The sequence below is a fragment of the Dermochelys coriacea genome, chromosome 7, assembly GCF_009764565.3.
Source record: "Dermochelys coriacea isolate rDerCor1 chromosome 7, rDerCor1.pri.v4, whole genome shotgun sequence".
Taxonomy (NCBI): domain Eukaryota; kingdom Metazoa; phylum Chordata; order Testudines; family Dermochelyidae; genus Dermochelys; species Dermochelys coriacea.
Genome location: NC_050074.1, coordinates 24,788,364 through 24,859,949, shown reverse-complemented (window position 1 = coordinate 24,859,949; position 71,586 = coordinate 24,788,364). Strand labels below are relative to the sequence as shown.

Here is a 71,586-nt window from a genome sequence, read left to right as displayed (position 1 = left end):
TCCATCTCTGAGAACACAACAGTAATATGGTGAGCAGAGGGCTGGGAAAGTTTTTCAGAAGGTTTATTTTCTTTAGATTTGGTGTTGGAGTCAACTATGTTGTTTAATTGGCCCTAAATAATATTTAAGAACCCACATCTTTTGCATTGTGTACATGATGAGCCCAGTTCTTGATGCCACTTAAATTGTGTCCTCAAAATAGACATTTCAGAGAGCAATAAAGAAAAGCATCCTGTGTCCTGCAAAATGTTTATGCATGTGCGTAGCTTTACCAATGTAAGATAAGCACATATGTAAGTGTTTGCCTGTGTGTGTATCTGTGCAGATTCAGAACTTGTACACAACTTAGGAGGACGCTTTCAGCAACTGAGTTTCATTTGACTGTTAGACATAGTTACAATGTTAGATACAAGTATCAGAGGGGTAGCCGTGTTAGTCTGGATCTGTAAAAGCAGCAAAAGAGTCCTGTGGCACCTTATAGACTAACAGATGTATTGGAGCATAAGCTTTCATGGGTGAATACCCACTTCGTCGGATGCTTGAGATACAGTAATGCACGCTATGGGAGATGGAGGGAGGTTCCGTCCAGACTTCTCATACACTTTTGATGGGCTCTAAACTTGCTGGATTCTTGAGTGGGTGAATGGACAGGGTGCAGTGCAGGGAGGGACATGAGAGCTGGAGCAGAGAGCTCATTAAAGATGTTTGCCCCCTGTACAGTAAAAAGCAAACAGATGGGGCACTTGGGATGCTGGAGTACTCTGTCCACCCACATAAAGAAAACATGGTGGAGATCAGAGAGAGATGCAACAACAATGTCTAAAGGTATGAGATATTGCCAAAGCTACTGTTGGTAAGGAAAGTATTAGAAGTGACTTAGTTGATGTTCTCAACGATGAAGGATATAATGGAAAGTGCTCTGTTTTCTATTTACCCTGTCTCGTAATAGCAGAACAAGGGAGCCATCAATGAAAGGGCAGTGAATTTAAAGCAAGTACCACCATCTCACAGCATACTTTATTCTTGCTGTAGTATTCGGTGTAATGAGGATTAATATTAAAAATAGTATCAGATGTTTTTATGCCCATAATAACATTTGTGGCTATATATGGTCAACTAATGAGGACTCTAACTTGTCTCCAGGGATCAGGGAGGAGTTTTCCATCCCAGTGTATAGTATTGGACCATTGGTTTAGGTACATTGTGCATTTGTTTCTTTCTCTGAAATGTTATATATGGCTTATTGCTGAGGACAGGATTCCACAGTAGATTAGGCAATGAGCTAAACTTCCATGCTAAGTATAGCGAACCTTATTCTGATCTCACATTCTCTGGTTTTACAATGGTGTAGATCTATGGACTTCAATGAAGTCATTCCTGGTTTACACCAGTTTAAAGAGAGATCAGAACCAGGATCTCTAACTATGCCAGAAAATCACTCTCTACCATGTCAGTACCAGGGTGGTGGGAGAGAGAGAAGAACAGACATAGAGCAGAAATTGATATATTTGCTTTTCCTGGAGGATATTCTGTGTCTCCAAAGTAAGATAATGGTCAGTAAGCTCCTGGTATGGCAACACCATTTTCAGGTAATTGTCACTTTTGAAACTCTATCTGTTTACATACCTGTGGTAAGGTTGGCCTGGTTAGACTGACTTTGAACCAGATCGCAGTTGTGCATTCTCAGGAGCAGAACACAAGGGTGAGGGAGAAGACACTTTTAAGAAGCACACTTTCTACAGAGACATCTGATTTACTGATCAGAAAACGTAGAACTATATGAAAATGTGTCAGAGTTTCTTAACAACTGCATCAACAGTTTTGAAATCACTAGCCTCATAATGTTGGCACCAGAATTATTCAATGTCACTACATTCTTTCTGTCTCAAATCTGTTTAGCAGTATAAATATATGTGAGCTTATTGATGACTCACCTTAGATTTCCAGCGCTGTTTGACATCTAAATACACATCATAAAGCTCATTAATTTCCCACACAGCTGTTTCAGGTGTGGTGTGCTGAGGGATTATCACGAATTCTTCAACTTTTAAACAAAGCAAATTCACAAGGAAAAAGGTTAAATAATTTTTAATCTTTATACAAATAATCATCAAGATAAGAAAAAGCAGTTTGAAATGAAAATCTTCTTTAATAAAAATACTTCATTCGTACAACATTTTATACTGAGGAATGTAGTTAGTCTGAGGACGAATGATATCCTGTATCATTAAGCATCTTATCTTAGACACCATGTGCTAATGTGCTTATCAGACTAATGGACCTGACCTTTCAACTGACATGAAAGTGTACAAAAATGTTTTTCCATTATGAAAAAAATCTCTTAAATGGGCACTATGTGCAGCATTCGTGATCACGGTGATAGGAATTCTAGCAGGTGACTAGTAAGTCTGGTTCCAGCAAGGTGTTGAGTACTCAGGCTCTGATCCAGCAGAACACTTAGGCACACAAAATAATCCCATTGACTCCAATGGAGTCACTCACATGCATAAAATTGTTTGCTTAAGTGATCTACTGGATCAGAACAAGTGCTCAGAACCTGGTATATCTGAACCTTAATAGTCCAGCTGCTAAATTTTCATTCAAAATGACCATGATCACTAACTTGACATATATTGTACATTTTAGGGTTTTACATAATGGAAACCCCATTTTTGTATGTTTTTTCTTTCAGTTGAAAAGGATACAGCATAAGGCTGCAATATTCTTCTCCAAGTACTTATTTCTGGTGTTAGCCAAATTTTAATAGAACGATTGCACTTAGTTCCCCACTTCTATCTATTTTGCTCGTTAGAATATGTCAATTTGTGTTACTGGACCTATAAGAAAATGAGAGCCCTATGGACAACCAGTACCAATACTAACTTTGATTGTTGCATCATCAGCACAAATCACATTTATATCAACGGAAACCTAAATATGTGGGAGACCTAGGTCCAGTTTGTATTTCTGAGGAAGTCAATCATTGATCTTTTTCTTCTCTGCCTCTGATGGCTAGGGGAATTAGAGCCTTATCCTCAGATATGTTGAGCCTCTGATAATGTCCATGAGACAGGCGTGTACTCCGTGTCTTATAGAATTATGCCCTGCAATGTGAACTCTATCCTACTAAGAAATAGGGCCTTCACATTGGGATTTCTGCCCTTTTTACCCACTTCATGTCGTCCAGTGTAAGGGAGACATGGCCCAGTGTAGTGAAGTTTCCTTCCAAGTCTGCAAACTTGTCAATAATCTTACAACTAAAGTAGGTTCTAAATACCAAAATCCAAGCTTTATATGAGGATAAGCCTAGTTATCTTAGACTCCTACAGCAAGCTACCCAAATCCTGAGATACCCTATGTGCAATGAAACTTGACTTCATTCATTATTTTCTCATTTTATAAAAACTTTGAGAGAGGACAATAAGATCTTAGCAACTTCTCACCAGTTTTTGGAGACTTGAACCAGACAATGAAGGGTTCTCTAGAAAAAGCATCTACATCTCCAGGCTGAATATCTGGATACTGATAGGTTTCCTTCACTGACACCACATTTGATCTGCAAAGTAATTTAACCCATCAATGGATGATTAGATATCACATTTACTAATAGTTTGGTCATGTCCGTTCACTTTGTAATTTCTTGGCTAGTAGCAAAAGCTACGTTACACTGCAGTTGTGAAGACTTAATAAAATTCCTATTCAATATGTCAGTAGAATAACAGTACATTTTAACATCAACCGTGATTTCTAGCTCAAAGTTACCATCCCATCTCCTTCACTTCCAGAGACTGAAGGCTGGCCAGAATAGCACCTTTGCTTGTCTACATTGAGGTTGAACTGGTACAGCTACACTGATGGCTGTAACTAGGGCAAATCTTCAAGATCGGTCAGGCCCAACTCAATTTATTCACATTAAAAATCTACTATTCTTTTTGTCTAAAGATGTTGGCAGGTATGGATCACTGCTGCCATGACAGGACATAGGGAGAGATGTGAGAGGAAATCCTAGCCCCATTGAAGTTTATGGGAGTTTTGCCACTGATTTCAGTGGGGCCAGGGTTTCAGACAGCCAGAACCCTGCTTGTATAGGGCTTTCTGTATCAAAGTCAACATCTTGACTTGTAATTGGAAGTGAATGTGAATTTAGTGTAGTTGTGTGATAACTAGTGTGATAGGCTTTCTGACACTGCCAAGCCAGCAGGCAGTTGCGTTCTGCATTAGTTTGTAATCTGCTTACTATATAAGAATAGTTTGCAAACGGAGACAGAAACATAAGGTATGGAATTCACTTATCTATAGATAAAAGCATATTGTTCCTTATAGGACTTTCTTCCTAACCTTTTACTGATCACGTAGTCACATTCTTCTTGGGACTGACTAGAAAGAGAATATTTTAAGTAGATTTCTGTCTCTATAAAGGTCTGGGTTTCTATTTAATCTTATCTTAATAAACACATGTAAGAGGGTCTGGAGCACTGACTTCTTGTGCTGGGTTACAGAGATAAGTCCCCTAAAAAACCCTTATCTTTGGTATTATCTTGTATTATTATTTACATTTTTTTCTACACCTCTCATGCTGAGTTTTTTAACCTCAAGCTTTATGTTCTGTACTGTACTTTCCATTCTTTTTCTATGCCTCACTTCCTTCCATCCATCCATATATGCATTACATTTTCTAGAGCAGAAACTTACAGGGATATAGTTTTTAATCTCAGTATTATTTTGATCCAACAAAGACTATTTCTAGCTAAAAGTGAATTCCCCCTTTTTTGTATGCTGTCAGCCACATCTTTTTTTCTTTTCTTTCTTCTTCTCATTTTCCAGGATGCATTAGTTTTAGACCTACTGAACCCCACCCTAATCACACATTTTTTCAAAATTAGCCTGTAAATGATTTTGTTGCTAGTCTTCTTCAGTAAGTCAGTCAAAGAGCCTAGTTCTCTTCTACTGTATTTTTTATGCATGAAGTTCAATCTGAGATATTTCAGTCTAAAGACCTGATTCTTCAATGGAGTGCTCTGATGCTTAGCAGATCACGTGGACTTTTGTATCTGTTCTTTCCTTCTCATGTCAGAGTATTGTGTGCAGTACCGGTCAACCCATTTCAAAAAGGACATTGCAGAACTAGAGGGGTTTGGACAAGGGTGATGAGAATGATTAGGGGCTTTGTAAAGCTATCATGTGAAGATACCCATTGTTTCAATCTATTATTTACCTTAGGGAGGAGGCAAAAAAGAAGGTCCACAACAGAAATATATAAAATAATGCATGCTTTAGAGAAGGTAGATCACAAATGTCTGTTCTCCCTGTCTTACAATGCAAGAAAACGGGGACATTCGATTAAATTGAAAGGTGGAAAAATTTAAAATAGATAAAAGGAAATATATTGTCACATGTTCTGTAATTAGACTGTGGAACTCATTACCACAGGGTGTTTTGAGGGCCAGAATTTAGCAAAAATCAAAGAAAGATTGAATTTTTATATGGATACCAGGAATATCCATAGTTATAATAGTCTAGGCCAAACTTTTTTGGCCTGAGGGCCACATCATGGTTCCAAAACTGTGTGGAGGGCCGGGTAGGGAAGGCTTTGACTCCCCAAACAGCCTAGCCCCCACCCCTTATCCTCCCCCTCCTACTTCCCACCCCTTGACTGCCCCCCTCAGAACCCCGACCCATCCAACCCCCCTGCTCCTTGTCTCCTGACTGCCCCCCTCCCAGGACTCCCCGCCCCTAACCATCCCCCGGGACCCCACCCCCTATCCAACTCCCCCTGCTCCTTGTCCCCTGACTGCCCCGACCCCTATCCACACCCCTTCTCCCTGACAGGCCCCCCGGGACTCCCGCGCACATCCGACCACCTGCCCTTTATCCAACCCCCCTGTTCTCTGCCCCCTTATCATTCCGCTCAGAGCACCAGGACTGGCAGCCATGCCACCCGGCTGAAGCCAGCCATGCTGCCATACTGCCTGGCAGGAGCTCACAGCCCCATCACCCAGAGCGCTGGCGGCACAGCAAGCTGAGGCTGTGGCAGAGAAGAGACAGTAGGGGAAGAGCCAGGGGCTAGCCGGATGGGCAGGGCAAGATGGTGCCTTGGGCCGTAGTTTGCTCACCTCTGGTCTATGCTAACAAAAAAGCATATGAACCCATCTCTTAACTATTAGGAATTAGGTTTAGACCAATGAAGGCCAGATTATCCCCTATCCGCCCATTTATTGAACCTTAATTTGTAGCATCTCTTGCTCGCCGCTGTTGGAGACAGGAGACTGGACTAGAGGGGCCATCGTCCAATAAGGCAATTCCTATGTTTTTCTGCCAGCTCTTCTGCCTTTCTGCAAGTACTTGTGTTAGTGAATACACATTTGTAGTTTGCCTTACCCATTGAGTTTTTCTATTAAAAGAGGGCATATCTTGTTGCTGTTGTCCTTTATTTCCATCAGTAGCATGATGTCACAGCGAGAAATAACCTGCACCAGAAAAGAGCAAAGTCTTTAAAGTCTGTTTGTGCTCAGTATATTTTCAAGGGTTAGAAAATTTTTAAAAAGAACAAAGAGAAAAATGAATTGTTGATTATTGTGACAAGGACAATTACCCCTCCACAAGCCCTAGTGCATGAGGAGTAATCCAGAGCCCTGCCTGTCACATGCGTAATTGGGGGTAGGTTTACAAGGTAGATGGGAAGTAGCTGTGGTGGGAGCTACTAGAGAGAAGGGTGTGTCCTTTTCTCCCAGCTGGCTGGGAAGCTAGCAAGGTGGTTGGTAGTTTAGAACCCACTGCTCTGAGAGGTTTGTGTTAAAAATCCTTTCATTATGAACCCATAAAAAAAATCCCTGAGGAAATGGACAAACTGCTGCTGGCAAGAGCTAGGGTTGCTGATTTTGGTTGGATGTCTCCCTGGAGATTTCAGCAAAGGACATAATATTTAATTAAAGATTAATCTGTAATTCCTGGAGACTCCATGACAATCCTGGAGCATGGGCAACCCTAGAGAGCATTGCTCATCTTCCCCAGCTGGTGGTTCTGACCATCAACCTCTGTTAGATTTTATTTTTCTTCCCTATCCTTTGTAGCTTGTGTCCTCTTTGGACCCAATCCTGCATCACTTATGAACACAAGTAACTTTACTCTGTGCCTGACCCAATTTCCATTGAAACCAATAAGAGTCTTTCCATTGACTTCAGTGACAGTTGCGTTGGTTCCCTGAGTAATCAGGAATACTTGTGTGAGAAAAATTACTCGTGTGTATTTGTAGGATTAGACTCATAGACTGTCAGCTTTGTGGGACAGGTACTGTAGCTAACTATGTTTGGACATAAGACATTATGGGTGCTACTATAGTACAATGATGAACTAATATCAGTGTGTCAGGGAGATACGGTTACAGCAGGAGCCCTGAATGTAACACTGAGGTTTTCTAACTACTTGGCATCTCTAGAATTTGTTCTTTCCTTACATCTGTCTGAGACGTTCCCCTGGTGTTATCTGGACCAGTGATCTGCTAGGTCACTCCCATCCTTGACTCTGGGAGCCAGCCTTACCCTGCTCTGCTGTGACAACCCCCACTCCTGAGCTGTTCACATATAACCTCTGGCATGTAAGCTGCTTGGACTGTGCAATCGAATGACACTAGCTAATATCTCCAGTCCCAGACACAACCCTAGGAACCTCTCTCTCGCAGTGTCCAGTTATGCCCACTGGACACTGCAAGCTTATATGAGTTTGTCAATTTAACAAAGAAATTGATATGCACCAGGCTTGTTATCCCAAGGGGAGTTTCTGACACTTTCTAAACCAAATGCACTGCTTCAGGTAGAATAAACAAACAAATGTATTAACTACAAAGATAGATTTTAAGTGATTATAAATCAAAGCAAAATAAATCTGATTTGGTCAAATGTGAAATAAAAGCAAAACCTGTTTGAAGCTGAACGTAACACTTTCAGTGCCCTTACAAACTTAGATGCTTCTCACCCCAGGCTGGCTGTTTGCCCTTCAGCCAGACTCTCCCCTTTGACCAGAACTTCAGTTGCTTGGTGGTGATGGCTGTAGATGGAGGTGGAAGGGAGAGGAAGAGCCTGGCAAACGTCTCTCCCTTTTATCATGTTCTTTCTTTCCTCTTGGCTTTGCCTCCCCCCTTCAGATTCAGGTGAGCATTACCTCATTGTAGTCCCAAACTGACCAAAGGAAGGGGGGTAACTCACTCAAGCGTCCAACAGATCCTTTGTTGCTGCCTAGGCCCATGTCCTTTGTTCCTCTGAGGTTGGGCTGGATTTGTCCTATACATGCCTTGATGAGGTGTGAACTGCCCCTCTGCTCTTGGAGAGTTTTTGACTGAGTTTGTTTTAAGCCATGAGGACACATTTTCAGCTTTATAACTATATACATGAAATTAAAACGTATAACATGACTATAACAACAATGCTCTGTACATCATGAGCCTTCCAAAGACACCCAACATGACAAACTTTGCATTGGATACCACCCAATCGTTTTATAAGGATGAACATGGGAGTGTAGGGTGTTCCTCCGAGGTACAGACCATCACAGTGACTACTGAAAAGATTTAAATGTAAATATTGTAGGACAAAAGGTGAACCTAAGAACCAAATCACAAATATCTGTGAACAACCAGGCACAACTGTGCACCCAAAGGACTGGAACAGCTCATTTAAATAGTTCTTTACTTTTTACACAGTGGCTGGCACATAAGGACCCCAATCAATTAGAACAGGCACAGGGTATCTCTGACCTATGCTAGCTTGTAATGGCTCTTAAGAAGCCATTACACTGACAGGTTTCAGAGTAGCAGCCGTGTTAGTCTGTATTCGCAAAAAGAAAAGGAGTACTTGTGGCACCTTAGAGACTAACAAATTTATTAGAGCATAAGCTTTCGTGAGCTACAGCTCACTTCATCGGATGCATTTGGTGGAAAAAACAGAGGAGAGATTTATATACACACACACACAGAGAACATGAAACAATGGGTTTATCATACACACTGTAAGGAGAGTGATCACTTAAGATAAGCCATCCCCAGCAGCAGGGGGGGGAAAGGAGGAAAACCTTTCATGGTGACAAGCAAGGTAGGCTAATTCCAGCAGTTAACAAGAATATCAGAGGAACAGTGGGGGGTGGGGTGGGAGGGAGAAATACCATGGGGAAATAGTTTTACTTTGTGTAATGACTCATCCATTCCCAGTCTCTATTCAAGCCTAAGTTAAAGGTATCCAGTTTGCAAATTAATTCCAATTCAGCAGTCTCTCGTTGGAGTCTGTTTTTGAAGCTTTTTTGTTGAAGGATAGCCACTCTTAGGTCTGTGATCGAGAGACCAGAGAGATTGAAGTGTTCTCCAACTGGTTTTTGAATGTTCTAATTCTTGACGTCTGATTTGTGTCCATTCATTCTTTTGCGTAGAGACTGTCCAGTTTGGCCAATGTACATGGCAGAGGGGCATTGCTGGCACATGATGGCATATATCACATTGGTAGATGCGCAGGTGAACGAGCCTCTGATTGTGTGGCTGATGTGATTAGGCCCTATGATGGTATCCCCTGAATAGATATGTGGACAGAGTTGGCAACGGGCTTTGTTGCAAGGATAGGTTCCTGGGTTAGTGGTTCTGTTGTGTGGTGTGTGGTTAAAACCTCTCCAACGCATCATCAAGGATCTACAACCTATCCTGAAGGATGACCCATCACTCTCACAGATCTTCGGAGACAGACCAGTCCTTGCTTACAGACAGCCCCCCAATCTGAAGCAAATACTCACCAGCAACCACACACCACACAACAGAACCACTAACCCAGGAACCTATCCTTGCAACAAAGCCCGTTGCCAACTCTGTCCACATATCTATTCAGGGGATACCATCATAGGGCCTAATCATATCAGCCACACAATCAGAGGCTCGTTCACCTGCGCATCTACCAATGTGATATATGCCATCATGTGCCAGCAATGCCCCTCTGCCATGTACATTGGCCAAACTGGACAGTCTCTACGTAAAAGAATGAATGGACACAAATCAGACGTCAAGAATTATAACATTCAAAAACCAGTTGGAGAACACTTCAATCTCTCTGGTCACTCGATTTACAGACCTAAGAGTGGCTATACTTCAACAAAAAAGCTTCAAAAACAGACTCCAACGAGAGACTGCTGAATTGGAATTAATTTGCAAACTGGATACAATTAACTTAGGCTTGAATAGAGACTGTGTAATGACTCATCCATTCCCAAAGTAAAACTATTTCCCCATGGTATTTCTCCCTCCCACCCCACCCCCCACTGTTCCTCTGATATTCTTAGGTTTCAGAGTAGCAGCCGTGTTAGTCTGTATTCGCAAAAAGAAAAGGAGTACTTGTGGCACCTTAGAGACTAACAAATTTATTAGAGCATAAGCTTTCGTGAGCTACAGCTCCGATGAAGTGAGCTGTAGCTCACGAAAGCTTATGCTCTAACAAATTTGTTAGTCTCTAAGGTGCCACAAGTACTCCTTTTCTTTCTGATATTCTTGTTAACTGCTGGAATTAGCCTACCTTGCTTGGCACTATGAAAGGTTTTCCTCCTTTCCCCCCCCTGCTGCTGGGGATGGCTTATCTTAAGTGATCACTCTCCTTACAGTGTGTATGATAAACCCATTGTTTCATGTTCTCTGTGTGTGTGTATATAAATCTCTCCTCTGTTTTTTCCACTAAATGCATCCGATGAAGTGAGCTGTAGCTCACGAAAGCTTATGCTCTAATAAATTTGTTAGTCTCTAAGGTGTAAGTACTCCTTTTCTTATTACACTGACAGGATCACTGGACTATGTGGCCACATCCCTTCTCCATGCCAGCATGCCCCCCTACAGCTGGAAAAGGGTAGCACAGAACAAACTCTGGTAGTTGGGGATTCCCCTACACTGGAAAACCCCCAGGGGTCCAGTTAAAGCTGAACTAAATACTGTTTTGTGCTGCAGAATACCAGAGGCCAGGATCCAGCCCAGATATACAGTGGCTATTCTATATTAATATTTTTTATTTATGAAAGGGCATTTGTTGCTCTAAATAGGAAACTTGAATGAGGAATAAAGTATTGTTTTGGCAGGATAATTGGAAATGATCCAATTTCAGGATCCAATTACTACAAAGAAAGTAAGAGTAGTGCAAATCCCTTCTGGTTTAGGTTTGTGTCCATGTGGAAGGGACAAATGAGGATATGCTGATCTAATTTTTTTCAGTGGAAGCAGAATCTTCTCTAGCTTAGTTGACATTTAAGAGAGAAAAACACTGACCAAAGGCCCAATCCTGTAAACCTTTACTCACATAAATAATCCCAATGGGACTATCCTTATGAGTAAGGAATACCTGCATGAGTAAAGCCTCCAGTCATAATTCTAAACAATCCTTACTGTAACCCTTTAGCAGGTAAAATGAATCCAATATAGTATCTGAAAACAGGAGTGTAAGAGCGTTTTACTTTAGAACAGCAGAACTAATTACCCAAGGCATGTTAGAGAGACAAAGTGGGTGAGGTATTGGACTGACTTCTGTTGTAGCCACTTTGGTCCCAGGATACACACTGACATATTAATAATTGTAAGTAAGAACTGACTAATTCTAACTATCAAAGTTCTAATGCAGTGGTTCATAGATACTAAGGTCAGAAGGGACCATTCTGATCATCTAGTCCAACCTCCTGCACAACTCAGGCCACAGAATTTCACCCACCCACTCCTACGAAAAACCTCACCTATGTCTGAGCTATTGAAGTCCTCAAATCGTGGTTTAAAGACTTCAAGGAGCAGAGAATCCTCCCTCAAGTGACCTGTGCCCCATGCTACAGAGGAAGGTGAAAAACCTCCAGGGCCTCTTCCAATCTGCCCTGGAGGAAAATTCCTTCCCGACCCCAAATATGGCGATCAACTAAACCCTGAGCATACGGGCAAGATTCACCAGCCAGATGTTACAGAAAATTCTTTCCTGGGTAACTCAGATCCCACCCATCTAATATCCCATCTCAGGTTCTCAAACTCGGGGCGCCGCTTGTTCAGGGAAAGCATGCGTGGGCCGAGGGAAATTCCTTCCCAACCCCAAATATGGCAATCAACTAAACCCTGAGCATATGGGCAAGATTCACCAGCCAGATGTTACAGAAAATTCTTTCCTGGGTAACTCAGATCCCACCCATCTAATATCCCATCTCAGGTTCTCAAACTCGGGGCGCCGCTTGTTCAGGGAAAGCATGCGTGGGCCAAGGGATGTGCTGGCCGCCCTTCCCGCAGCCCCCATTGGCCTGGAGCGGTGAACCGCGGCCAGTGGGAGCCGCAATCGGCCGAACCTGCGGACATGACAGGTAAACAAACCAGCCCGGCCTGCCAGGGGCTTTCCCTGAACAAACGGCGCCCCTAGTTTGAGAACCACTGTTCTAATATACTTTAATTACACTTAATTACAATTAAGTGCTAGGAATAAGTGTATACATTCTCACTGCTAGAATGACACATTCAATCATTAAGACATCTTTAAACAAGGCTTTGAAGTCACAATCCATAATTTTCATGGAGTTGAAGATTTCAGTATTTATGGTTTAATTTCAAATTAACCTGTAGTCTTCTAAAAACATTAAGTGGCCTCATTCATGAAACACATTGAAAATGTGATGTTTTTTTTCTTGCAATACATTAGTTAGGTTTTGAATTTTAAATCACTGCTCTAATAGTACCCGCTTATGAAGCAGTTTAAACAACAATGCATCCGATAAAGTGAGCTGTAGCTCACGAAAGCTTATGCTCTAATAAATTTGTTAGTCTCTAAGGTGCCACAAGTACTCCTTTTCTTTTTGCGAATACAGACTAACACGGCTGCTACTTTGAAACCTGTCATAGTGTATATGATTAAAGGATTACAAAACGTGCCTTATAGTGATAACCTTCTCTTTGGTAAGATAAATAGATTGAGCTCTTTGAGTTTAAGGGGTGACTTGATTACCATCTATAAATCTCTGTTTGGGGAACAAATATTTAATGATCAGCTTTTCACTCTAGCAGAGAAAGTGTAACACAATCCAATGGCTGGAAGTTGAAGCTAGACAAATTCAGACTGGAAATAAGGCATACGTTTTTAACTGAGTAATTAAACATAGGAACAATTTACAAAGGGTCATGGTGGATTCTCTATCACTGGCAATTTTTAAAGCAATATTGGATGTTTTTCTGGAAGCTACACTCTAGGGATTATTTTGGGGAAGTTCTATGGCTTGTGCTTTTTGGAAAGGCAGATTAAATGATCATAATGGTCCATTCTGGCTTTAGAATCTATGACTCTATATTTTCCTGCTAAGGGGAATGTCTTGTGATCATTTCTTAGTGAGACAAGAGCCTTTCAGAGTAATGATTGATTAAATAAATAAGGTAAATAACACTTCAAACTAAAATAAGGCTCAATCGATTCAAAGGCAAGCTATTTTTCTTGTGCATCAAAGACTCCCAGCATCTCCTAACTCTAACTTTATGAAGGAAATTGCATCTGTGGTTTCTATTGTTACTTTATCCTACAAATAAAACTTCCTGAACATAATCACAGGTTTCAGAGTAGCAGCCGTGTTAGTCTGTATTCGCAAAAAGAAAAGGAGTACTTGTGGCACCTTAGAGACAGATTTTTTAGATAAAGGAAATGCAGTGGATCTAATTTACCTAGATTTCAGTAAGGCATTTGATACCGTGCCACATTGGGAATTATTAGTTAAATTGGAGAAGATGGGGATCAATATGAACATCAGAAGGTGGATAAGGAATTGGTTAAAGAGGAGACTGCAACGGGTCCTACTGAAAGGCGAACTGTCAGGTTGGAGGGAGGTTACCAGTGGAGTTCCTCAGGGATCGGTTTTGGGACCAATCTTATTTAATCTTTTTGTTACTGACCTTGGCACAAAAAGTGGGAGTGTGCTAATAAAGTTTGCAGATGATACAAAGCTGAGAGGTATTGCCAATTCGGAGAAGAATCGGGATATTATACAGGAGGATCTGGATGACCTTGTAAACTGGAGTAATAGTAATAGGATGAAATTTAATAGTGAGAAGTGTAAGGTTATGCATTTAGGGATTAATAACAAGAATTTTAGTTATAAGTTGGGGACGCATCAATTAGAAGTAACGGAAGAGGAGAAGGACCTTGGACTATTGGTTGATCATAGGATGACTATGAGCTGCCAATGTGATATGGCTGTGAAAAAAGCTAATGCAGTTTTGGGATGCATCAGGAGAGACATTTCCAGTAGAGATAAGGAGGTTTTAGTACCGTTATACAAGGCACTGGTGAGACCTCACCTAGAATACTGTGTGCAGTTCTGGTCTCCCATGTTTAAAAAGGATGAATTCAAACTGGAGCAGGTACAGAGAAGGGCTACTAGGATGATCCGAGGAATGGAAAACTTGTCTTATGAAAGGAGACTTAAGGAGCTGGGCTTGTTTAGCCTAACTAAAAGAAGGTTGAGGGGAGATATGATTGCTCTCTATAAATATATCAGAGGGATAAATACAGGAGAGGGAGAGGAATTATTTAAGCTCAGCACCAATGTGGACACAAGAACAAATGGGTATAAACTGGCCACCAGGAAGTTTAGACTTGAAATCAGACGAAGGCAGCGAACCAGCGGAGCAGCGGGGACAGCAGAGCAGCTCACAGCAGGAGTTTGCCTGGGACTGGTAAGTATCCGAGTGTGTGTGTTTGCTTGCTGAGGAAGTATCCGAGCGTGTGTTTGCTGGGAGAGAGCCTGAGTGAGTGTCTGATTGGCTGCTAGCCTGCAGGGGGCGGGCATTAGGGTGTCTGTGTGTTTGCGTCAGGGAAGCCTGGCTGTTTAAAAATAGCCAGAGCCTCGCGAACCAGCTGAGCGGCAGCGGAGCAGCGGAGCAGCGGGGACAGCAGAGCAGCTCACAGCAGGAGTTTGCCTGGGAGTTCGCCTGGAGTGAGCCCAGTGAGGCTTACATCTTGCCAACGTCTCTGAGGAAGCTCATAGTAGGTAGGTGATATGGAAGGGGGGGGTTCAGCTGTTGTGACCTGCACTGGATGTGCCATGTTTGTCTTTCTTCCACAGGACAGAAGCGACTTTGTCTGTACAAAGTGCAAGCTGGTCTCCATATTGGAAGAAAAGATTGAAGGTCTGGAGCAACAGGTAACGACCCTGCGTTGTATACGAGAGACTGAGGATTTTCTGGACCAAACTCAGGATAGCCTTCTGGGGGCACAAAGCTCTAAAGATATAGAGCAGGTTGCACAGAGGAGCCAAGAGGCCAGTGAAGAAGCTTGGCAACATGTGACCTCCAGAAGAGGTAAGCGGAATGTCCGGGTTCCAGTAACACAGACACAGGTAACTAACCGCTTTCATGTTCTCTCCACAGGTACCAATGCGGAGAGTGGACCAGATGATATGTCTGGGGGGAGAAAGCAGAAGGAGACTCCGCTGGTTGGGAGGCATGAGATGCGATGTCCTGAGGTTGGGGGTTCCACGACCACCACTCCCAAGAGGAGAAGGCGGGTGGTGGTGGTCGGGGACTCTCTCCTCCGGGGGACTGAGTCATCTATCTGCCGCCCTGACCGGGAAAACCGAGAAGTCTGCTGCTTGCCAGGGGCTAAGATTCGTGATGTGACGGAGAGACTGCCAAGACTCATCAAGCCCTCGGATCGCTACCCCTTCCTGCTTCTCCACGTGGGCACCAATGATACTGCCAAGAATGACCTTGAGCGGATCATTGCGGACTACGTGGCTCTGGGAAGAAGGATAAAGGAGTTGGAGGCGCAAGTGGTGTTCTCGTCCATCCTCCCCGTGGAAGGAAAAGGCCTGGGTAGGGACCGTCGAATCGTGGAGGTCAACGAATGGCTACGCAGGTGGTGTCGGAGAGAAGGCTTTGGATTCTTTGACCATGGGATGGTGTTCCATGAAGGAGGAGTGCTGGGCAGAGACGGGCTCCATCTTACGAAGAGAGGGAAGAACATCTTTGCCAGCAGGCTGGCTAACCTAGTGAGGAGGGCTTTAAACTAGGTTCACCGGGGGAAGGAGACCAAAGCCCTGAGGTAAGTGGGAAAGCGGGATACCGGGAGGAAGCACAGGCAGGAATGTCTGTGAGGGGAGGGCTCCTGCCTCATACTGGGAATGAGGGGCGATCAACAGGTTATCTCAAGTGCTTATATACAAATGCACAAAGCCTTGGAAACAAGCAGGGAGAACTGGAGGTCCTGGTGATGTCAAGGAATTATGACGTGATTGGAATAACAGAGACTTGGTGGGATAACTCACATGACTGGAGTACAGTCATGGATGGTTATAAACTGTTCAGGAAGGACAGGCAGGGCAGAAAAGGTGGGGGAGTAGCACTGTATGTAAGGGAGCAGTATGACTGCTCAGAGCTCCGGTACGAAACTGTGGAAAAACTTGAGTGTCTCTGGATTAAGTTTAGAAGTGTGTGCAACAAGAGTGATGTCATGGTGGGAGTCTGCTATAGACCACCGGACCAGGGGGATGAGGTGGATGAGGCTTTCTTCCGGCAACTCACGGAAGCTACTAGATCGCATGCCCTGATTCTCATGGGTGACTTTAATTTTCCTGATATCTGCTGGGAGAGCAATACAGCGGTGCATAGACAATCCAGGAAGTTTTTGGAAAGCGTAGGGGACAATTTCCTGGTGCAAGTGCTAGGGGAGCCAACTAGGGGGAGCGCTTTTCTTGACCTGCTGCTCACAAACCGGGTAGAATTAGTGGGGGAAGCAAAAGTGGATGGGAATCTGGGAGGCAGTGACCATGAGTTGGTTGAGTTCAGGATCCTGACGCAGGGAAGAAAGGTAAGCAGCAGGATACGGACCCTGGACTTCAGGAAAGCAGACTTTGACTCCCTCAGGGAACAGATGGCCAGGATCCCCTGGGGGACTAACATGAAAGGGAAGGGAGTCCGGGAGAGCTGGCTGTATTTCAAGGAATCCCTGTTGAGGTTACAGGGACAAACCATCCCGATGAGTCGAAAGAATAGTAAATATGGCAGGCGACCAGCTTGGCTTAATGGTGAAATCTTAGCGGATCTTAAACATAAAAAAGAAGCTTACAAGAAGTGGAAGGTTGGACATATGACCAGGGAAGAGTATAAAAATATTGCTCGGGCATGTAGGAAAGATATCAGGAGGGCCAAATCGCACCTGGAGCTGCAGCTAGCAAGAGATGTCAAGAGTAACAAGAAGGGTTTCTTCAGGTATGTTGGCAACAAGAAGAAAGCCAAGGAAAGTGTGGGCCCCTTACTGAATGAGGGAGGCAAGCTAGTGACAGAGGATGTGGAAAAAGCTAATGTACTCAATGCTTTTTTTGCCTCTGTTTTCACTAACAAGGTCAGCTCCCAGACTGCTGTGCTGGGCATCACAAAATGGGGAAGAGATGGCCAGCCCTCTGTAGAGATAGAGGTGGTTAGGGACTATTTAGAAAAGCTGGACGTGCACAAGTCCATGGGGCCGGACGAATTGCATCCGAGAGTGCTGAGGGAATTGGCGGCTGTGATTGCAGAGCCCTTGGCCATTATCTTTGAAAACTCGTGGCGAACGGGGGAAGTCCCGGATGACTGGAAAAAGGCTAATGTAGTGCCCATCTTTAAAAAAGGGAAGAAGGAGGATCCTGGGAACTACAGGCCGGTCAGCCTCACCTCAGTCCCTGGAAAAATCATGGAGCAGGTCCTCAAAGAATCAATCCTGAAGCACTTAGAGGAGAGGAAAGTGATCAGGAACAGTCAGCATGGATTCACCAAGGGAAGGTCATGCCTGACTAATCTAATCGCCTTTTATGATGAGATTACTGGTTCTGTGGATGAAGGGAAAGCAGTGGATGTATTGTTTCTTGACTTTAGCAAAGCTTTTGACACGGTCTCCCACAGCATTCTTGTCAGCAAGTTAAGGAAGTATGGGCTGGATGAATGCACTATAAGGTGGGTAGAAAGCTGGCTAGATTGTCGGGCTCAACGGGTAGTGATCAATGGCTCCATGTCTAGTTGGCAGCCGGTGTCAAGTGGAGTGCCCCAGGGGTCGGTCCTGGGGCCCGTTTTGTTCAATATCTTCATAAATGATCTGGAGGATGGTGTGGATTGCACTCTCAGCAAATTTGCGGATGATACTAAACTGGGAGGAGTGGTAGATACGCTGGAGGGGAGGGATAGGATACAGAAGGACCTAGACAAATTGGAAGATTGGGCCAAAAGAAATCTAATGAGGTTCAATAAGGATAAGTGCAGGGTCCTGCACTTAGGATGGAAGAATCCAATGCACCGCTACAGACTAGGGACCGAATGGCTCGGCAGCAGTTCTGCGGAAAAGGACCTAGGGGTGACAGTGGACGAGAAGCTGGATATGAGTCAGCAGTGTGCCCTTGTTGCCAAGAAGGCCAATGGCATTTTGGGATGTATAAGTAGGGGCATAGCGAGCAGATCGAGGGACGTGATCGTTCCCCTCTATTCGACACTGGTAAGGCCTCATCTGGAGTACTGTGTCCAGTTTTGGGCCCCACACTACAAGAAGGATGTGGATAAATTGGAAAGAGTACAGCGAAGGGCAACAAAAATGATTAGGGGTCTAGAGCACATGACTTACGAGGAGAGGCTGAGGGAGCTGGGATTGTTTAGTCTGCAGAAGAGAAGAATGAGGGGGGATTTGATAGCTGCTTTCAACTACCTGAAAGGGGGTTTCAAAGAGGATGGCTCTAGACTGTTCTCAATGGTAGCAGATGACAGAACGAGGAGTAATGGTCTCAAGTTGCAATGGGGGAGGATTAGATTGGATATTAGGAAAAACTTTTTCACTAAGAGGGTGGTGAAACACTGGAATGCGCTACCTAGGGAGGTGGTAGAATCTCCTTCCTTAGAGGTTTTCAAGGTCAGGCTTGACAAAGCCCTGGCTAGGATGATTTAACTGGGACTTGGTCCTGCTTTGAGCAGGGGGTTGGACTAGATGACCTTCTGGGGTCCCTTCCAACCCTGATATTCTATGATTCTATGATTCTATGAAGGTTTTTAACCATCAGAGGAGTGAAGTTTTGGAATAACCTTCCAAGGGAAGCAGTGGGGGCAAAAGATCTATCTGGTTTTAAGATTCTACTCGATAAGTTTATGGAGGAGATGGTATGATGGGATAATGGGATTTTGGTAAGTAATTGATCTTTAAATATTCAGGGTAAATAGGCCAAATCCCCTGAGATGAGATATTAGATGGATGGGATCTGATTTACTATAGAAAACTCTTTCCTGGGTATCTGGCTGGTGAATCTTGCCCATGTGCTCAGGGTTTGGCTGATTGCCATGTTTGGGGTCGGGAGGGAGTTTTCCTCCAGGGCAGATTGGAGAGGCCCTGGAGGTTTTTTTGCCTTCCTTTGTAGCATGGGGCATGGTTGACTGGAGGGAGGCTTCTCTGCTCCCTCGAAGTTTTGAACCATGATTTGAGGACTTCAATAGCTCAGACATGGGTGAGGTTTTTCATAGGAGTGGGTGGGTGACATTCTGTGGCCTGCGCTGTGCAGGAGGTCGGACTAGATGATCAGAGTGGTCCCTTCTGACCTTAGTATCTATGAATCTATAGAGACTAACAAATTTATTAGAGCATAAGCTTTCGTGAGCTACAGCTCACTTCATCGGATGAAGTGAGCTGTAGCTCACGAAAGCTTATGCTCTAATAAATTTGTTAGTCTCTAAGGTGCCACAAGTACTCCTTTTCTTCCTGAACATGTGGCTTTGGGCTACAGACTGATTTTTACCATTAGCAGTACAAAACGGTTTCTAATGCTCAGACATTCATTAACTTGAAATTTTTGTGTGTAAAGATTAAATAACCAGCAGAATGATTTAGCGGAAAAGTCCAAAGAGAATTCCATGTTTGGTTAATCAAATGACCGTACCTTTACAATGACGTCTAAGACATCAGGTCTGGCACTTTTTGCTTCTCTGAAAGACCTCACATTGAAGGAGCAGATTTTTATGCTCAGAGTTGCATTGAAAAGAAAAGCAAAAATAAAGAGATGCCCATCATCTTTGAAGTCCTTGGACAAAGAGCGCTGGTGAGGAGTGTGTGCGTGTGTATTGCTCAGACTGTAATTTAAATGAAGTTAACTGTAGTAGTCACTAACCACTTAACAGGAACTACTGGATTCCTTCTTTTTCCTTTGTTTCTTTATATTGTGACAGGGAACTACTGATAAATTGAACTTTTGCCTCAGGTGATCTCCAGTAGTTTAGAGCCAACTTTCCCAGTGTGAAGGTCCTTGTCTTTCACTCTTGAGCCCCAGCATTGCTTTTCCTGTGTACTAAATACTGCCAATATTCTTATTAATTTATTTGAAGTAGCATCCGCTGTGCGCTAGGTGTTTTCAAAACCCTGAAGAAGGAAAATCACTGCCCCAAGGGATTCACAAGTTGAGGACAGAAAGGTAGACTGAAGTCAAGGGAAAGGGAACAGGAATAACAATAGAAAAATTTGTAAATGTCAGCTTGCAGGCAGCATGGGAGAAATGGATCTTTAAGAGGGACATATGTGTAGGCAAGGTAGGGACCTTGTTGATGAGCTCACAGCGTCACACCATGCAAAGGGGACTGCATGAAAGGGGATGGAGGTGGTTGTGTTAGAAGCTGTCAAATGGGTGGGCAAGGCTGGGAGCATTGACAAAGTGCAGTGGAGGGGGGCGGCATTCTGAGCCTTACATGGGGGAACAAATAGAGAGTGGCAGATTTCTGTAGGGGATTGAAGGTGGTGATAAGAATGATAAATTAGATGAGATAGTGGATGGGAGCCTGTGACTCTGAGAGGTTCTGTGCAACACCAAATGCCATTCTATTAATGTATTTTTCTCTCTCCATCTCATTCTTGATTATCATAATTATTGCAGTAGAGTAATAGAAATATTTCACCTGCACCTAAGTAAAAATATAATAAATAATTACACTTCAAGAAAGAAAGATGCACAGTTGAAGTAAATTGCAAGGAGAATTAAGTGTTTTTTCTTTGTGCTAAGATTCATCAGCCCACAGTGCAAACCTGTCCTGTCCTACTGGAGACAAGACTAACTTATTTGGAGGGTTGTTGCACATGGTAAGCATTTTGCCAAAATTATTAGGCACTGAGCACCTCCTGAGGATAATTAGGAAATGACCATTGGCAGACCCTCTCAGGAATCAGGCCTAAACACTAAATGGAATTAGTGGTATGAGAGTGAGATCTGGAAGAGTAAACATGAAGGGAGAAGAACTGCTTAGTTTGGAAGAAGGATTGGGCTACAGGTATAACAACTGCACCTCTTTTCATATCCCATATGCTCCCTCTGGTGCTCAGGTATGCAGTTTATTACTAACTTCTGCTGTATTAAACTGGAATTATATACAGCAGAGAAATTTAGATTAATAGACTTTTAAGGGCAGAAGGGATCATTAGACTATTTAGTCTGACTTCCTGTTTACCACAGGCCACAGTATTTCATGCAGTTACACTATACTTAGCCCAATAACTTGTATTTGGCTAATGCATATCTTTCAGAAAAGCATCCTGTCTTTATGTGAAAACATCAGGAGATGGAGAATCCACCACTTCCCTGATAATTTGTTCCAGTGGTTAATCACCCTAACTGTTAAACCTTTGTGTCTTGTTGCCAATTCGTATTTGTCTTCCAGGCATTGTTTCTTGTTCTGCCTTTCTACATTGGGTTAAAGAACTCTTTAGTACTTGGCACTTTCTCCCCATGAAGGTGGTGATATACCATAATCAAATCACCTCTTCATCTTCTTTCAAAAAACAACAAACACCAGCCCAAAACATTTTGAAGCCGTAAAATCCATTCTGCTGTCTTGTGTGCATTGCTGATAATAAAGAAGAAGCAAACTGGTCAGTGGCTTCAGGATGGGTAGGAGCTGATATAACAGGTGTGAATGGTTCTCTTCATATGACTGGATGCCATCTGCCTGATTTTAAAGCAGAAGGCGGGATGGGAGGCAGGCAGCCAAGTTGCAGAATGAAGGCTGTAAACGTCTTACTACTTACCTGATGGATGCACTATAATCTTGGCAAGAGAATGGCATTACAGGCAAAAACAGTCAAAGAAACCAGCAAAAATAATAACAATCCAAGTCAAGTACTGAAAAGACTTGCACAAACAAAAATGTAAGTAAACATAAATAACAAACTAAAATTAGCCCAAGAATGAAGACAACTCTTATCATCTCACATACAAATTACCAAATGTCTCAAGAGAGGACAATATGTTAAGCTAAAATGTCTATGTGGGTGATTCAAATATTTTTAACTAGGTACAGATGGAACTAGCATAAAATGTAGCACTTGTGGTTGAGTGATCCTGACTAGATCAAAAAAGTGACAGGTCTGAAGGAAAGAAAGAGATGAAGGGTTAACTGGGAATCCAGATTTCACCCACCAAGCCCAGTGCAACATACTGTTGAAGTGGAAACATTCTCTGTAAATTAACTTTCATTATAAATTAATTTACAACAATTTCTAATAGATATGTAGCAATGCTTCCCCTGCAGAGGCTACCTGCTAGTGTGATATTAATTAATAAAAGTATTTTTAATATGAAGAAAGAAACCATTGTCTGAAAATTCTGTTCTTGAGGCAACCCTCCCTTTTATTAATGGAAGCAAAAGCAGTTTTTAACTTATGTAGTTGGGGTGTATTTTCTGTTGATGTTTAAACTGTGCAGCCCTGTAAGGCAAAAGATAATGATTTGTGACTTTATTTTTGGTGTACAACTTGAAATACCTTAAAGGGGTCTGTTTTCTGAAAATCAGATGAGCGCTCAAATCACTAACCACTTTTGAAAAATCCTGGTCACAGAGCTGTACAAGATCCACCCTACTGCTCCCTGCCACATACATACATGAAAAAAGGCAGTTTAATTTGCTATGTATCTCAAAGAATCACCTCACTATCCCCTTCCAAAATCCTTAGGCTTGGTCTGTGCATAGCAGGGAGATAATTGTGGTCAGTAGTTGATTACTGCGAGCAAGAGTCTAGAGATAAGGGAGAAAAATATTGCTTCATACCCCACCCAAAAAGGCTAAGGCTGGAGGTGCTTAAGGCTGTTCCACCCCCTCTGAGTACACCCGTGCAATTGCCATGACCATGGCAGCTGCTCTAGAAGGGAACAGAGGTCTCGGCTATAGTGTGTGTGTGTGGTACACTCTGAACTGCAGCCAGCCAGCAAACCCTCTCCCCTGCACTGTATTTTGGGGTGGTGTTCTGCAGAACAGGCCTGCTGGCTGGGCTGACTAGAGTGAGGGAGGAAACCCTCTTGCTACAACTCTTGGGCTCCCAGCTCTTCTCACAGAGATCAGTGAAGCTGGTGAGGGGTAGAGCTGAATTGGCCAAGAATGGTCGGGGCGGGGGCGGGGCGGGGGGGAGAGCAGTGAGGAAGCATTGGGCCAACATTATCCACAAAAGAAAAGTGTGGAAGTGTGAAGTGATCTGGCTCTGAGTTGCTTGGCTCCTTCTGCTTTCCTTTGGTCATTCTGTGCTTTCTATACACCCTGCAACAAGTGCTAATATTATTGTTGACCTTTGGCCCAAGCGGTTAACCAAAAATGGGGCCTGGCAAGGTTGTTCCTGTTAGCTGACTTTTCTCTCCCATTTCTTATCCTATGTTCTTGGTGTAATCTTCTATATGTAAGCGGGGGAATAGTCCCGCTATTGTGGGGAACTTTCCTGGCTTCTGCACTACCCCAGTGAAGTGGGCTAGCGAAAGGATTTGAGTCCTTGCTCCCACTTCCTTTACCCAGTGGCCTCCCTGCTCTTGAGGACTCCTCTTCCACTCTCCTGTCTGGCAGAGTCCTTGTAACCCCAACAAGGCTGGGCCCAGGATTCCTGGGAGGCTCAACCCCCAACCCTGCTGTGGTCACCTAGGACAGGGGCTAGGGTGTCCCCACTCCAGGGTACTTTCTCTGCTCTGGGCACTTCTCTGACTAACTGACTATTACATACAATTTAAAGCAAATGCAAGTTATTTAATCAACAATTAATTTTAAAAAGAATAACGGAAAATGGGAAAGGTTAAAGGAAACATCACCCCGCTCTATGGCAGGGAACATCACAAACAGTGTCTCTGGAATGTCTGGGCAGTTCACAGTCTGTTCCTTCGATGCATCCGATGAAGTGAGTTGTAGCTCACAAAAGCTTATGCTCAAATAAATTTGTTAGTCTCTAAGGTGCCACAAGTACTCCTTTTCTTTTTGCGAATACAGACTAACACGGCTGCTACTCTGAAGTCTGTTCCTTGTAAGTCCCAGGCCGCCTTCTCAGGCCCTGGCTGCGCTGCAGGGATGCTGTGGGTTGGACACTCGCTCTGGTGGTGGCCACAGGCTCTAGGTGGCAGGGCCCTTCTTCCCAGCATTGCCCGCGCCCTGTCGGGGTTACTAATCCCCCTTCGAGTCTGGCCTGCAGAGCCTCCTGGCTCAGGCATCTCCCTGTGCTGGGCCTGCTGCCCAGGGTCCCCCTGGCTCTCCCCAGCTGCTCACGACACCAGCTCCTGCCCCAGCCCCAGCCCCACTCTGCCTCAGCCCCAGCTGCTGCTCTGCCTTCAGCTCCCTGGGCTTCTCTGGCCCCTCTGGCTCTGGTTGCTGCAGCTCTACTCCCAGCTCTGCAGGCTGCTTCTGTGACTCTGCTCCCAGCACTGCCCTGCTTCGTGGGCTGCTCCTCTGGCTCTGGCTGCAGCAGATCTGCTCCCAGGGCAAGTCTGCTCTCTCTGGGCTGTGCCTCTGGCTTTGGGGCTGCAGCTCTGCTCCCAAGACAGGGTCTGCTCTCTCCAGGCTGCTTTTCTGGTCCCTCTGGATCTGGCACAGCTCTGCTCCCCAGCTCAGCTTGGGCCCCTGCTTTCTCCTTAGCTTGGCCCCACTCTGTCTGTCCCAGGCATATCCAACTCACACAGAGGACGTCCCTGACTCCCTGATTAGCCTGCCCACCCTGTCATTCAGGCTGACCTGGAGCATTGGCCTCTCTCCATTGTTCCTGGGGACTGTCAGTCTCTGGGTCCTGAAGACCCTTCTCCTTCCCATAGACCCTTCCTCCTTTTAGTACTGGGAGCTAGCAACTAAAACACCCCCACTGAATGTTAGTAAGGGACAACAGTCCTCTTACATATATTTTAAAACAAAAAAGTACACAAGTCAGTTACCCTGATGCTATAGAAACAAACAGCGGGCAGTTTCCTTGTTCAGACAGCCCCAATTGGGTCCCTCCCAGTGTGTTTTGTGCCCAAAGAAGCTCTGTCTTTCTGCTTCCTCTGAGGATAACACTCATTACTACTTTTCCTAGCCTTGTCTGCCTCAAGCACACAGTCTGCAACAATATTCTACCCCCTGTGTGTGCAACCAGGAAAACCCTTCAATCAGGAGAATTAGCTCTGACCTGTCATGAGGCCTAGTGCCTTGGACAGTAGACTCACAGCCCAAAGCTGTTTTTACTACATAAGGGGTTTGCTCCTTCTGTAGAGCCTGAAAGTGTGTGTGGCACACCCATAGATTTTAATGAAATCTGTGGCTATCTTTGGATTCAAGACTCCCACACTAGCAGTCATTAGCATCTTCCAGTATAACATGATATATACCTTTGTGATTTCTCCCAGCAGCCTCTCCCTCAGAAAATAATACAATAAGACACTTCTCAGAAGTCCCCAACAAAAATGTGATGTTAGCATGCGAGGCTGTTTTGGAGAAATGAGGGGCCAAAAACAGTTAAGACATTAAAAAAAAAAAAAAAGTCAATGACAAGGAAAAAATTTAAATGCCAAAAGTTTAAAACCTCATCTCTGTTTTTCCAATTTTTCCAGAAAAATGTCTACCTTTGGCTGAGATGTGAAATGTCAAGAATTGCTTTCCTTAGTGGAAAATTAGAGATTAAAAATTGGGTTTACAGAAGGAAGTTAATTTCAATTTTGACTATGACATGGCTATTTTCATGCCAGAATATAAAAAGGAGAGGGAGAGAGAGACTGAATAGCTGCTGGAAGCATGATGTTTAATCAGCATGAGTTTGGGATTGCGATATTGCTTACAAGTCTCAAAGCCATGAACTTTCCAGGCTCTGTCATTCAGCAAAAGTGCAATGATCCTACATGCATCATAAATGGAATATGCAAGTATCCTTATCTAGGCTTGAGCCTTGCTTTTTGCTTGCATTCAATCTTAAATCCTTGATCCTGGGAATGAAAAGATCTCTGAAGGACAATTTTAAATAGTCAAAAAATTATCTAAAATTGCTTTTCTATACATATAACCCCTTTGGAGTTTAGAGAGCAAGGCCCCTTTAAATCTTTTTCCTAAGGGGGTTGGGGGAGCAGTGAGAGAAAGGAGGGAAACTCCAGGGGTGGCTCTGAAGCTCCAGAGAGAAGAGCTGCAGCAAGAAGGCCCTTGCAAAGCGAAGCAGCAGAAAACCTGCTTGAAGCCTGGGAAGGACAGGGCACCGATCAGGGACACCCCAGGACAGAAGTCAGGAGAGGCACTATGCCAGTCGCCCGAGAAGGACAGGCCAGAGCTGGACCCAGTATCACTGCTGCCCAGAGCTGCATGGGGCTGTGAGTACTGAGGCTTGCAACTCTGCATTGGGAATAAGGAGGGAGGCTGTAGCTAGTTAAGTGGGGAGGTGGTCACTGTGTGTTGCTTTGCAGAGAGCTGCGGAAGAGGGCACTGGAGGGGTTTGTTGGGAAAAGTTCACTGGAGCCGAAGATGACCAGGAGCACCCAACACTCACCACTGGACTGGAACTTTGCTCAGGACTCCTGAACTGTGTGTGCAGACACATTGCTCAGTATCTGCCCTTTCAGACTGTGCTGCCACTGGGCCTGTGGGACCTTGGTTTGAATGCAACCCTGTTTTACAGCTTCCCCCTATATTTCCCCTTGTTGTTTTTCTCCTCTCATCCCTCTGTAAATAAATATTTCCCTTTCTTATCCATTGTACTTTTCCGGTGGGGGTGTGTGTTCACTCTGGGGGGTTTGGAACAGATGCCCCTGGGGTGGAAGGGATTTTTCCTGCTGCATTCCTGCGTGCGCCTTCTCTTGGCCAGAGCTGCCTGCAGAGCAGACTCCATCTTGGCCACGAGGGCGCTAAAGTTACATACATTAAAATGTTATGCCGTTAAAATTGGATATCTTGGGAACTTCTAGAGGTGTTGTATATACTCATTTAGCTAGAACTGTGCCCTTTCTGATCGTACAAAGGTTGCATTTCTAGCCCCAAAGTGTTGAGATATTGGACTTTAAACCTGGCACTTGTGCATTTCACTAGTGCCTACCATCCGAAAATCTCAGGATGGTTACAGTGAGTTAAATCTTCATACAGCTTTGTGGTGATGGCATTATCTCTCTTTACAGACACTGTAACTAGGAATTGAAACATTTAGGTAGAAGTTAAGACCAAACATTTTCACCAGTGGTTACTTATATTGGGAGTGCATCAGTTAATGAGTGTCCATTTTAAGACACCTTGGGTTTGATTTTTAGAGGTGTCGAAGGCAATGGAAGGTGCAGGTACTTAGCACCCCTAAAAATCAGGCCTACTTTGGGTATCCAAAAAGTGAGGCACCCAAAAATTTGAGGTTGTTTTTTTCTGAGAGCCATAACACAGAACAAATATGATTTGTTGTCACATTGATAGTGGTTGGTTTTCTGTGGACTACTTGCTTGTTACTTGAAGGTTCGGGTATATAGAATGCTTTCACTTTATCCTGGTGGGGGCAGGTGGAGGGGGGGGCACAATCAAAAACACAGCTCTAGTTACTCAGGAACTTTAGCTCATTGAAAGCCAGACTGCAAAGGGAGACTATTGTGATGCAATATTTCTCTATACACTGTTTTTAGCCCTCATTCTAGTGCTCTTTCTGTGCATGGAAAAAGTCCTGGTATTTTAGCAGCAAAATGTATTAAAAATTAATTTAAAAGTGCCAGAGAAGAGAATTAGCAAGGGGAGAGTTGCAAAGGTAGTACGTGAAATGTTTTACTCAAGCCTGGTTTAGGATCACTGCTTTATCAGATCTGGTTCTGAGTGATGGTCACTCAGAATATTCCAGGCAGCCAAGGAACAGTCCTGTTCATATAAGACAATCTACATTACTTGCGCATCAATTTTGAAGAATCTGTTCCAGCTCTGAATTTTTAGTTCAAGTTGAAGGATAATCTCTGAGTTGTTCCAAGTGGCAGCAGCATTAATAATCCACATGCCAAACCGCCAACCACTAGGACACACAAACATCACCCACTGTTGTTCCTGGAAATGCCCTCCCTGAAACAGAGATCTGAAAAAATGGTGGATGTGCCAGCAGGTGAGCAAATCTGCAAGTGAAAAACAGCGTCTAACCACAGACCGGCAAAACTCCCCAGGCCTATGGCCTAAGCTTGCCACATTGGAAGTTTTTTTTTTTTTTTTTTTTTTTTTTTTTTTTTTTTTTTAAAAGATACCCTGGGTGATCCTGAGCCCACAAAACTGGACAGCTGGCAGTGAGTACTGAACATGCTTACACATTTTCTAGGACAGCTACCTCATAAAATAAGTGATCCTGGAAAAAACTGGACAGGTGGCAACTATATGTATGCCCTTGATGATCTGGTCCAACCAAACTGTGTTCAGCACAGGTCCTGAAGGGCAGAGGGCAAAGCTGGCTTTAGTCATGTTTGTAGCTCCTTGATTCTGAGGTAATCTGGGGGATGGTTTGGCCCCTGAGATAATTTAGAGTAGCCTCAGGGCTGCTCCAACATATACTTGGATGCCTATGGCCCCTAAGAGCCATGCATAGAAACTGGGAATAGCCAAAGACCACAGGCTGTCTGGCCACAGCCCCTGAATTGGATTCTGGGAGTGGGGATGGCACAGTGCAAAACTTGTGGACTTCCTAGCCCCTTTGGGCCCTGCCTTCATGTTTTTGCTGCAGGACATATTTTGACTCCCAGCCTGTAGAAGTATCTGAATTATTTTCGAATCACTTTGGCCTAGCTTTGCTGCACCTACAGGCCCAGTAGCAGATGCCAGATGAGTGAATATTGTGTCTGCCTCAAGAATAGCTGACAGGTGAAAATGTCTGCTTCCTTCTTTGCCCACCTGAGACAGCCCCTTAAGAAATGTTCTGAAATGTGACCATTCATCAGAGCCAAGTTACCTCTCTCTGGTTCATAGAGCACATCCTCACTTGGCTGAGATGGCACTGTGAAGTAAATGAATATAATGAGCCCCTTGTTTAAAAAAAAAAAATATCTGGTTAAAAGTTCACAGTAAATGAGAGAGAATTATTCACCATCCAAACTTGACATAATGCTTGTTACTGAGGATCCTTTATTGAGGCTTTACACATGGCATTGGCTAGTCCTAACAAGGAACAGCAGCAACTGTAATGTGTTGCTGACCTTTAAAGAAACAATTCGGTAATGTCTTCTCTTGCTTTTGTAAGAGGTTGCTTTTGCCACTTTTCGAGAATCAGTTATTTTTCTTGGGTTTGCATTTTTCAGGCCTCCTTTAGGCAGAGACGACACATAACTGTTGATAATGGGGGGTCATAATTTAAAGAAGTGGTTCTCAAACTGTTTTTTCCGTAGACCACTTGAAAATTGCAGAGGGTCTCAGTGGACTACTAAATGATCTTTCCAAAGGTTGTTTGTACTGTTAGCTTACTATTGTAAAGTGCTTTGGATAAAAGTGCTATATAAAAAGAACTTAATGTTTTTTTTTCTTCTACAAATAAAAGCACACAACTCATATTTTAATATCAGTAGTCTTATCTTTCTGGTGTGATGGATGTGCCCTCTCTCCCCTGCCGTGGCAGCCCCTGAGCTGGGGCTGGGAAGCGGGGGGGTCTCTCCCCTGCCACAGCAGCCACAGAGCTGAGGCTGGGAAGGAGGGCCATCTCTCCCCGGCAGCCGCACCCCTGGAGCTAGAGAAAGTCGCCTCTTTTTCTGGCCACCGCAGCCCTGCACATCCCAAATTCCGCCCATCCCTCTTCTCACCCCACTGCCCCCTCCCACCTACCCCTTATTCCTCCCCAAGGCCACCACCTCACCTTACATGTGCATCTTCTCCAGGGTCCAGGCACCTAGTTAGTGAAGCCACGCCTGCGTGGCTCCACTTATTAGGTGGGTGGCCCTTCATTCTCTTGTGTGCGACAGCCCAGGCATGCACCTTAAAGGGACCTATCCGCGGACCACCTGAATGGAGCTCGTGGACCACTGTTTGAAAGCCTCTGATTTAAAGGATCTGGTAGTGTGTAGTGGGGTTCAGGGCAGGGCATTTAAACCCTGGCAGAAATCTGAGGGAGCACATGACCCCATGTTCCCTCCCCCTACGCGTCACCTCTGCCTTACAGTAAATGATAATTTTGTCACACCTCTTCCCTCTGCACCACCCCTTTCTAACTATTTAAACTATAGGTAAACTTCTCTTCAATTTCTCTGTTACCTTCTGGACCAGGTGAAGTTGGAAGTGTAATACTGCTATTAAAATGCCATGGACAATAAACTTTTACCAACCACTTACCAAGTGTAATTTGTGACTATAAATCTTACCAGAGGGGGGGAAAATTCAAAGATGTGACAACCATATCTTTTTTCATTTGTTTGTTTTTTGGTTTGTTGGCCCCTTTGTTTACAGTACAGATGCATGTGCTCAGAGCAGATGTTGTTGACACCGCACATGATGTACTGACCTGATTTTAGGACTCTCTAATGCCAGATTTCAGTGCCTTATTTATTAGGGATTTCTGGTTTTCCCAAGCCTCTCACTGTGAGGTAGCTGGATTGTGTTAATGAACTTGGTCTGGAATATATTTCTTTGGTACAAATATGCACTTTCAAACACTGGTAAAAGCAACAGAAATGATGACGCTGAACCGGAGAAGGTGGGGGAAAGACTATCCCTAAGCAGGGCTGGGTTGGGGAGCCTGTCCCAGGCAGGTGAATAGATTGTGGGGAAGAGCCTGCTCCTGAGCAAGTGCTTATTGGCTTTGGGTGTGGCGGCTGCTGGGCACCCAAGCTGGTTTCCGAGAGCTCACTACAGGGGGATGCTTAGGTACGTCTACGCTGCAAAGAAAAATCTGCGGCGCCGGTCTCAGAGACTGAGTCAATTGACTTGGGCTCTTGGGGCTCGGGCTGCAGAAATAAATACAGCAATGTAGACATTTGGGCTGGAGCCTGAGCAGTGTGGGAGGCTCTCGGAGCCCAGACTCCAGCCCGAGCAGGAATGTCTACACTGCTATTTTTAGTCCAGCAGCCTGTGCATGAGGCAGTTGACCCCCTTGTGGAGGTGGATTATCCCGAACGCTGGGAGAGCTCTCTCCCAGCACTTGTGGGCGACCACACTCGCACTTCAAAGTGCTGCTGCGGGAGTGTTCCCACGACAGCGCTTTGAAATTTCCAGTGTAGCCATGCTCTAAGAGCATGTCACATGTCACTTATTGTCACTTGTCAGAGCCCCTTAAGCAGCCCTCTGGGTCATTGTTAAAGCCCTGTGAACACTAAATTTGACAAGTTACTAGTAGGATTCTAGCCAAATGGTCAAACATGGTGGTTGCTAACTACTTCCCTGATCATACTAGACAACTGCAGTAGTCTTATAACACGCTATAGCATCTACATTAGATGAGGAAACCATGCCTGAATTCTGATGACAGTGCTTAACCATATTGTGCTTACACACTATCTTAATGAGAATACGGAGTAACTTACACTGGGATTCTGGAGCTTTCTCTACACCCTCTTACAGAAAGTTTGTCCTCTCTGCTTTTTAACTGCATGATGGAAGGAGAAGATAAAGCATTCACTCTAATGGGCTGACAAATTATGGAATCATTAAATTTGAAATTGGTCTATATACTGTACCTAGCAGAAATATTTTCCATTCTATACTAAACGTGGTAATCTAAACAAGACAGATGTGTGCCCTATGCCACAGAGACCCCCTTCCATGGCAAAGCCAATGCAGTTCAATTTTTTTTTTTAATGGCTAAACAATTTACAAAGCAAAGAGTAGAATCTGATTGAGGGAATTGCTCTATGTATAATTGTCTACAACGCATACACATACCATACATGACAGCTTGCTCTACAATAATAGCTCTCAAGTCAAGTCTTAAACATTACTAACAAAATTAGTTCAGCTAAGGGGGAAGTCAATAGGTGGAGACAAAGCATTCCAGGAAGATTATGCAGTCTACCAAATTGGAACATATTTGCTTACTGCAGTTACAGTGATCTCTCTTTCTCATCTTACATGGAAATTTACACATTCAAAGGATACATGTCCCATAACTGCAAAATACTATAGAAGATTTTATTTAGTGAAGATGTAGTGTCCTTAAATTGAGAGAAAGCACAACTTTAACCTTTCATACCTAAACAACATTGAATATATTCAAAAGCATTTTCATATTGCAAAGAAGCTTTTATATGAATTAAGCTCACTAGCTCAGTTTCCTGGAAATACTGGACAGCCATTTCTGACTTTGTATACTTAAAATGTGTTACTCTGATTAAAAAACATGTACTCCTAATTGGATCGTAAATAAATCATTGACTTCCATGTTCACTGAGTTAGCAAACTTAGCAAATACGGCTAAAAATTACTTTCAGTCCAAGAAGCTTTCCTGGGCTGGTTGTGATGAAAGATTCTCCTTCTATTGAAATATTCTGGACTGATCTTAGAGCATAGCCAGGAATTTAACTGAAGCTGCGAGACAGTTAATACAGGACTGTATCTGATTCATTGTTGCTAGGATACAGACAGACAATTTGAATTTACCAGAAATATATCTTCACATAAGAGAAGAATCTTATTTTCTTTAGACTGATAGATGAGTTAACCATGTCCACAAAGGCCATAGAAATAACTAAAACTCTCAGTGCCCAAACTGCTCCCCCTATCTATAGGGAAAGGATGGTCCAGTGGATAGCATGCTAGCCTGGGATTCTGGAGACCTTGGTTCAGCTTCTGGGGAGACCTTGAGCAAGTCACTTAGCTTTTCTGTGCCTGGGTTCCCCACCAGTACAATGTGGGTAAACAGCATAGCCCTATCTCAGAGAGGTGCTGTGAAGAGAAATACACTGAAGATTGTGAGATGCTTAGATAGGACAATAAACGGGGATGGGGGGCATATCAGTATCTCAGATAGATATATGGTCTGGAATTGCCTCTCAATCAAGATACTTCCAAAGCTTTAAATCCTACAAAACACAAACTAGGTGGGGAAAAAATTCAGATAAGAGCATTCCTGTGTTATGAGAAGTCACTTCCAGTGAGTTATAAGGAGGTTGGAGGATAGGGGGGCAGATAGGGAAAGAGCAGAATGAATTGCGACAGCTCAAGGAAGAATGACAGACTGAAAGATCTGGTGATCAAAGGCAGTGTCTGATGAAGATGCTCTATCTACCTTGTCACATGCAGAGATTGCTAGGTAGCTGAACTCAGCAGATGTGCCACCATCTACCTGCTGTCCCTCCTCTGATACAAAAAGTTGGCTCTAGGGACAGACCACCAGTATGGAAAACTGCAGGTGGAGTTAACCAAACTTCCTCTCCACCTTTGGACTGAGCTGCAAGGAAAGATAACTGACTTTTCTATAGCTCCTTCTTGATTCCAACAATTACCCTTCTCTGCCTTTTCTCCTCTTTCTCCTTCTCCCACTATCAGCACCTTTTCCTTCCTTCCTCTTTTAGTATTCCCACCAGCTCTATCTTCTCCTGTTGCTCTTCCTTCTCAAATCCAGACCCCACCTCTGCTTCCTCTTCCTCTTTCTCTCTGGTGATGGCTGTCCCAACCCTGGCCCTGCCTTAGTCCTCACCCTTTTCTCTCACAACTTTCCCCACCATCACCAGGGTACCTCTGGTCCTTCCTCCTCTAACCTCATACCTGTCCACACCCTCACGCTCTCCCCTCCTCCTGTTTACTTTGGAATGCTCAGAACTCCTCTTCATCTCCCACTCTCTCCACCTCCTGGCTCTCCCAGAGAGCTTCCTCCTACCCCTTTTCCTCTTCCTTTGAACAACACTCCATCTCATCTGCCCGTCCATAGCACTGTGATCTGTTACTCAACTGGCTTCCCCCTTCACTATTCATATTAATCTCTGACTTCAACTCTGGCTCTTCCTAGCATCACAGACCCCACCCCCCAGCAATTTCAGTTTCCATAGTAATGTCCCATCTGGTCCTCAGCCTCCCTCCTCCTTGGGTAAGTGTTGCCTCTGCATGTGATCTCTGGAGTGCTGTGGTACTAGGCTTTGCTCTGAAACAATCTTTGGTGGTGCCAGGTGCACCATGATCAAGCAAGTGCTGCAATGTAAAGCCCTAAAGGCTCCAGCGCCTAGTGCATCTCAAATAGCACTCTGCCAATGTCACGCTCCTCTCAACCCCCCCCCCCAATGTATTTTAGCTTACATTGATTAGGAATCTGTTTAAGACAAACCAAAATGAACCACTCAAATGAAAATAAGTGTCCACACAGGGGCGTGCACTGGTTTAACTATAGCAATATATTTTTAAAAATATTTAAATTAAACTAGCACAACTTTGTCATGTGGAGAAGGCCCTGAAGTTTAACTAGATTTTATCCACAATGAGACTTCAACCCTTACTGTGTCTTAATAATCCCTTATCTTCTTTAAACTAAATCTTTTAGGAAGGACTTTATCACAAGACTTTTGAAGTTCAAGTAAACTTACAACCCTGAGATATCCCTTATCTGTAAGGCTAAAGTTTTTATTACAGATATTTTTAGTAAAAGTCAGGGACAGGTCATGGGCAAGGGACACTGAGCCGTAGACGCTGACTTTTAATAAAAATATCCCTGACAAAAGGGGTAGGTGGGTTCAGCACCCACTGCAGCTGGGACTCCTGGGTCCCCTACCGCTGCCATGTGTGGGAGCTCTGGGGTCCCCCTGCCCATGGGGCTGGGCTGCTGTGGGTTCTCCTCGCTCCTGGCGCAGCTGGGAGCTGCAGGATCCCCAAACTCCTGCCTGTGGCTGGGCAGCTTCAGGGTCTCCACCAACCGCCGGGACCTTTTGTAGTGATAATCAAGGTGGGCCATTTCCAGCAGCTGACAAGAACATCTGAGGAACAGTGGGGGGTGGGGTGGGGGGGGGAGAAGTAAAATGGGGAAATAGTTTTACTTTGTGTAATGACCCATCCCCTCCCAGTCTCTATTCAAGCCTAAGTTAATTGTATCCAGTTTGCAAATTAATTCCAATTCAACAGTCTCTCATTGGAGTCTGTTTTTGAAGTTTTTTTGTTGAAGTATTGCCACTTTTAGGTCTGTGATCGAGTGACCAGAGAGATTGAAGTGTTCTCCAACTGGTTTTTGAATGTTATAATTCTTAACATCTGATTTGTGTCCATTTATTCTTTTACGTAGAGACTGTCCCATTTGACCAATGTACATGGCAGAGGGGCATTGCTGGCACATGATGGCATATATCACATTGGTAGATGTGCAGGTGAACGATCCTCTGATATTGTGGTTGATGCGATTAGGCCCTATGATGGTGTCCCCTGAATAGATATGTGGACACAGTTGGCAACGGGCTTTGTTGCAAGGATAGGTTCCTGGGATGGTGGTTCTGTTGTGTGGTGTATGGTTGCTGGTGAGTATTTGCTTCAGATTGGGGGGCTGTCTGTAAGCAAGGACTGGCCTGTCTCCCAAGATCTGTGAGAGTGATGGGTCGTCCTTCAGGATAGGTTGTAGATCCTTGATGATGAGGTTGGAGAGGTTTTATTTGGGGGCTGAAGGTGATGGCTAGTGGTGTTCTGTTATTTTCTTTGTTGGGCCTGTCCTGTAGTAGGTAACTTCTGGGTACTCTTCTGGCTCTGTCAATCTGTTTCTTCTCTTCAGCAGGTGGGTACTGTAGTTGTAAGAATGCTTGATAGAGATCTTGTAGGTGTTTGTCTCTGTCTGTGGGGTTGGAGCAAATGCGGTTGTATCGTAGAGCTTGGCTGTAGACAATGGATCATGTGGTGTGGTCCGGATGAAAGCTGGAGGCATATAGGTAGGAATAGCGGTCAGTAGGTTTCCGATATAGGGTGGTGTTTATGTGACCATCGCATATTAGCACCGTAGTGTCCAGGAAGTGGATCTTTTGTGTGGACTGGTCCAGGCTGAGGTTGATGGTGGGATGGAAATTTGAAATCATGGTGAAATTCCTCAAGGGCTTCTTTTCCATGGATCCAGATGTTGAAGATGTCATCAATGTAGTGCAAGTAGAGTAGGGGCATTAGGGGACGAGAGCTGAGGAAGCGTTGTTCTAAGTCAGCCATAAAAATGTTGGTATACTGTTGGCCATGCGGGTACCCATTGCAGTGCTGCTGATTTGAAGGTATACATTGTCCCCAAATGTGAAATAGTTATGGGTCAGGACCAAGTCACAAAGTTCAGCCACTAGGTTTGCCGTGACATTATCGGGGATATTGTTCCTGAGGGCTTGTAGTCCATCTTTGTGTGGAATGTTGGTGTAGAGGGCTTCTATATCCATAGTGGTCAGGATGGTGTTTTCAGGAAGATCACCGATGGACTGTAGTTTCCTCAGGAAGTCAGTGGTGTCTCGAAGATAGCTGGGAGTGCTGGTAGCGTAGGGCCTGAGGAGGGAGTCTGCATAGCCAGACAATCCTGCTGTCAGGGTGCCAATGCCTGAGATGATGGGGCGTCCAGGATTTCCAGATTTATGGATCTTGGGTAGCAGATAGAATAGCCCTGGTCAGGGTTCCAGGGGTGTGTCTGTGCGGATTTGTCCTTGTGCTTTTTCAGGGAATTTCTTGAGCAAATACTGTAGTTTCTTTTGGTAACCCTCAGTGGGATCAGAGGCTAATGGCTTGTAGAAAGTGGTGTTGGAGAGCTGCCTAACAGCCTCTTGTTCATATTCCGACCTATTCATGATGACGACAGCACCTCCTTTGTCAGCCTCTTTGATTATGATGTCAGAGTTGTTTCTGAGGCTGTGGATAGCGTTGTGTTCTGCACGGCTGAGGTTATGGGGCAAGTGATGCTGCTTTTCCACAATTTCAGCCCGTGCACGTCAGCGGAAGCACTCTATGTAGAAGTCCAGTCTGTTGTTTCAACCAGGAGGAGTCCACCCAGAATCCTTCTTTTTGTAATAAAACTATTTTCCCATGTTTATCTCCCCCCACCTCCCACTGTTCCTCAGACGTTCTTGTCAACTGCTAGAAATGGCCCACCTTGATTATCACTACAAAAGGTCCCCGTCCTGTCTTCCCCCAGCTCTCCTGCTGGTAATAGCTCACCTTAAGTGATCACTCTGGTTACAGTGTGTATGGTAACACCCATTGTTTCATGTTCTCTATGTATATAAATCTCCCCACTGTATTTTCCACTGAATGCATCCGATGAAGTGAGCTGTAACTCACAAAAGCTTATGCTCAAATAAATTTGTTAGTCTCTAAGGTGCCACAAGTACTCCTTTTCTTTTTGCGAATACAGACTAACACGGCTGCTACTCTGAAACCAAGTATTTAATTTATTCTGTATTTAATTAAATTCTCCATCAGTTTGCCTGGTACTGAAGTCATAAAACGATTTATATTAAATAACAAATTAACATTCAGCATTCATGTTCAAAGACCTCTGCAAACCTTAACAGAATAACAAAACAAAAATAAAAGAGTGGGGTCAGGTTCCCTGGTCTGCATTTCCCAAGATCTCCATTGGCTTCTTTTTAAAATAATAGGTACCACATTAGCAACTTTCCAATCAGGAGGAACAATTCTTGTTTTTAAGGTAACTTACTTCCAGAAATTATTTAAAACCCCATGGGAAGGAAGGGAAGGCAAGTTAAACAGAATTAATTACGAAGCCTGAAAAAAGGAGATTTTGTAGTTGTGAAGTGGAAATGGAATTAGAAGACTACCCACTAAGTAAAAGCATGTAAAAGTTTCCTTCTGCTTTATGTTATAAGAGCTGTCTAACAGCCCAGAGGAACATATGCTGTATCTCCTTTATGGGTGCTGCAGCATGTGGGCTGGGATACTCTTGAAAGCATCATGACTCCCAATACTTCTGCTAGGTTGGATGATTTGCACAGCCCCAATGCTGGAGATGTGCTAAAAAGCCCACATGAGCTCTGTGCGTTCAATATGAATAAATAAGTAAATAAAGCAAAGAGGAAATTCTTTTTGAAATGTAAGATCCCGTTAAGCTTGAAAATGCCATTTTCTATTTGCCAGTTTTGAGGTTCTGCAAGTGGCAAGCTGATTTGTTTGTGTTTTGCATGGATCTGAAATGGATATGGTTGTTTCTGTTTCACACTGTCATAAATTACATCTTATGTAAAATACTATCAGTTAATGTTACAGCAATTTTGGGAATAGAGTTCATTTGGTTTCTTCCAAGTCATAAGAGGGAACAATTTATTTAATGACAATTTTTTAAAGAGGTTTGTTTGTTTTTAAAATACAGATGGAATAGTAGCTTTTTTACAACAAATATAAAATAACGGGGGAAGTTTTTCCTATTCTAAATAACAGGTTTAACGCAAATCACATTTCACACTTCTAACAGTGGTCCAGGGAAAGGTGGCTAACAAAGGATTTTTTTAACATTAGGTTTATGCCCTTTTTTGCTGCTTGTCTTTTATTTTAGAAATATTAGGAATTTAACATTGAGACTTCCTGGTTTCATTGGAGGGCCACTGGAACATCTAGGAGATGTTCATTGTGAGCTCTCACACTGCACCTGAAGGGGTGGAGGAGTTGAATCTTTTAACAAAAACTTCCTTCCTTCAAAATGTTAATTAGTTATGGAAGTTAATAATTACACTTTCCAAAAACAAAGAGTTTTAAGCAGTCTGGCTAAAAATCCCTTTCCCTTTCAAATAGCCAATTTTCATTCTCTTGGACCCGACTCCTACAAAGCTTTAGGCATGTGCTGAATTTTCTGCACTGTGAGTAAACCCAGATCAAGGGCATGATTTTTGTGATGTGATCACAGCCTTCTTTTCCAGCCTACACAGGACCTAATATTCTAATGTTAAAAACCAAGCAGGGTTATTTTAAAGTAAACCCAAACTTTACAAGTCTTTAGATATATAAAAAAAGAAAGAAAATGGCAAGGGCCCATTTTGCTTTCCTTTGTGGAAATGCTGACAGACTCTTAATGGATGTTTTTAAGCATTTAGACTCACTATCTAGATTTTCACAAAATCGAATTTTGATAGAGATTTTTTTTTTAAAGTTAAACAGTTTATTACATTATTGTGTTTACAAAAGGAGAATCTGATGGGGAACAGGATCGTCTACTTTCACGATTCAAAATAAGCAAAATAAACCAAAACTAAAAATCCACCCCCCCCCTCCCCAGAAGTATTCATTGTGCAAAATAAATGAGACGTTTCACTATTCGTTGCGCGGTATAACCCTGAACTTTTATTTCTCGCACAGAAAAGGAAACCTTTCCATAGAGGGCTTTTGATCTGCCAGTGTCCTTTTAATTACAATAATGTAGCTTAACTCCGTGACCCATTCGGCTGCTTTGTTGCTTGCCGAACAAGCCCAGCTGGGGCAGCCTCCCATCCGCTTTGGCGGGCTCTGTCGGTGGCGGTGCCCAGGATGATGTCTGTTCAGCTCTGGAGCAAAACAATCCAAATGCAAACCCAGGGCTGCACCCTTCACCCCCCCCCCCCGGGGTGCCCGCCAAGAGCCGGGAGTCCCTCTCTGTGCGTTATGTCCCAGGCAGGCACCAGCCCGTGGCTAAGGGAGAGCAGCTCTAGACACGGGGGACAGCGAGGGAGCTTTATACCATTCCAGCGGCCCGCGGGGGGGCAGGGCGGGCTGCAGTTCAGACGGAGCCCGAGCATTTTCTGTCAGAGGGGGAGGCTCCCCTGCTCCCTGCCTTTAAGGTGCGGGGGGAGGGGAGGAGAGCGAGAGAGACACACAAGCAGCGCGCGCTGCAGTTGCGGGGCTGCAGCCCGGGGGCAGCCGCAGCCGAAGGAGGCGTCGCGAGGGGAGCGGGGCAGCGGCTGCAGGGCCGGCCCCGGGGTGGGGACGCCGCGGCGGCGGCGAGCCCGGGCGGGTGAGGACGGGCTGAGCTAGGAGGCCGTGCATGGATGTGCCGGCGGGGGGGAGGAGGCTGCAGCGGCCGGGGATGGGATGCAGGCGGCGGCGGAAACAGCTGGGGGCAGCCCGGCTCCGGCCGTGTCAGCGAGCGGGGCGGGGAGAGGGGCAGACCCCGGGGCGTCAGGGTGCGTGGTCTCTGGCGAAGCCTGCCGGGAGCCGGGCCTGGGCAGCGGGTGGCCACCCGAGCGCACATTCACCCGGCTCCGCCCAGGCACACAAGGGCAGCGTCCCTGGCCCCCTGGGCCGGCCCCGCAGGACAAGCCGCCCAGGCATGGCCTGGACCTGGTTACTCCGCAGAGGCGGTAAAGGTCCCAGCAGGGCGCTTGGCCTAGCAACAGCCACGCTCCTCCCCAGAAGTGGCTGGCTTTCGGGGGGTGGGTGCTGTGATGTGCCCTCAGCCGCGTGTGGTCTGTAAAGCGCTTTGTTGTGCTCAATCTTGTAAACCATCGTTACTGGGGCAGGGGCGCTCGCCCAGGAAAGGTGGAACCCGATGGGATTCTGTTCGGTGACAGGTTTCAGAGGAGCAGCCGTGTTAGTCTGTATTCGCAAAAAGAAAAGGAGTACTTGTGGCACCTTAGAGACTAACCCATTTATTTGAGCAGAAGCTTTCGTGAGCGACACCAAATGCATCCGATGAAGTGGGCTGTCGCTCACGAAAGCTTCTGCTCAAATAAATGGGTTAGTCTCTAAGGTGCCACAAGTCCCCCTTTTTCTTTATTCTATGACATTGTCCCTGGCGACGATATGCTGAGTCAGCCTGGCTGTTCTCGGGGGTTTACCACAATTCTGTGAGAAGCTAACACCGTGTTTGTCTGTCTGTGAATTTATATCTGTGATGGGACATCACTGGGGTTGCCAGACTGTTGAACGGTGTTCGGGGTTTCTTGTGCTGCTTAAATTGTGGTTCTCACAAGAGAGGCCTGTGAATTCTTCAGTGCCCTAGCCGCTCTTGTGGGCTGCAGGGCTTCACTTGATCATTCTCTAAAGTGGGTCTCAGGAATTGACTCATTTAAATTTTTTAAACCAAGATTTTTGCACAGATCCCTGTGCCACTTCAGATACGAACCTGACATAAAACTGTAGGCGTTGTAAGTAAAATGGTTTACTGGTGAAGTTTGCTGAATGCTCTCCAGCCATCAGAATTACAGGCACAGAATGTTTAAGCTTGCAGAAGTTTTAAACTGAGTTTAAATATTTATTTCAGAGAGCATTGAGCACAGTGAGTGGGATTTCTTTTGAGATTATAGGGCATAAGGCACATTCCTATCTGGGAGAATCAAAAGCAGTTTGGGGGATTGTTTTCAGTGGAAAATTCCTAATCTGTTTTAATACGGGGCAGTATGTCGATGTACTCAGTATAAACCGAAGTACCTACACATGACCTCCTGAGCACCAGTGGAAACAACACGGAGCTTCTTCCATAACAGAGTAGGATATGTGTTATGCAGAATTTTCATCTCCGAGATATCAAAATTTGTTCCAGGATTTAAAATAATGTGTTTTAGTATTTCCTTTTAGAAAAGGAAGAGTTGTTACTAATATGTGATTTAAAGGGGAGGGGGATTTTGCTGCTTTCTGATCTTGGACTTTAATGAAGGACAATGTCAGATTGGAGGAAGGCTAGGGGAAATTTCTGATGCAGCTAAGCTGACCAGATGTCCCAATATTATTGTGATCATTCTGATACTAGGGACTTTATATTACATAGGCAACCTATTCCCCCCCTCTTGATTTTTTCACACTTGCTGTCTGGTCACTAGATACATCTGAGAAAACTGATATGTCAGGAAGGATTTGTTAGTTATGTATTGCTTACTGTACTGTGTCTGAGCCATTACAGGCAGCTTCATTTTAGAAGTAATGGGACAATTTCATCAAAAGGGAGTATGTGTGTTGTGTATGTATATGTCTTTCAGATTTTAACAAATCAGTGGATCTTCGTGCGCACTTACACAGTTCTGGTATTTTAAAAAAAAGTTAAGTTCTCACTGTAACTGTTTTTTAATTTGAAAGTAGATAAATAGCCATTGAAAAATGTCTCTTGATTTTTAAAAGCAAAGTGGTATCCATGTCTATTATTTTGAAGAACCTGCCTTCTTCCAAAATGAAATTCTATGCATACCAGATGGTCTAGTATAAATTCTACTTTGATCAATGTCTATACACTTGGAAAGAAATTCATAATCTGGTTAGGTTTGAGCCATTCTTTTGATTTTATTAGGGGAAAGCATATAATCTCTTCCCCCAACCTTTCACATTCATATCTTCTCATATATGAGCAATGATAACTTCAGATATACAAATGAAATAAATAGGGAAATTACGCAACTTGTGTACACCGCTTAAAATGTGTGTTTATACATGCTGATGTATACGCATATACATAAGGGATGGCGATTATTTTTGGGTTTGGAAGAAAGAAGCGGTCTTTTCTCTGTGTCTTTAAGCCAGCTGCTATTGTTGGAATCACAGCTAGTACCAGTTAAGCTTTTCAAGGGTGTTTTAAACATGCTGTTGACAAGTACCAGTAATCAGTTGTTGCTGTGTTTTGATAACTGATACTAAAAAACAGGGATAGAAACTGAACCCAAATTACCTGATTTCAGTTTGTATCTCTTGTATTTTACAAAGTAAAAACAGGTCAGAGATGTAGAGACTGTGAAACTCAGAAAAAAATATTTACTTGTCTTGAAGCAGTCTGTAAATAAAGTCAAACAGTTGCTTTTCTTAATTCCATTCCTTTTAGGACTGGATTAAGTAGGATAGCTAAGTGGCTCCTGGACAAGCAGTTCAGCCTGAAAATCCCTCTGTGGGGTCTTACATTTGTATTATATTGTTTCTTCTCTATTAGTATATCAAGTAAAAATAAGATGCATTTAAATTTTTTCTAACTTTCAGTATTTTTAATTTAAAAATCTATTGCCGTGTAAGTCAGAAATTGAGTGCTTTGGAGCTAAGTAACATTAAGCTAAATATAGACTATATCCAAAATGATTTTGATTTTTACAGACACAGTTCTTTACTGATAATGGCTACGTTAAAGTTCAGTGGGCCTGTTTAATTAAAATATATATGTGATTTCTACAGAAAGAAAGTCCTCCATGAACTTGCACAGATTTGCGCAGATGGACTTCCCTTGCTGGACTGGGCCCTAAATTCTCACCTACATTTTTAGCTTCTGAATTCAAAAATTGTTTGGTATGTCAATACTCCCAGTAGTGTGTATTATCTTCTCTATGCGAAACACCATTTCATCAAAAGGAGTTTGCCTTGTAGGTTATGTAACATTCCCCGAGACACATTGTACAAAAAACTGGTGATACTAATGAAAAGTATCAGCACTCTGTGCGTGCTGCTCTGGTACTTTACTGCTTCAGATTTGAATTCCCCCCTCCCACTTGGATCTCATAAACAATATTAAACTAGTTTAGATTAATTTAGTTTTGGTGAGGAGGCATCTCTCTTTTAATTGTGCCACACAGTGTGCTGTTTTTGAAGCCTATTTGGGATTAACTTGTTAAAATCAACAGAAACATTTGAGTTATACCCCAAGAATTCTTTTATGCCAATTCACATGCCAGCAAGGAACAAGACAGACTATGGACAATGATTTAAAACTCATTCAGACTAACTAGTCAGTCTTTTGGCTGAGTGCTGCTGACAGTGCAGTTATTCTGCCATACTCAGTAAGTGGCAGTTTTTCTACTTTTGAAACTTAACTTTTTTACGTTGGAACAATTCAATTAATTACGTTCAATTAATTGAGTTCAAATGGGGAATAATGATTTTTGAACTGATGAATGCTTGGTTATAAATGTCCTTGTTCTTCCTTCTGCTTTTGATGATTATTCATTAGATTATTTTGGACGAAGGGGCTGTTGGGTAGATTCTGTGGGACTATCTGGAACTGCTCTTGAACGATTTAAATCCTGTTTCATCACCTACGTTACTTCTGTCACTCACTAACATGCTGTTTCTGGCAGCAGTAAGACATTTGGGATGACGGGGTTTTATTTTGAATCCCTTTCTAGAGAATGCTTTAATCTTAGAGGCATGTGGTCTAGTGGTTTGCTGCCCAGATTTGAGCTGTACTGAGGGGTTCTAGTCCCAGCTCTGCTGCTAGCTCATTGTAAACATCAGTGTTTCCATTTTGCATATGGATGTCATGGTTACCCACCTTGCATTGGTATTGTATTATAAGGCTTGCCTAATTAATGTTTAGGAAGTGCTTTGAGGACCTTGCAAGGAAGGCACTGTAGAAGCCCAGAGTGGTGTTTTTCTCTCATCTGTTGCTATGCAAACAACACTTGGTTACAAAACTCTCATTGGGATAATTTTGCCTTTGAGAACAGATTGTGATCCAGGGTGTTTCTGGGGCAGGCCCAGGCCCAGATGCTGCATAAGAGTCAGGTGCAGCCTCACCGCTGAGTCTGTGTCCAAGGGTGAGGGGCCTGCAGGGTGATCTCCCACCTTTGTGCAACCAGTGGCCTGTGCTCCCCACTGCCATGCTGGAGCCTCTGCACTTATTTATTGACAAATAAAACTTGAAGAATTTTAAAATATTTTGTGCAGCATTTTTAATTTTTTGGCCCAGAATGCTCTTAGGAGTAAATAGGATAGAATGATTTAAATCAAAGAAATGTAAATCACTGATTTTAATCATGATTTTAATCAGCAAGCAAGAAACCTATTTTTAAGCCATCGATTTAAATTGTGTACTTTTAATTTTCCTAAAGCAAGTTTGATTCTCATTGGTTGGTAACATTAAAATACATTGGTTTGCAACTAAATATAGCTTTTACACTAAAATTGGTACTTCTTTTTGCTAACCAGGAGCATACACTATTTAATTTATTACACATTTATTTAAGCAATCAGGGATTTGGAGCAATCAAATTTTTGAATTGCTCTGCTGTAGCTCCACTCTGGCACCAATAGTGACTGCTCCAGCTCCGCTCCGCCCTCCAGCTCAAATGAATTTTTAATTAAATAAAAAAAATGCATGCTGTAATTTTGAAAAAACATTATTTTTATTCAGACTTTTAAAACAATTTAAATGTCAACAATAATACAAACTAGAATCATTCATAATTCATTCATTTCTTTAATAAAACATATCTCCAAAAAACTTTGTAATTTTTTATCTGTACATTAAATCTTGATTTCGGCCGAAGTGAGAATAATTGTGACATGTTACGTAAAGTGGTAAAGTAGGTGTTAATATCAGTGGTTATACAATCTGAAACTTTTTGGCACTTTTAGGACTTTCTTGCTAAATATCATTCATTTTGGATTGAAAATGGAAAAAAAAAAAACAACTGAGCAGTGGAGCAGTCAAGATTTTCTGCTCTGCTCCAGCCCCGGGCAAAAACCTGCAGCTCCATTGCTCCGTGCTCCAGCTCCAGATTCTTAATTCTTACATTTAATTATGTTTGAAAATGATGAATGATGCAGTTCTTATTGACTGGATGATTACTTTTTACTTGTGATTCGTGTCTAGCTCTGTTTGACTGAAAATTCAAAATGCACAAAAAATAGCATTTTATTTATTTTTTAATAAAACTACTTGAAATGTGCTGGATACATAAATAAACTTTTATTTACAGTACTTTAAATTAGGAGTAAGTCAGCTGAAGGCAGTAGAGTTACTTTGGTGGCAGTGAATGAAGAATAAAGCCCAATGCTATAGTAATGGAAACATCAGTATTTTGTATTTTTCACCCTGATTTAGACTTGAAATTTCAAATTACATCAGTCTTATATCCGGAATGGAAAGAGAAAACATGCACGTGTCATTCTGTACCTTCATGTATACATGCATGTGTTATATTAGAGTTTGCGAGAAAGGCATACAGTATTTCTGTTCAGATTTGTCAGACGCATTTGGTTTATGAGGGATATGTTTCCTTGAGTAGTGTAATGCTCATTGGGAATATTTAATCATATGAGTTGTAACAGCTGCCATGGCTTACCCCAGGAAGAGACTGCTTGTTAAAACAATCCCAGAACATGGAAGTTCTTTGAGATCTTGCATTTGAAGCACTCTGAGGTTCTGGCAGGGGGCCTTTTAACAAAGCTCTTGGGAACAATATATTTTCAGTCTAGTACGAGGATTTGAATGCTCTGCTATTTTCTCAGAGAAGGGGACAATTTGACTCTTCTGAGGGCCTGCAGACAAAGAATGCTATGCCAGGTCTCCTTCCCAGACTTCCTTGAGACCTTTAAGAGGCTCTACTCTTTGATTCTCAGCTGCCTGTCTAAAGCAGAAATGAGTCTGACTCAGGACACATGAGGTTGAATTTTAGGTCAGATATTGTATGCTGTGAATCTCAGACTTGGTACAGAGGATAGGAAGGCTAATTGGGTTAAATGAATGTTTAATAAGAGCTTTCTTACCCCAATCTTCAGATTGGGGATACCATGATGATTGGGAGGGGGCGAGAATTTATGTTTTGCAAAGTGCCATAGCAACTAAATTATGACCAACTGTCTTTAGCTTCGATCCGAGAAGATGAGATTGCAGTTTTTAGGGTCAGTTTGGGCCTGAAAGAAAGAGGGTTTTAAAACTGAAAACAGTTTGCTGTGTTCCTGATCAATATCTGTTGTATATTACAATATGTGTTTGTATGTTTATTGCCTTCCTCTTATCTTGGCAACCTTTCCTTCATTCACTATTTTGTTGCTAACCTCTGGTTCTTATTTAACATATGCAGGTGAGGTAGAATCTTAAAGAACAATATGGACCTTGATGTGTTAAACATGTTTGTAATAGCAGGAGGCACTCTGGCTATCCCCATTCTGGCATTTGTAGCATCCTTTCTCCTATGGCCTTCTGCACTGATCAAAATCTATTATTGGTAAGTTATAAGAATATTAGCATGGAATGATTATTTTTGGTTCACACTATAACGTAGATTTAAAATGTGTGGTTGCCAGACAGACTGAGTGCTCAGTAAGTCCCACTTATCTTAAAGATGATCTCATTGTTTATTATTCAAATTCTTAACTCGTGATCATATAGTATTGCATGGGTCCTCAGGCTCGGGTGGAGGGTCCCATTGTGACGAGTGCTGTACATACACATAGTAAGGAACAGCACTTGCCCCAAAGAGCTTACAATCAAACTAGACAATGAAGATAAAGGCTGGGAGAGGGGAAGTATTATTTATCCTGATTTTGCAGATAGGGACCTGAGGTACAGAGAGATTGAGCAACTTGCCCAGGGTCGCATAGGAGCAGTGACGTTGGAACAATTTTTACAGAGAGGGTGCTGAGAGCCATTGAACAAACTGTAAACCCTATATATGATAGAAACCACGTCAAGCCTGGGGGTGCTGCTGCACCCCTAGTTGCAGCACCCCTGCATGTAAGGTCACTGTCAAAGCCAGATACTGAACCTTGGTCTTCTGAGTCCCAGAGTTCAATGTTGTGTTCTCTTCTAGCCCATAGAAATGACTAACGGAGGAGTCCAGCTTTAATACATTTTAGAAGACAGGATTGTTTATTGACAAGGCGTGTTATGAAAATTTCCCAAAATCTCAGTCAGCTATTCTTGATACCAAGGTACACTGGTTCCTGGGGGAAGTATTCTTAGGGCCCGTAATATAAAATTATATTAAGACTTTAACACGTGGATGGAGTTTTGTTATAATAGATTTGTGTTACTCTTAAAAAACATAACTTTAAAACACAGACTGAAGGAATACTATCATTCCTTATCACGCTCTCCCAACTGAGGCTTTTTGGGTTATGTCTTTGTTGCAGGTTGCTAGGCAGGGCTTGATTATCTGGGTTGCTTTCATTTGAGAGGGAGGGCTGCCCATGGGAACTGGTGTCATTTGCACTTTTCGCAGTACAGGAGAAGAGACTGGGGAATAATGGCCTGTTGGACACCCTCATCAATCAGGAAGGCTATCTGGATCTTGTGGGCAGGAGTGATTGTTGCAATGGGACCAGAATGTGGGCTCAAGCAGAGCAGAGAAACAAAACAAGGTGTGGGAGAGAATTAAAGGCAAGAGAGCAATTGACAGAGGCTTCATGATTCCTCTGTGAACTGGGACAGGGCAATCTTCCAGCAAGACAGAGTGGAAACCTGGTAATTTCATGCTCAGGACAAATAGAAGTGTTATGCTCAGGAGAAGTAGAAAACCCCTGTGCAGCAGTAATCTGCATTGGTAATGCAGTTGTCAGTCTGTGCAACTCCTCTTGACATCTCATGACAAGCTGCATTTCTGTGAGTCATTCCTTTACTAAGGAGATGATGGTAATGGGCTCTCACTGAGAGAAGCATTAATGGCTCGAAGTTCGTTCCCCCTGACAACTGTATTGTGACTGTACTTACAATAGCCTGGCCAGTCTTATTTCAAAATAGCTAGGCTGTGCAGAACAAACACAAGGTACCTTCATGTGGTAACTAACATGTGGCCTGTCAGTTTCTTGAATATGAATGTTAATCTGAGGGTTCTGATTTGTATCAGGTTACACAAAGCTTCTTTGAAGCCACATCTTTCTTCATGATTAAGAATATAATTTGAAATGTGAAAACTGTTAGTTACAGAAAGAAGGTTCCCAGCTCTCTCTCTCTCTCTCTTTGCAGTGGAGTGTTGAAGAGAAGCTGTATAATTTTCCTCATTATCCTATTGTACCCTGTCCTTTCCAATAACAGAAGAGAACCACACTAGTTCTTTAGTCTTCATGGAAACGAGATGAAGCAATGATGATGTTTACAATTCCTCTGTTTATTTCAGATGAGGGTTTAAACAGAGAATATTCCTTTAAAAATGCCTCATCTGGCATTCCAGTTGTGTTAGTTCAGCAGGATTGCTGTACCTGATGTACAGTTAACAGTATGAGTTGTTTTAATTTGGTCACTCATCAAATTCCACTCTACTGCTGAGGTATCTTAAAGTCAAACTGATCTTCCGTAGAAGTTTCTGACCATAGTGCAATTTGTAATCCCACTTCCACTCATTCAGGCAAGGCAGCAGGATCAATCTCTCTGTCTCTCTCTCTTTTTTTTTTTTTTTTTTTTATGGACAGACATATAGGTCTAACACAGATTTATTCTAAATAATCTTATGTATTCAGGCAACTGAAGGCTAAAACTGACAGGATGTAATGAAACCCTGGAATATTGGTAACTAATTTGTGTAAGGAAGAATTCCTTTCCTTCACGCATCACATCAGGACCTGAGGCAGAATGATGCTTCTGCAAATGATGGCTAAAAAATATCACCAGTTCTCTGCTATGGAGATGTCAGTCCAGGTGCTGGGACTTCTGTGTCCTCTGGCTTGTATAAATCCAGTTGGCAAAAGAGGATTAAACAAGTTGCACTTCCTTTGTAGATGCTTTTCCTATTTTTTTTTAAAATCTCTATTCTGTGTGTCCTGGGAATGTGTCTCCGTAATGGCCCATAACCAGTAGAGTTATCAGCAGCCATTGCTGTAACAAAGATTGTGCAGACTTGTTTACTTAGATTGTAAACCCATTAGGGGCAGGCACCGTCTTTTTGTTCTGTGTTTGTACGGCATTGAGCACAACAGGGTCCTGGTCAGTGACTAGGGCTCCTAGGTTCTACAGAAATCCAATTAATCAACAAGAAGTACCACAAGCCTATTAACAGACAGCGTGAAGGCAGGTGCTGCAGAAATTAATATTTTGGTGAGTGAAAGAAACAAAGATGCTTTTTCACTTTCATGATTAAATTGTGGAACTCATTGCCACAGGATGTCATTGAGGTCAAGAATTTAGCAAGATTCAGAGAGGGATTGGGTGATGATATGGATAACAAAATATTCATAGTTGTTATAGCACTAAAAGAAAAGTTTTGGAAAGGATACAAAACCAGTCATCAGGGTTTAAGCCAATCTCTCAACTAGTTTGGGTTAGGATGAGGCCTTCATGGGGAGGCAGATTACCCCAAATCTGCCTATTCTGGGCTTTCTTGCACCTTCCTCTGAAGCATTTGGTACTGGCTGTAGTCACAGATAGGGGACTGGACTGGATGGACCTTGGGGCTGGTCCAGAATGGCAGTTCCTATGTTCTTGAAAATATTTAGTCAGTGGAGACATAGACAAGAGTTTCAGAGTAGAGATGATGATAAGAAAAGGGCTGATGCCAGAGAGCTCTGAGGAGCCAGGCTAAGTAGGCAAGTAAGAATGTGCTAGATGTTTTAAAAAATGAGAGGATGGGGAGAGGATTTTTTGTAAAGAGATAAATGCCCGTTTCTTTCTTTTCTAAGTTTAACTTTGAGTCTACATCTGCAATAGCTGGATCTGTAACGCCTGGACATAACTAGGAGTCTTGTGTACATTTTGTTACGGAATATCCAGCCGTTCTCCCCCTCCCCCGCCCCCCACTTCCTGTGAATCTTGTTTCTTCAGCATTTTTGTTGTTTGTTCTGTTTCATTAGAAATTGTTTTTTTTGTTCTCAAATCATATTCTCTTTGTGCACCTGTAGGAGGGAATGAGAAGGAAAGTATTGTGGCTACTACATAACCAAACTCAGTCCCCTTTCAATCCATGGACAGTTTCTCCTTCTCAGGATACACTGAGCTCTTGGGAGCAGGCTGAGGTCACAGACCTGACAGGGGTAGCCAGTGACAGCATGTTGCATCTCTTTTCACCACACAATTCAAAACCTGTTCTCTTTGTCCCCCCATTCCCTCTTTCCCTTCCCCATTTTTGTTCCTACGGGTTGCACTAGGTCTACAATGAGAGACACTCTTAATGATAGAGGCCATGGCCTTAGTTTGTAGTTGGGGTGCTACAGAATGACTTTTTCCTTCTCACCTGCTTTTGGTGTGTGTCCCCATGCAGGGTTTGAGGTCTGAGACTGCTCCACGGCCATCTGGCAGCGGATCGCTTCTCCTTTGCTTTGTGTGCTAATCCGTTTAGCTGCCATTCCTGCCGCTGCTAATAGTGTTAACACCTTGTGAGGGATCAGTTCATCTTTGGACAGATTATTTTGTCTTTTGGTGAATTGATCCATCAGGATCAGTTGCTAAAAATGTTAATATCTTGCCCAATGATGGTTTACACAGGGCCCCTGAGGCAAACTTTAAGAAACTTATTCATTCAGGGTGAAATTCACCTCTGTACGTAGGACCTGCACAAGGTCTAGGCACCACATAAATCCCACATAAGCCCTCAAAATAGGGTTTACAGAAAATAAGGATTGAGGAGCTGTATAAGCTTTTTGCCGGCTTTCTGCACCCTCACAATGACAACACAATCCTGCCTTAGTGACAACATAGTCGCTTCTTATATGAACTGATACTACACAAGCTGATATTTATCAATATTCTGGTCACCAGATACTGTGCAATTATTTGTTTAATGTGCAGACAGGGGCCAGAGTCTAATCTTGGCAGAGAAACTCTGTTGACTTCAGTGAAGTCAGTCTTGGTTTTGCTTCAGTGTCATGGAGCTTAGAATCTGCCTTGTGTTGCAAATTCTTGCTTTGTTTGCCTGAATGAACCTCCATTTGTTTTAAAATGTACTTATGGCACTCAGGATTGGTCCCAGACAGAGCAAGAGCAAAGGCAAAAAGGAAAATCTTGTAAAAATAGAGTCCCAAAGTGATCAAAGTTAGAGTGAGATGAATAGAAAGCCCTTGTGCTGAGCCTTGAAGAGGAGTGATTCACGAGACATCAGGAGGGAGGGTGTTGCATACATGTAGCCCCACTCCCCAGCTCATTTCAGATGGACAACTGAGAGCAAGGACAGCCTGGTTGACCTCTCTTGCCTTGTGAATAGCAAAATGGCTGCTTGTGTACTTCAGCCCTACATGACAAAAAGCCATAGAGACCATCAGAAAAACCTTAGTTTGAAACCAGTGCATTATTCCAAAGGGCTTTATTTTGGCTGAAATCAATGCAGGATGCTGTATAGCTGTCCATAATATAGTCCCAGTCACTTTTTGCTTTAAATGTTTTTTTCAAATATTATAAAGCAGCTGTCAGCAATTTCCCTTTGACATAGAGTGCTCCCTTTCAGATGGGCACCCTAACACCAGGTTTACTGTCCTACTTCCCCCCTCGAGCTCCTGATGACTTCACGACAGGCTCTCTTGTCTCAGTAATGCACCTCCTTAGGGCCAGTTTATTACAAAATGCTAGTGCAAACAATCTGTAACAAAAGTCCCGAAACATAATCCATTTCTCACGCCCCCTGCCCCCATGCAGTCCTTAAAATCTCATGTGATCTGGTCAGTAGACATAGCACATACCACACTCTGGAGCCTTCCACCATTCCTGGGCTCTTCTTTAGTCCTCTCCTGTCCTGCCAGGACAGCTGCTGCACCCCTTCCAGCTGCAACCCCCCAGCCTTTCTGCTGGGAGTTCATCCTCATCAGGGAGCATCCAGCAGTGCCCCTGTTCTGTTAAGCTCCCATCTTAAATAGGCCAGAAAGTAGGCCCTGCATCTGTTCCTCAGTCCTCTTGTCACCCTCTGGTTCCAGTGCACCAGCGTGGAGATGTCAGCGGGTATGCCCCTCCGTTGTTCACCTGCCTTTAGCCTGCTTTGGGCCTCAGCTCTGCCTCTCCAAATTGCAAATCAGTAGGCAACTCCCTCTGCTGCTTTCTTGCCTTCCATTCGCTCCAGCTTGGGGAGTTCATCCAGAAAACCCCTCTTCTGCCTTCCCTGAGGAACCTTCTACAATTTCCTTCACGGACCTCCTCCCTTTCTGAGTCTGCACCTGTTCTAGCACAGGGACAGCTTCATTTAAAGGGGTCAGCCACCCTGTGGCAGCAGCCAAACTATTAAACTTTGATAGAGGTTTGCTAGCTGTTCCGCTCTTTTAAAGTTCTCAGCACCAGTCTGTGGGCTGAGTGCCTGTTGTCCCTAAGGACAGGTCCCCCACAAGCCCTGCATACCAGTGGAACCCCCACTTTCCATGTAAGTGGTGTATCAGTCCCTTGTGGGGACTGAGCTCTCTGTGGCATTTTTCACTGAACTCAAATGAGCCAGCCTAACAACTGCTGACATTACATGTCCATAATACTTTGCCTTTATATGTGTCATTTTACCGAAGGATCTCCTTGTGCTTTTCAAATATAAACTAAGCCTCACGATTCCCCTCTGAGTAAGAAAGAATTGTTTGTGTCCATATTAGAGACGAGTAAACTGAGCCAAAAGAGGCTAATCTTCAGCACATTCTTTAAGGCATCCTCAGCCTCCATTGACTTCACTGGGGATTGGTGGTGCTGCGTGTTTGCAAGAGATGCTCTGTACTGCTTAGAATTGGACCCTGAGGCTCTTATCTACACAAGGATTTAGGTTCCGACCTTCCATTGAAATTGGTAGGCATTAGGTGCCTAAATATCATTGAAGATCTGGGCATTAAGTGACTTGTCTGCGTTCTCGTAGCAAGTCAGGGCCTGGAATTGAACCCAGGAGTCTTGTCTGCCTGTCTTGTGCTTGGACTATTAGATAATGCTCCAGTGTCATGTTTCGCTTATTTGTTTTTCTTTAGGTACTGGCGTCGAGCACTGGGCATGCAGGTTAGATATGCTAACTATGATGATTACCGGTTCTGTTTTTCTTATCGAGGGAGACCTGGATTCAGACCATCCATACTGATGTTACATGGATTTTCAGCCCACAAAGATATGTGGTTGTCTGTGGTCAAGGTATGTTTCCATTTCTCTAACAATAAATGGATACCACCTTAGCGAGAGAACACTTTTATTTGCTGGTGTTCTGAAGGAGGAGTCTCCTGCTAGCACATTAGGAAGCTTAGTTATACTGATCACAGCTATGACAATTATTTTAGAAAACTAGAAATATCCTCAGCTACTGTACATATTGATCCGCTGATGCATTCCACCCCTTTTGTCATTCAAAGTTCAGAGGATTTATGCTTCCAGACTTAATAATGTCATAGGCTTGTTCTATACTACAGAGTTAGGTCGATGTAAGCTGCCTAATGTTGGTGTACATGCTACTGCCTTGCTCCCCCCCCCCCCGATGTAAGTGCCCTACTACATCAACATCATAACTCCACCTCCACAAAAGGCTTATGTTGGCGTAGATAGGGCGATGCAGTGTCCATGTAGACACTGCATTACTTATATTGGCTGTTGGATGTCATTCTTTTCAATTTCACGGTTCCTGCATGGAGCTCGGGGCTGGTGGTGGGTTCCAGCGAGACCCCAGCTGTCCCCCATCCCAGCCCTCTGCTCTGGAAGGTAAGAAGCCTCGGTGGCTGTCCCCCGCTACCAGCGTGGAGGCGAGAAGCCAAGAGTCTGGGCGGCAGCTGGGCAGCTGTGTGGAGCTCAGAGCCTTGGCTCTCAGCTCCCCACGCTGCTCCTCTTCTGGCTGGTGGAAGTGCTCTTGGTGAGGACGCACACCACCAACACAAGGAGATAATGTGGTCATCGTCCACTGCAGTAATTACTGCAATGGCTGTAAGTTGATGTAACACAGGTTGACTTAAGTTCGTAGTGTAGACATGCCCATAGAGTTTAAAGTCAGAAGGGATCACTAGGTCATCCAGTCTGACCCCTGTATATCACAGGCCCTTAAATTATACTTAATAGGATGGAGCCTTTTCTTAACAGCTGGAGTCTGGTGTATAATAATTCTGGTGAATAGGTCATTTCCGGTATTTAATCTACAGGACCAGATTCGCACTCTAGTCTGTGCCAGCACCTAGACAGAGTCCCCATGGAGGGCCCTTAAGACCCAAAATCTGCTTGGGGAGAGGAGGTTGTAGTCTCAGAAAACAGGCTTCATCTCCTTGACACTGGAGGTGTTTTTAGGGGCCTTGCACTGCCAGAGTGAAGGTGTACCTGGGATGATTATGGGAGGTACTTATTTCACACTTCCCCATAGTAATGCCCACCTGCAGAGCTCCTATGGAGCCAGCAGCAAGAAGTAAAGTTGCTCTCTCCCAGCAACATCTCTGATGGAAAACAGCAAAGGAAAAGCTACCTTTGCTCTGCTGGATACCATCTCTGTGCAGTGGCAAAGCTGTGCTGCGAGAGAGAAGTTTTGTGTGAAGGAAATCTAGCCCATGGTATTTCATCACTTCTCATACTGGGTGTACACGTACCAAACATTCATAACACAGTTCCTTTTTCGGAACCCCCCTCCTCTTTTTCTTGGATTCTATTTTTTAAACAATAAAACTTCTTTAAGCTTATAAAAGACAATACCAGCTCGCAGTGAACTGATGTAATATGGTGCAGCCATTGGTCACACTGTACTAATCAGCACAACATTTCAGAGAGATTCTAATAGGAAATCAATTTTTTTTTCTGTAATTATCAATTTCCTTCATAGCATCCCTTCTCTAGGCTAACTGCCAAGTGCTTTGTTTCTGCAGTTCCTTCCGAAGAACCTGCACTTGGTTTGTATTGACATGCCTGGTCATGAGGGCACTACCCGATCATCGTTAGATGACTACTCCATCAATGGACAAGTTAAAAGAATACACCAGGTGATGGCGTCAGATGTGTTCTATGCCTGTTCTTCTTCGTGTCCCCCTTGCTGGGCAATCAGAGTATATGGGTTTGATTTGTCTTTGAAGTGATTGGAAACCAGGATTTCTTCTCTTCAGAGGACTGAAGGTGAAACATGGAGGGCTAGATGTGCCCTTGGCTCAGCCCTGTGTAGATGGCAGCATGCGAGTGTGCCGCCTCAGGAAAACCCCAAAGAAGTAATTTACCTGCTCTCCTCTTATTGCAGGGGAAATAATCTACTCCTGGCCTGTAGCAAGTGCAGTTTACTTTTCCTTCCCCATCCCCTCCTGCAGCTCAGCTGTGCATTCCTTTGGATCACTAAATGGGCTAGTATTGCCTTTGTTCCTTGGCTCTCTTTCATGTGCTGAGCTGCAGCCATCCTCCAGAAGGAACTTTGCAGAGGGAACGTGTCCCTGTGTTCCTTCAAGGACTAACCCCCTACCCTGTGACTGATTAGCCTGAACAGTCTTATTGCTTTAGGCACGTTCGAATACATTAGAAAATTCAGTGTGCGAATTACAGCTAGGACCCTCTGTGCCAGAATCAGATGTGTTCTTAAAACCCTGCAGCTCACAGGAGCTTCGTATGATGGGAGAGCTTTTTTGTACTTTGCTGCACAGATTATAAGATGTGTAAATTTTCCTTTCAGCATAATGGCTGAGCCATGCAGAGTAATAATTCAGGGGTATGGCCGGGCTGAAGAAAAATGCCCATGGGGGGTTAGGAGGGAGAATGTGGAGGAACAACAGTAGCATTTTCCCCAATCATATACTCTGATTTTATTTCAATTCCTCTCCACCCACAAATCTTTTCAAGAGCCAGCAGTGAAAATGGGCAGGGATCCAGGATCACCACCTACAAGCCTCCCCCTTGCCCTTGGTCACTCGCGCACCGCTCTGTCAGATTAAACACTGCTGAAGTGATGGTGAATCCCCATCTCTGTAAAAGCTGCCAAGCGCCTCTGTCCATTTTGTTTGGCATCATCCGCAGATGCCTTCCTTGTGACTGTGTTGCTTTTTACTTCACATTTGTATTAAGTATATAATATATTCTGGGCCAGATTCTTATTTATGCGAACATCTCTGCACTGCCAGAGTGGTGTACAGGAACCTCCATGTAAATGAGTATTAGGCCTCAATGGAGAGCGTTAAATCTCTCCTAGGATAAGATCTGCAGCAGAGCTCTTAAAATGGAGAGGCGATTGGCAAGATGCCGCTGAAATAAATAGCAGGTGGGGACCACATTTTTGTATTTTATAAGTCTGCATTTTTTCCCCTTGTCCCTTATTGGCATGATCCAGCATGGATGGGGCTGGAATGTAGGACAGAAGAGGAACAAGACCAAGCAGGAAGGTGGGAGGAGGTGAAGCAGGGACTGTTCTCTATAACGTGAATCAGACTGCAGATTATTTTTGTTTGTTTATTTTCCTTTCCTTTAATGAGGGATGTAGATGAGGCTGGATGGTTCAGAGGCTTGGTAACGGCCTGTAGAGCTTTAGCCATTCCAATCCCGCCTGGGTCAGTAGGGACTGAAAGTTATCGTCAACGCTTGTTTGCTAACCTTCTGGTTTGTAAGCGCCTGTGGGACCTGTGTTTTTGTTTGTCTGTCAAGCACCAGCCAGACCTGTGAAACAGTAAACATAACCGGAGGAAAGGAGAGTGGTGTTCTCAGTGGGCACGTATCCTGTCACAGAAGCTGCTTCCACGCTTTTTGCTAATTTGACAATCTCAGCAGTGGCTAAAAACTAAAAGGTCACGGACCCCGAACTACTACCCTTCTGCTCAGGGACAAGGCACTTTGCTGGGACAAGGTGGGGAAGCTTGTCCTGCTCTGTGGATGGTGATGTCCGCCCTCAGTACTGTTAAGCCAACACCTTTCATGGGAAATATGCTTCCTTTTATTTAAAGAGGACGCACGGGCTATCTTAAGATTCTGTGGATCCGCCACACTGCTCTAGCTTTGCTTTTAGGATTTACTGCAATGCTGCCAGGACCTCGTGATTGCTATATGCTGTAGCTTTGGAGTTTATTTTTTCTAATGACTCTGATTGTAACTGTGCAATTGCTCCCTGTGGCCTCATTGCCCTTTCCATTTCAGTTTGTTGAATGTATCAAGCTGAACAGAAAACCTTTTCACCTGATCGGCACCTCAATGGGTGGAAGTGTTGCAGGAGTTTATGCTGCTCAATACCCAGCAGAGATTTGCAGCCTGTCTCTTGTATGCCCTGCAGGTGAGTGGCACAATAAAAAGTGAGTATGGAAGTAAGTAGCTAGGTATATACTCTGTACCAAAGTATTAACCTATAGAACCTCGGGTAGTACTGAATCCAGTGTAAACTTTGTGAATTAGATAGTGGGAAGAAATACTTGGCACCAACTGAGATTTTAGAATGCGGTTCAGATTTATTTATACTCCATAAGACTAATTAGACTTCTAACAGAACAGTACATGTACTCCTGGAACTCTGCACATGAAGTGCGAGGTAACAAATGCTGTGAAAGCTGAATTCCAGTCTCTGTTCTAAGCCCCCTTTTTCACAGGTTTCTCCAGCAAACTCCTGTTTAGACTGAAACGTTCCATGCTTAGTCGCAGCCCAAAGGTGACTTTTTTTTTTTTTTAAATGGTGTGTGCAGAAAACAATGTGTTTGCATAGCTCAATATTGGCTGGAGCTGTGGGGACAGACAATCTGTGCTTTTGAAAAAGATTGGTTCTGAATTTATTTAAGCTGCGAACATTTAAAATGGAATGTTCACACATGCACATCGTGGAGGAAGAATCTGGACAGAAAAAGAGCTGCCTTAATTGGTCCCCGCATCCATAGTGCTCACTGCAGAGGAGGACAACACACATCAGCACCTTTGCTTTCTGCTATCTTGGAGTCTGTGCTACACCAAGGTAGAGGTTTTCAGAAATTGCTATGCTGGGAGTAGCTTTGCCATCTGTTACAGGGAAGGGAGGGCAGAGATGGAAGTGTAGGTAGGAGGAGGGATCAGGAACGTGGAGGAGTATTTGCAGGCCTAGCGAAAGAGTTGCTGTTTTCTTACTGGCTTTTACAGATCAAAGGGTTGTGGCTCTCCTGAAATGGTGGTGTTTGGTATCACAGCAGCTACTTCTGTTACAGACATATTGAAAAGTAACTGGAATCCTAAACGTGGACCCCTACATCTTCATAGGGAGGCACAGAGGTTTAGTTCCAGGATTGCCATTGGAACTGGAATGAGTTAAGAACATAAGAATGGCCATAGTTGTTCAGACCAGTGGTCCATCTAAACCAATATCTTGTCTTCTGACAATGGCCAGTGCCAGATGCGTCAGAGGGAATGAACAGAACTGGGCAATTATTGAGTGATCCATTCCTTGTTTTCCAGTCCCAACATCTGGCAGAGGCTTAGCTGTGGGGCTAAATCCCCATGCAGCTCTGAATGTTTTGGTAATGTGTGTGTAAGTGTTCAGTGTTGTATGTAACTGAAAGTTTGCTAAATGTGTCATCTTTCTGTTTTCGGCACAGTGGAAGGAAACCCTTAGACCTTTTTTAAAATCAGTTTTTTGTAATACCCATTTGACTAGAAACTTATAAATTGAAACTCCTTCCAACAGTGATGCTTCTTGCCAACAGCCTAATCTTAGCTGTTGGGTAGCTAGGCAGAGTCTACCTCAACCTTCGTGCTCTGTGTGATGTTTCTAAAGGAGAGAGCCCAAAGCTGTATGGCTTGGACGGGAGTGGCTGCGATGAATGGGGGGGGGGTATCAAGAGAGGTGGTCTGAACTGACTTCACAAGAAGTGTCTGTTTTAAACCTGCAGGGGGATTTAGCTGTGTAGTCTCATCTCTACAGGTCCGATCCTCGCTTACAGTAAGGCCTCTCTACAGCACTCTGCCAACTCTGTAAGATGTCTTGAAGTGGATGTAAATTACATTGACCCCGCTTTAAGACATCTCTACACTGGCAGAGTGCTGTAAAGAGGCCTTGCTGTAAGTGAGAACTGGGTCCTTCATGTTCTGAAAGCCTAAAAGGGAAGATTGCTTTAAGGTTACAGCTATGGCTACACTTGCAGATGTGGAGCACTGGGAGTTAAACCAGCCCTAGGAGACCGCAGCAGGGAAAGCACTGCCGTGTGTTTACACTGTCAACTGCAAGCACAGTGGCGTGGGCACATTAGCAGCTTTTGCAATGCCACAGAGAGCAGTGCATTGTGGTAGCTATCCCACTGTGCAAGTGGCTGTAGTGTACTTTTCAAATAGTGGGAGGGGGTGGAGTGTGACAGAGAGTGTGTTGTGTGTATGTGGGGGGAGAGACTGTTTTGGGGGGCAAAGTGTGTGTCAGCAGGCTGTCTTGTAAGTTCAGACAGCGGCAGGGGGAAACCCCAACATCAGCCCCTTCCCCCTGCAATTTCTCTCACACACACGCGCACACGCCTGCCTCTGCAGCAGCAACGTTCCACAGTAATGGTTTGCTTTGTGTCCCGGAGCAGATAAGCATGCCGGCTGTCAGACATGGAGCTTTGAAAGGGGATATCTGCATGCCTGCAGCAGAGTTCAAAACAATGACCAGAGTGGGCACTTGACTTCAAGGGATTATGGGACTTTTCCGGAGGCCAGTCACAGCACAGTAATGCAACAATGGTCCACACTGGCACCAGGGCGTTTCAGCAAGGGCGCAGCAAGCTCTATGCTTCTTGTGGAGGTGGATTACCAGGGGCGCTCCAGGCATGGAGACCATGAGCTCTAAGTGCCTTGCCAGTGTGAACACCGCAGGAGTTAGGGCACCTGGGGCTGATTTAATGTGCTCTAACATTCAAGTGTAGCCAAGCCCTACAGCTACGCTATAAACTTCAAAAGCGCTGCCGCGGGAGCACTTTGAAGTGTGAGTGTGGTCAGGCACGAGCGCTGGGAGAGAGCTCTCCCAGCATTCCTGGTAATCCACCTCCACGAGGGGAATAGCTCTGAGCACTGGGAGCTGTCCACACTAGCGCTTTAAAGCACTCAAACTTGCTGCACTCAGGGGTGATTTTTCAAACTCTTGAGCCAGCAAGTTAGAACTCTATAAAATGTAAGTGTAGACAAGCCCTTAGTTGATTCTGCCCAAATCTGCCACTAAATCCCCAGTGCTATCTCCAGCTGTTTAGAGACTGTTACAAGAAGGGACGTTACTCAGTAAATGTGAATTTTGATGTACCTGGTTATACAGAATTTCACATTTCATCAACTCACTCTTCTGTCTCGATACCTGGCCAGACTATTCAGTACAAGCTAGGGAATTAAATGCTGCAAATGTGTCTGAGTGTTGGCATGCAGGAAAGGCTTTGGTGTTTGCCCCTGTTGTCATAACTGCTGCTGCTGCTGCTTCTTATCCAATAAACTGGTGATTCCAAGGCAAGAAATAAAGGGCAAAGTGGAATGTTACCTAGCTACTACCTGTGCTGCTCTGGAGAAAGAAAGTGATGTGAAGAACTGTCTGTGTGTGTGTCCGGCATCTATGAATTGGAACCAGTGGTTCTCAACCAGGGATACACATATCGCTGTAGGTACGCAGAGGTCTTCCAGGAGAGCCTAGTTTTACAACAGACTACATAAAAAGCACCAGCAAAGTCGGTGCAAACTGAAATTTCATATGTACGATGACTTGTTTAAGTACAATGTTAATATTCCAATTGATATAATTATAGGGTAAAAATGAGAAAATAATCAATTTTTCAGTAATAGTGTGCTGTGACACTTTTGTGTTTTTATGTCTGATTTTGTAAGCAAGTAGTCTTTAAATGAGGTGAAACTTGAGGGTTCACAAGACAAATCAGACTCCTGAAGAGTCACCTCCCAGTGAAGAGTTTTGAGGTAGAAGTGGTTGGGGACAATTTTTGCAAAAATGTTGTGTAAAGCCTAGAGTGTCACTTAATAATAAATATTTTATTCCACTGGTTCTGTATTTTCCCTGCAGCGTTCATTGTTAATTTCCCAGCTCCTAGGGATAGCTTAGCAAATGATGCTTACAGTAATAAAGAGCTGGTGCTTCCGGAGTTCCCTGTCTGAGAATTCATTTTGGTGGGCAGGTTACTGTTGCCACCTGCAAATTGTATGTCCCACATCATGAGGGGACCTACAATGTTGTGCTGCAGCTTAACTATAAAAATAATTAGAAAAAGATAATAGAAAATGGAGATTTGTTTGTTGTTTCTGTCTTCATCAGGATTTTTGTTGTTGTTTCTATTTTCCTGTATGTGATGAGTTATTCAGCCCATTAGCTGTTGGTGGTATTACCATTCCAGCAAGCAAACCATCCATGCATAATATATGTAAAGTATTTGTCAGATTGCATCCTGACTTCCTCTGCACTCACTGTATGCTCCTAGCTCCTCTTCTGCATCTCCTTCCACACCTGCAATTGAGTACCCACCTTCCCTGCTGCTGCTGCTTATGGCTTTCTCCTCTGTAATGCATTTGGGAGGCAACCAGCCATGGGAGCAGTAGGGTCAAAGCTATGGTGAGTAGGAAGGACTGGGATATAATTTGGTAAATACTATGCATATATAATGTGTTTTAAAAAAAAAAATTCTTCTTGGTTGAATGAGTAAGCAGGCAAGTAGGCCATAGAAATCGGTAATTGAATTCCCCCTGGGTGAACTTCAGTCATTTTCAGGAATAGATTATATTGTACATGTAATATATTGTATAATACATATATTATATATAATCATAAAATTTTAATTCCATGGATGGCACTGGGAATGGGATTTATTTATTTATTTATTTATTTATTTATTTGAAAGGATGTAAATTGTGGCCTATGGAAAGTGAAAGTGTTCCTTTTGATAGGCTTTTAAAAAATTATGGGAAAAAGAGTTCCAGAAATTAGAAAACAGGAGAAATCAAGATCTACCAAGGACTGAGAGAAAGAGAGAGAATGAAAAGAGTTATGTTGTGAGAAGACTGACAAACTAGCTGAAATTCTGATTTAACTGAGAAATTACAAAGGTTCTCTCATCCACGTCACACAATTTGGTAAAATTGGCAGGCTCCATTTATGAGAGGCTCCCACAGGACAGAGATGCCATGGTGTTGCAGGGCAGAACCATATCTTGATTTAACACTGTATCAGTCTCAGTTCATTTTTAATACTATGTGACAAAACCAGAGGTTTTTATTTTTCTTCAGAAGAATGGGGGACTGGGAGGAACACAAAGCAGGTGTGTATTTGCACTGTGTTTAGTGCTATTAGTTTGATTACCATAGCTATTAGCAGAGGCTGTCATGACTGCGTGAAAGTTTACAGCAGTCAAATGTACAGTACATTCAGAAGTAACTACCTTCTGTGGCAAGTTGCCCTCTCTAGGAAGGGCTGTCTTGTTGTTGTCACTTTTTTGGATTTTAGCATGTGGTTATTTTTGTTCATTGTATGTAGGTCTGCCGTATCCAACTGATAACAAATTTCTTAAGTGTCTGCGGGAGCTGAAAGAGTCTGAATGTATTGACAGGATTCCTTTAATTCCATCAACACCTGAGGAAATGGCAGACATGCTGAAGCTTTGTTCTTATGTGCGCTTTAAAGTACCTCAGCAGGTAAGAAATCCTAGTCAGTCATCATCTTTAATCATGACAGAAGGTAGTAGATTTGGCCAGGATGGGCCTGAAGCAGAATAACTCTCAGTTTCAGAGTAGCAGCCGTGTTAGTCTGTATTCGCAAAAAGAAAAGAAATACTTGTGGCACCTTAGAGACTAACAAATTTATTTGAGCATAAGCTTTCGTGAGCTATGCATCCGATGAAGTGAGCTGTAGCTCACGAAAGCTTATGCTCAAATAAATTTGTTAGTCTCTAAGGTGCCACAAGTACTCCTTTTCTTTTTTCAGAGAGAGAGTGAGAGTGCAAGCTTGCCTCTCACTGAAATCCATGGGTTTTAGACAGAACAGTTATGTCAAAGGCAATGAAACTGAAATGACACAATCTAGGATGTAGCTAAGAACAGTGTAATTTTCCAAGTAACGTTGCTGTACATTTATGGAAGGGGAAAGAAAGTACTGTTGGCAATTCGCACAGAATGCTGGCCCCCTAAGACACAGTATGAAATTGTCCATCAGGGCAAGAAATTTGTATTTATATTTCAGGTTTCAGAGTAGCAACTCTGTTAGTGTGTATTCGCAAAAAGAACAGGAGTACTTGTGGCCCCTTAGAGACTAACAAATTTATTAGAGCATAAGCTTTCGTGGGCTACAGCCCACTTCATCGGATGCACAGAACGGAACATATAGTAAGAAGATGTATACAGAGAAGGTGGAAGTTGCCATACAAACTATGAGAGGCTAATTAAGATGAGCTATTATTAGCAAGAAAAAAACTTTTGTAGTGATAATCAAGATGGCCCATTTAGATAGTTCACAAGAAGGTGTGAAGATACTTAACTTAGGGAAATAGATTCAATATATGGAGTGACCCAGCCCCTCCCAAACCCAAGTTAACGGTACCTAGTTTGCATGTTAATTCAAGCTCAGCGGTTTCTCATTGGAGTCTGTTTTTTGAAGCTTTTCTGTTGCAAAATTGCCACCCATAAATCTTTTACTGAGTGGCCAGAGAGGTTGAATGTTCTCCTACCAGTTTTTGAATGTTATGATTCCTGGTGTCAGATTTGTGTCCATTTATTCTTTCATAGATTCATAGAGTATCTTGAGATACTCATAGATTCATAGAGTAACTTCATTTTGAGTATCTCTGAAATTAGATCTTTACGAAGGGGCATGTTATTCATAACTAATTTCGTTTTATTAAATCAGGAAGAATTATAGTGGACATACAGGTCGGTCAGTGTAGAAGGTCTGGTGTTTGCATAGTTCTACCAATAGCTTTTCTATCTTTTTGACTTTATAGAAACTTTAGAAGGTTTCTCTTCAGAAATCTAACTTCTTTACAGCAACCCTTGCAGACAGTGTCAGGTCAGTGCTCCTGGGGGTCTCTTTCTCCTGTGGTGCTGCCCTCCTCTGGAGATTTATCCCTTTTAGGGATGAAAATGTTGATGGGAAAATATTTTCCCATCAAGGTCTCTAATTTTCCATAGACTTTAAGATCAGAAAGGGCCATTATGATCATCCTAGTCTGACCTCTTGTATAAAGCAGGCCATAGAACTTCCCCCAATAACTTCTGCATCTAACTAGTATCTTTAGTGGTTTAGATCACTTTCCTTCTGTTTTTTCCAGCCATATTTGACTGATGCTTCCCTGTTGGAAGGATTTAAATTCTTTGGCAGCTTGGTGGGAAGTCTGGGTGCTTTTAGTGTGTGTGTGTGTGTGTGTATGTATAGATAACAGGAAAAGTTAGATAGACGAAAAGTTATTGTCCAGTACATAAGAGATTTGTTTTTGTTCCTTTTAGCAAATGCAATGGAAATGTTAATTGTTCCATTGTGAGGAGAGAGGAACTTAGCAATATGTTTTCCTTAGGAAGTCTTTGATGAATAGATTATAGGAGAAGAGGAAATGTAAAAAATGCCAAGTATTAGTAATGCCAAGGTAAGGTAATGAGAAGTATTAATTTTATGTGAATAATAAAGAAATGTATGATAACTCCTGAGGCAACCTGGCAGGAGTGCATAGTCTGGCTTAATAGCAAATTCCAACTGCACAATATGAAGGACATTTTTCTGCTTCCTTTTTATCCTACAAGCTTGTAGCCCCTTTATGAGGAGTCAGATTTTGTGTGAATAATATACTTACTCTCTTGCTCTGCGGCAGTGTAACAGAGCCTTGTTTCCTAGGCATTACGGCAACAACCTGTCGTCAGACAGTGTCTCCAAGTAAGCTTACGCTTTGATTACTTTGTGTAACACACAAAAGGGCAGACCAGAAGAGGTCCCAGAGTCAGATCCTGGGCACAGTCTTGTCCAGTGTCCCCAGGAAACTTCTCCACGTGCTGTCTCCTGAGTGTCCGCGCATGGGCCATGTGTGGTGTATCTGTTCTCTTACCCTGATATTTATTTATTTATAGATCCTGCAGGGCCTTGTTGATGTTCGCATCCCGCATAATGAATTTTACCGGAAATGTAAGTGTGCTGGTTCTGCTCTGCTAGAACCAAACACAAAGTCTCTTGATCTGTATCCTAAGTACCCAATTTGTGTACAGATCTATCCCCCTCATGCAGAAGGGGACCTAGTTGCCTCCACAACAGGGTTTTCCTGTGGTGGGTGCTTCACCAGTGTGGAGATTCTCTGCTAGTGGAGGAGTAGGTAGGGACAGTGTCCATGGGGCATGCATCATCCCCCCTCTTGCAGCCAGCCCCATGAGGAGCTAAGGGCGGAGTGACACAGCCAGAGTCTGTGTGTCTCTTCTGCACCCCTCTTTCCCCTTCCCAGCAGTATTGTGAGCTAACAGAATCCCCACCCAGCTCCAAACAAACAACATATTCTTCACAGAGGGCCTCCCCCAAAAGAGAAAAAGAAAACAAGGTTTATTAATCAGATGTTTATTCCAGAAAAACCCTGCCTGCGCCCCTAGCCAAATCCTTCTCCATAGGCTTGGCTGCCTCTCAGGGCCTGACTATTCCAGGCCCTAGCTCCCTCTTCTGAATGTAAGGGAGGTGGGATAGAGCAGCTGCAGCTGCCCCAGTGAGTCTGCTTCAGGGGCTGAAATAAGGGAGAAGTAATGGGGAGGGGAGTGCAGCTCCCCTTCTCATAATAAGAATATGGGTGTGTCCCCCCCCCCCCCCAAAGCTCCCTGGCTTGGGATAGCAGCCCTCCTCCTCGACTGGAGCAGTTAATTTCCCCCCTTCCTGTTTTGTATCTGTTTTAATCATTGGTCAGCTTTAATTAATGCTTGCTAACAGAGTGGGGTCATGGGAGAATCTAGTCATGCTAGAGGTCACAGACATCCTGTCCTCTCACTGATGGCTCCTGGAGCGATCTGTGGTTTGTGTGCAGGCCCTCCCCCGTGGGCCAGCTGGGCTACCACCCTCTTTGAGAACACAGTAGGGTTTTCCTCCCACTGTTGCCCCCTCTTGCAGGGTTTCCCTTATTCATGCAAACCCTCACTGGCGGCCACAGGAGCCTGCTGAAGGAATAAAGGAAATCACTCACTCAGGATTCGGGCCATGCTGATTAGCAGTAAATGGAACAAATCCCACTTGTGTTTGACTAATTCTTCTCTGCTTAAAAGTATTTTTAGAAATTACAGATGAAAAGTCCAGACATGCTCTTCATGAAAACATGAGCAAGATCAAAGCCCCAACGCAGATCATCTGGGGAAAACAAGATCAGGTACTGCTGCTGCACTGTTTTATACTTTTTATAAAGGATTGGTGCTCCATTTCCATCTGTATGAACGTTACATAAGGAGCTAGCACTAGTGACTCGCATGGTGCTTTACAGACCAGTAGTAAGAACACAAGGTCCCTGTCTGCCCCAGGGATCTCCCAGTCAAATTAGATATGGGAGCCTATGAAGGATGATAGGCGGGAACAGACAACAGAAAGGAAAGGGGACAAGGAGAGCAGATCTGGGAAGGGAGTTGGCTACCGAGAGCTCAGATTCTGTCTGCTTAATTGTCGTGAGGGAGGGAGGCACTAGTGGAAATCTCACTGAAAGAAGTGAGCTTGGAACAAGAATTTTGAAGCAAAAAAAGAGTTGTCTTGGCAACAAGGAAGAGAGAGGCTGTTTCTTGGGTAGGCGGTAGAGGAAAAGAAAGGCACAAGGATGTAAGACTGGGAAGGAGACCAAGGGAATGTTAAGGAGTGAGGAGAGGAGTGTGTGCGTGCACACGTTTGCAAAGGAGAGAGGAGAAGATTGTGTGCATGCATGCAAAGGAATACAGGAAAACAGGCTGAGACATAAGCAGGGCTGGAGCTGTGTAGAAGTGAGGCTATAAGGTCACTTGTCCCCTGCACCAGAGCCTTTATGCGTTTGTGGTGGAAGTGATAGGGAGCTCCCCTGCCAGAGTAGCCCTATGCCAGTCTGTGTCATAAAGGGCTTTCAGAGATGGTAGGAGGTGGGGAGGGAGCGAGGCCAGTGTACTGTGCTCTCTGGATGTCTTCTGCTTCCCATGGCTCATAAGAAGCCAGGAGCAGAGTTTGAACGAGAACAACTATGAGGTTGCTTTAACTTATACTCGGAGCCAGGGAGGCTCCCAAACAGCCCTGGAATCCAAGGACTGAAAGGGAGCTTAGAGCCACTTCTGCCCTGCTCTGCACCCCAAACACATCTATTAGGGGCCTATATCGTTGATTAGAAGGGGAGATGTAACACCGTCAGAACCAGTGAGTGGTCTGGAAATAGGATGGATTTTAAAATAGAAAGGAGTGATGAACTTGGAACTCTATTTTATTTCATTTTTTAAAAGAGCGTGGTGCTTGTGAAAGGTACCCTAGTGATAACTCCTTCCCCATGGGAGTCCCTGCTTCCCCTACCATACCTGTCTTTACCAGTGGGGTCATGTCCACCTTGAATAGAATTTGCCTGATCAGGGCTGACTTTCTCTTCGTCTGCTTGCCTGCCATGGAGTGCGAGCTGTATGAATCCTACTAGTCATCTTCCCCAGTTACCCTAACAGAGGGGGGAGCAGACACTGCTGATGGGAGAGGTGCTACCAGCATTGGTGGGAGAAGGTGCTTCTGGAGCCCCTGCTGATAACAGTTAAGAGGCAAGCAGGGCTCAAACTGTGGCTGAGGCTGCTATAGAGTAGCCTGAGTTTCCACAAGACCTCAAAACCAGGTAGGGGAGCCAGAGAGAACCCTAGTCTGTTTAAATCCTCTCCTATGCCCATAGATCATGTTAAGTGATAGGGAAATTCAGATGAAATGGAAATAAAAGTAGGGACTTGCATTTGGATTGGAGAGACATCTATGGTAAACATTGTCAGTGGAACTGGATAAGTGGTGGGAACAGTCAGACTTAGTTCACACTGGGAGCAGAACTCTGCTAGCCACAGTGCTCGTTATACTCGGTAGTTGCTATTAGGGTTCAAGAATGGTTCCCAGATCAATATGAACAAGGATCGTTGTTTTTTGTTTTGTTTTTTTTTTGGTCTGCAAACCATGTTAGCACTTTGTTTATAAAGCTGTGCTACAGGGGGTAGAGGTGTATGATTTACCCACTTACATGCATGCGTGTGCACAGACATGCACAGAGAGTACCTAAATTGTAACCAGTAGGATTCTGTTGCGTGTGGTCAGTGCCTGAATTATTCCCACTACCAGGCACAGCTTGTACATAGTGCAGGAGGGCCAGAGGAGACGCTTGGATAACAATGAGCTATTCCTGAAGAATCTGATGTGGGAAACAAATGCATTCCATAGTAACTTAGTATCCCCCTTTGATGTCAAAATACACAAGAGATGGTTAAAACACCGTCATGGAACAGCCAATAAAAACTTTGTTTGGATTCTGAGACTTTTTTGTTTGGTACTTACTACTTTTTCTCTCATTCAGGTTCTGGATGTTTCTGGAGCAGATGTTCTAGCAAAATCTATTTCTGACTGTCAGGTACATATTTTGGAAAACTGTGGACACTCTGTGGTAGTGGAGCGGCCCAGGAAAACGGCAAAGCTCCTATTGGAATTTTTCGCATTGGTGCACAACACAGAGAACAATAAGAAACTAGCTTGAACTTCATATAGAGTCAAGCACTTGAACATGTTTTGAGTTGTGAATTACTGATGCGGTGATAAGTTCTCAGGGATCTTGTACAAAACATGGCGAATGTGCCAGAGTCCCTGAGGAAACCAGAATCATTGATATGTAAAGCTGTAGCGCTAACAACACACAGTGACCTAAGACATCCATTGAGCAATCTCCATTTTTTAAATATAAAACTAGAAAATCAGAAAATTCTAGCCATGGAATGTACTGAGAACTTGGAGTTTATGCAGCCCATGATATGTGATTGTATTTAATGTAAAACTTATTGAAACATAGGTGTTAGACGTTGTTAGAATTTGGAAGGAATAAGTGAAGAGGGAAAACTTCATTGACTAAGATTTAAGGTATTTCTGCTACTTAGAATCTATTACATTGCATGATAAATTGTTATAAAAGAATTCTGATGTTCCAGGCATTTGCTGAAGTGCTGTTGATATAACTCATTAACTTATGATTTATGCAGAAAATGAAGGCAACACATAAAACTTAATGCGCAAAAGGAAAACTAGTGAATGTCCAGAATGTTAACACTTACTGTGGATGGATTTTTACTCCCTGAACAGCTCCTGTGTATATATACTGCCTTAACAGTTTAGAATATTGAGGTTTTGTACAATCTGGCTTTGCTTAAAGGGGGATACTTTCTTTTGATGTTAAGCCCATGTATATAACCATTCAAATATGGAGAGCAGCTTCAAGATGGTTATTAAAGCAAGTGAAGAAAAACTCCTGGAGCCATGTATTCTTTTAGGTTTGGGGCCTGTACTAAGCAATAGTACTGTAGATAGATGAGTGAACGAACAAATTCAGGTTAACACAAGTGTTTGAGCTCTTAGCTCTTTTCTATTATATTGTGTTGCTGAATATTTTGATGTAAATAATGAGTTTAATGAATTCTGTGAATTCTGTGATTGGTAATGTAATTGAAAACAAGTGTATCAGATGTAAGCTTAATGAGATAAGTGTAATAATATTGGTTAGATGCTTTACAGATTTGTGTATTTCCTACACCTTTTACAATATGAATTGCTAGCAGATGTATTACAAGTGCCAATGGAATGCATTTTAAAATGTAGTGGTGCAGAAAAGTACAAAATGCAGTAGTGTTTCCTTTTGATGATTTGTATGTGTAATTAAATTTATAGTCGTAACTTTTATCTAAATGAAATTATATCAAAACAAAAGAGCCAGACTAAGTTTTGTTATCTGTGATGCACCTTTTATGATATGTAGAGACTGATTCTGGACTGCCTCACCCCCAGAACTATGCAGCTCATATCCCTGTATATCTCCAAAATCAGCTGCTGTGCATGCATTCAAGCTATGCAGCAGTTTATGCTGCAGCACTGATGAAAATCTGCTCCTTGGTCTCAGGCATTGTTTGTATTTAGTAGAAAGCTAAAGAGTGCATTGTCTCCTTGAAAATGTGTGGGAAGACATCATTATACTGCTACCACCACTCGGTCCCTTTGGACTCCTTACTTGGACATCAACGTTTGACATTTTTTCTAAACTATAAAGATTCTTGTAGACTGTATATTTCTAATTAAGCCTGCATTTCTAAGAGCCACCTTTTGAGCTCCTTTTCCAATGCACTATGATCTGTATATGTATTTGAAACCCATTGCTAGTTTCTTTTGTTTAAAGAGAAAAATCTTCATTCTTATTTTAGAAAAATTAGAAACATGCTGTTAGATTAATTGCTTGGTCATTGTTTCTACTCCAGGAATAGATACAGACAAAGTGGCTGACAATTTTATTTGAGGAAAGCTGGAAAAAAAAGTTGTTGGATGTTTACATGGTTTCCAGAATATGCAAAGGACTTAAATTATTATTAAAATCTAGTAATTTACAGAGTGCTCCATGCATGAATTTTTCATTGCGGGGAGGGAGATAGTGGTGGCCATCGAAGGGGTGGGTATTTTGGTTGATTTTGAAATTTCTGTGAAATTCGGGGTTATTAAAACCACATTGCAATGATGATTACTTCAGAGTACCAAGAGACATAAAGGTGGCAGTGAGGGCAAAATTCTGCTTTCTTTAAAGTCAGTGGAGTTTTGCCATTGCATTCAATGGGAATAGGATTTGGTCCTAAAAAGCTTGAGGTAAAATCTGATTTCAAATGGCAGATCAGGTACATAGGTTTCTAACTGAGACACATTCAGAATTTTAAATGAATTAATGTCAAATATTGCTAGCCCTCCATTTACATAAAAGATGTATGTAATAGTGTAGGGATTTTAATATATCATTAGACCTTAACAGGGATAGATAATTGCTTAGGGTGGGAGCCATACCACTACAATCCACAAAACTCCAACTGTGCTGCAGCCTAATGTTGTAGGCACCTAAACTCAGTTGGTGCCCAAGTTTTTGCTACAAATGTTCCCTAGATGCCTATGTTCCTGCTTCTGAGCATGGACCCTGCTGCCTCC

At 43.4% G+C, this 71,586-nt stretch overlaps 2 protein-coding genes across 4 annotated transcripts in view; one reads left to right on the top strand and one right to left on the bottom strand.

Moving 5' to 3' along the window:
- Positions 1–20,500, bottom strand: part of DNASE1L3 (deoxyribonuclease 1 like 3) — a 22,872-nt gene extending 2,372 nt beyond the window's left edge. Inside the window, 6 exon segments of the mRNA XM_043519960.1 lie at positions 1,935–2,044; positions 3,444–3,556; positions 4,294–4,377; positions 6,379–6,467; positions 19,894–19,994; positions 19,997–20,500. Of these exon segments, the coding sequence (XP_043375895.1) occupies positions 1,935–2,044; positions 3,444–3,556; positions 4,294–4,377; positions 6,379–6,467; positions 19,894–19,994; positions 19,997–20,024 (525 nt within the window). The 5' untranslated portion in view covers positions 20,025–20,500.
- A 19,382-nt stretch (positions 20,501–39,882) lies between these two features.
- On the top strand, positions 39,883–71,005 carry ABHD6 (abhydrolase domain containing 6, acylglycerol lipase). Of its 3 annotated transcripts, none has more exons than XM_038411703.2 (9): positions 39,883–40,031; positions 46,789–46,932; positions 53,552–53,708; positions 55,406–55,519; positions 57,639–57,771; positions 62,938–63,095; positions 65,511–65,565; positions 66,675–66,775; positions 68,942–71,005. In XM_038411703.2, the coding sequence occupies exons 2-9, from the start codon at positions 46,814–46,816 to the stop codon at positions 69,116–69,118; spliced, it is 1,014 nt and encodes a 337-aa protein (XP_038267631.1). In that variant the 5' UTR covers positions 39,883–40,031; positions 46,789–46,813; the 3' UTR covers positions 69,119–71,005. The 3 variants fall into 3 exon arrangements, with proteins under 3 accessions (XP_038267631.1, XP_038267632.1, XP_043375894.1); XM_038411704.2 differs by lacking the exon at positions 39,883–40,031 and adding an exon at positions 43,161–43,273; XM_043519959.1 differs by lacking the exon at positions 39,883–40,031 and adding an exon at positions 46,443–46,606.
- Positions 71,006–71,586: the final 581 nt, after the last annotated feature.

What these genes read in the sequence shown, in the direction of transcription:
- ABHD6 (XM_038411703.2), top strand. Translation starts at nt 46,814, where the DNA reads ATGGACCTTGATGTGTTAAACATGTTTGTAATAGCAGGAGGCACTCTG. An exon ending in CTGATCAAAATCTATTATTG is followed by an intron (nt 46,933 to 53,551) that starts GTAAGTTATAAG and finishes GTTTTTCTTTAG; the next exon opens with GTACTGGCGTCGAGCACTGG. An exon ending in GCTTTAAAGTACCTCAGCAG is followed by an intron (nt 63,096 to 65,510) that starts GTAAGAAATCCT and finishes ATTTATTTATAG; the next exon opens with ATCCTGCAGGGCCTTGTTGA.